Below are 72,089 nucleotides of genomic sequence, written 5' to 3'. Positions count from 1 at the left end.
GAAAGGACAGGGCGTACCCCCGGGAGACCACTTCTCGAACCCAGGCATCCGTGGTAGTATTGTGCCAGCACTGGGCAAATTGAAGAAGTCAGCCTCCCACTCTGGGGTCCCTCAGAGGGAGGCCCATCCCATCAGGCAGCAGGTTTATCCTCCTGCTTGGAAGAAGGGCGCCTAGCACTCCATGCCTGCTTCTTTTGGGCTTAGAGGCGGCCTTGGTTGCCGACTGCCGCGGGAAGGACTGACCCTTGGCCTTACCCTGAACCCGAAAGGCAGAGCTCCTGACCTTAGGATGCGATGTAGTTGAAGGGAGGAAAGCTGACTTGGATTTAGCCAATATCCACTATTCTGTCCAAGTCTGGACCAAATAATAACTCCCCATTAAAGGGTAAGGCCTCCAGACCCTTCTTAGTATCTGTGTCAGCTCTCCAGGACCTCAGCCACAAGGACCGACGAGCAGACACAGCTGCTGCCGAAACGCTAGAGGTCAGCAAGCTGGCATCTAACAATGCTTCCCCAATATAGGAAGCCGCATCTCTCATCTGTCCAATTAACGCTCTCTGGACATCCGGAGCATCGTCTGGAAAGGTATCCTCTAATGCGTTGGCCCAGCTCTCAATGGCTTTAGCCACCTAGGAGATGGCCATAGACGGATGGGCCACTGCCCCTGAGAGAGAGTAGATAGACTTTAAACAAATCTCCACTGTCCTGTCCGTGGGATCCTTGAGGGAGGAGATAGATGATAAAGGCAAAGTAGCGCTTTTGATTAAGCGGGTGACATGGGAATCCACCGCCGGTGAGGTTTCCCATTTCCTGCAATGAGCCCCAGGAAACGGATAATTGGATGCCAGCCGTTTTTGTGGCTGGACTCTCTAACTGGGCAACTGCCAGCCCCCACCATATGATCCGTCAACTGGTCAGACAGGGGAAAAACTGTCAAAGTCAGCTTAGCCTTCTTAAAATTAGGATACTTTGACCTAGGGGCCGGTGCATCATCCTCTCTGTGCAGGATGGCCCGCACCACCCTAACCAATGCCGGCACATTAATGGAGGATTTAGTCTCTACCTCCTGAGCAGTGGCGTCCAAGTCAGTGTCCTCATGTACCTCCCCATCATTTGAAGACACGTCCTTGTCCGTTAAATGCGCAGCCTGGGCAGCCAGCACTGGGCGCTTAGACGCCTTTTGAGGCATGTCGCCCTGTAACATTGACTGAAAAGCCGATGACGAGGCCGCCAAACTCTGGACAGAGCTGGAGAGTACATCCACCCAGGGTGGACGAGCCGTCTGAGGAAAACCTGAAAGGGCACCACGGACTGTTGCGACGCTGAGGTAGACTGAACATACATAGGCAACCCTGTATACTGGCCGACAGTCTGAGACCCGGGGGGAGATTGCAATAACTGCAGAATACCCGGGGAATGGGGGATGGTCGGCTGGGGCAACGCCCTAGTAGGGACCGCTAGACGGTCCGCAATTGACACCAGCACTTCTGAAAACATCGCCGAAGGAAGGTCCTGTGACGTAGGAGGTTTACGTCGGCTTAAATACAGCATTACTTATTTCACCAATCTTGGAGTGCCGCAGCTCTTTTGTTCTAATATATATATATATATATATATATATATATATATAGTCCAATAATGTATAGAACGGCACTCACCAAAATACCAAAGTCAGCTTGTTGGGGTGCATAACTAACAGAATCCATCCATAGGCGGCCATATATACATGCAGAAGAGTGAGCACTCACCAACCTTCATATAGTGGGTAGGCAACTTTAATTATTCATAATAACACCTTCTACAATGTGAACAGTCGACGTTTCGGGCCCCTTAGTGCCCTTTGTCAAGACCAAAGTATCACATCCCGCATAATCCAAGCAGCAAATCGACTTGCTGATTGGATTATGCGGGATGTGATACTTTGGTCTTGACAAAGGGCACTGAGGGGCCCGAAACGGCGACTGTCCACATTGTAGAAGGTGTTATTATGAATAATTAAAGTTGCCTACCCACTATATGAAGATTGGTGAGTGCTCTCTCTTCTGTATATATATATGTATGTATGTATGGAGTTTAACACCTGCGCATTTACAAGAATGCAACTAAACAGCCCACAATATGGTATTGTGTGGCCCCCAACTGTATGTGACTGGCCTCACAAATACGTGATATATATACGTGAGGCCCACAGAAAAACGCCCTTCCCCCACACACCTGCCGGGCCGTAGGAGAAGGAAAGGGATAGGTATAAGCTGACAGTAAGTAGAAATTAGCACAGACAGGCAGCACTAGCAATAGTCACATACCATGCAGAAAAGTCAATACTCACTGCACCTTTCACTACAATCAACCTGCCCAGATTCAGTGTCTAGGAGGGCTATAGCGCTGTGTACACTGGGCCTGATTTAGACCCGGTCGCAAGCGCTGAGCGCTCGCAACCAGGTCGATGGTGGCCCAGAGCACATGCGTATGACGGAGCCGTCCAGCGCTCCGGGTCTCTCACCAAAGGGGGCGTGCTGTCGATGTTGAGTGACAGCACGCCCCCTTTGGTGTGCGGGCCGGGGGGGTGGCGGCCCAGACGGAGGCGTTCCCATGAGAACGCCTACCGTCTGGGGGTGGCCCCACTGACATCACAAGTGATATCAGTGGGAGAGCTTTCGGCTCTGTTTGAGCCGAAAGCTCTCTGGGGCTTGCGGCAACGAGACCCTACCATAAGGGTCTCGTCGCAAGCCATATGGTTGCGATGGTCTTGACAATCGCGACCATCTTCCTGGCCGCTCGCTATAGCTGTGGGTGGTCAAAAAAAAATAAATCAGCTTAGGGGCTGCTCCTGCAGCCCCACTGCGTAAGGGTGACCCGACTCCGGCTGGTCACCAACTAAAACTGAGGTGCCTGTGGCTTGGGGGCGGGGTATAGAGAAGGATGGACCCAAGTGCATCCTGGGAGCAGCAAAAGCTTTAACTGCGTCGATGGTGATATAGTAAGTGACCATTAATGGTTACCAACTATGCAATGGATGACCATCGATGGTTTCACCAACCGATTGTCATCCCTGTTCTTTAACTGACTGGCCCGTGAGCCAATCAGAACCTAGGGGACGAGGCTTTGCGGGTGACGGGGGCAAAGCTATGTTGCGTGTCCCGTCACTTTGTAAAAAAAAAAAAATCTGTTATGCTGTACCACCGATGGAGGGAAACCATCTGGTTCTCCCCCATCAATGGTAAAAACTTTGAGCACCGACCATAAACAATCTATGATTCTGAATCATTGATGGCCACCCCTAATCCACTGTCAGAACGGCCGATTGGTAAGATATACACACTTGGTAATCGTCCGCTCGATATGTCTGGTCTGACATCACAACTGAACGGGAATTTACACTTGCCCGCCCAGTTAAGACGTCAGAGTCAGCGGCCCCTGCAGCTTGTGTATGTGCGGTCGGTGGGTCACCCATACACACAGGGAGATGTACTGATATATCTATTAGATATATTGGCATTGGCTGTGCTTGCAGGGCTGATATGTCTAAATGACATTGCTGTACAGACAAGTGTTTACCGAGCATTAGGGGGAGACTTATAACGTGGTGGGAAGTGTCCGATGTACTAGATCCAGCGTAGTGCGACACCTCACGCACCCACATGTACTAAAGCGTTTGCCATAGACCAGTGGTTCTCAAACTTGGTCCTCAGGACCCCACACAGGTCACATTTTGCAGGTCACCCAGCAGGTGCACAGGTGTAATCATTACTCAATTACACATTTTAAAAGGTTCACAGATGGAGCTAATTATTTCACCTGATTCAGTGTGGACACCTGGAAAACATGCACTGTTTGGGGTCCTGAGGAACAAGTTTGAGAACCTGTGCCATAGACAAAATCACTTTTCCCTACTGTATCTGCAAACGTAATGATTTCATCATCGCCATACTGTTATGTAGAGACAGAAATCTGTCAGCGACTACTGCTACTGTGTCGCCACATATGGGCAGGATTACCCACCGTCATGTGTACTGTCCTTTGAGATCTCGCCATGTACATTGGGGCGTGCCTGGAGGCTGATACGTACATTGGTGGTGCCTGGAGGCTGATGCGTGCATTGGGGCGTGCCTGGAGGCTAATACGTACATTGGGGCGTGCCTGGAGGCTGATACGTACATTGCGGCGTGCCTGGAGGCTGCTACGTACATTGGGGCGTGCCTGGAGGCTGATACGTACATTGGGGCGTGCCTGGAGGCTGCTACGTACATTGGGGCGTGCCTGGAGGCTGATGCGTACATTGGGGCGTGCCTGGAGGCTGATGCGTACATTGGGACGTGCCTGGAGGCTGATGCGTGCATTGGGGCGTGCCTGGAGGCTGATATGTGCATTGGGGCGTGCCTGGAGGCTGATGCGTGCATTGGGGCGTGCCTGGAGGCTGATGCGTGCATTGGGGCGTGCCTGGAGGCTGATGCGTGCATTGGGGCGTGCCTGGAGGCTGATGCGTGCATTGGGGCGTGCCTGGAGGCTGATGCGTACATTGGGGCGTGCCTGGAGGCTGATACGTACATTGGTGGTGCCTGGAGGCTGATGCGTGCATTGGGGCGTGCCTGGAGGCTAATACGTACATTGGGGCGTGCCTGGAGGCTGATACGTACATTGCGGCGTGCCTGGAGGCTGCTACGTACATTGGGGCGTGCCTGGAGGCTGCTACGTACATTGGGGCGTGCCTGGAGGCTAATACGTACATTGGGGCGTGCCTGGAGGCTAATACGTACATTGGGGCGTGCCTGGAGGCTGCTACGTACATTGTGGCGTGCCTGGAGGCTGCTACGTACATTGGGGCGTGCCTGGAGGCTGATACGTACATTGCGGCGTGCCTGGAGGCTGCTACGTACATTGGGGCGTGCCTGGAGGCTGATGCGTACATTGGGGCGTGCCTGGAGGCTGATGCATACCCAGCGTGCCTGGAGACTGATGCGTGCATTGGGGCGTGCCTGGAGGCTGATACGTGCATTGGGGCGTGCCTGGAGGCTGATGCGTGCATTGGGGCGTGCCTGGAGGCTGATGCGTGCATTGGGGCGTGCCTGGAGGCTGATGCGTGCATTGGGGCGTGCCTGGAGGCCGATACGCTACGGGACTTGCAGGGATCACCGAAGTGATTAGTGCAAATTGCAGAGAAGCCGCTGCTGCCACGTTGTATTATGTGATATTACATTCAGTAATTACCATAGATATATCCCGCCCCTGCTCCATACCGCCGTGTCACACTAGTCTCTCATATAAGTCAATGTGTGCTCTGTTCTCAGGGTGTAAGTAAGAGCAGGGGCGCAGAGGGTGTAATAACGGCTGCAGGGGTGCAATAACGGCTGCAGGGGCGCAGAGGGTGTAATAATGAGTGTGCAATAACAGCTGCAGGGTTGCAAGAATGAGGGTGTAATGGCTGCAGGGGCGCAATAACGGCTGTAGAGGTGCGGAGGATGTAATAATGAGGGTATAATAATGGCTGCAGGGGCACAATAATGAGGGTGTAATAACGGCTGCAGGTGCGCAATAATGAGGGTGTAATAACGGCTGCAAGGGTGCAGAGTGTGTAATAATGAGGGTGTAATAACGGCTGCAGGGGCGCAATAATGAGGGTGTAATAGCGGCTGCAGTGGCGCAGAGGATGTAATAACGAGGGTGTAATAACGGCTGCAGGGCGCGGAGGATGTAATAATGAGGGTGTAATAATGGCTGCAGGGGCGCAATAATGAGGGTGTAATAACGGCTGCAAGGGTGCAGAGGGTGTAATAATGAGGGTGTAATAACGGCTGCAGGGGCGCCATAATGAGGGTGTAATAACGTCTGCAGGGGCGCGAGGATGTAATAATGAGGGTGTAATAATGGCTGCAAGGGCGCAATAATGAGGGTGTAATAACGGCTGCAGGGGCGCAATAATGAGGGTGTAATAATGAGGGTGTAATAACGGCTGCAGGGGCGCAGAGGATGTAATAATGAGGGTGTAATGGCTGCAGGGGCGCAGAGGATGTAATAATGACGGTGTAATAACGGCTGCAGGGGCGCGGAGGATGTAATGATGAGGGTGTAATAACGGCTGCAGGGGCGCGGATGATGTAATAATGAGGGTGTAATAATGGCTGCAAGGGCGCAATAATGAGGGTGTAATAACGGCTGCAGGGGCGCAATAATGAGGGTGTAATAATGGCTGCAGGGGCGCAGAGGATGTAATAATGAGGGTGTAATAACGGCTGCAGGGGCGCAGAGGATGTAATAATGAGGGTGTAATAACGGCTGCAGGGGCGCAGAGGATGTAATAATGAGGGTGTAATAACGGCTGCAGAGAGGATGAAGCCTCATGTCCATCAGGTAGTAAATGTAATGTGATTACTCTACGCCACAGGTTACCAAACGCGCTCCTCAGGGCTCCCCAACAGCTCAGGTGTTAGAGAGATCCATGGCTGAGCACAGGTGACATAATTAGTACCTCAGTCAGTTTGATGGATGCACCCACCTGTGCTCAGCCATAGACATCTCTGACACCTGAGCTGTTGGGGAGCCCTGAGGAGCGCGTTTGGTAACCTGCGCTCTATGCAGTGCCCTGGTCACGGGACATGGCCCCTTCCAATAGCGACACCATGCCCTGCTCCTACTCTTCCCTCTTAGTACAGAATCGCAGCCACCAGCGTGTAGGAGTGCAGCAACCCGTCACCTGTGTGTAGGAGTGCTGTCGCCTGTCACCTGTGTGTAGGAGTGCATTCGCCTGTGTGTAGGAGTGCAGCAACCCGTCACCTGTGTGTAGGAGTGCAGCCGCCCGTCACCTGTGTGTAGGAGTGCAGCCGCCCGTCACCTGTGTGTAGGAGTGCAGCCGCCCGTCACCTGTGTGTAGGAGTGCAGCCGCCTGTCACCTGTGTGTAGGAGTGCAGTCGCCTGTGTGTAGGAGTGCAGCCGCCTGTCACCTGTGTGTAGGAGTGCAGCCACCCGTCACCTGTGTGTAGGAGTGCAGCCACCCGTCACCTGTGTGTAGGAGTGCAGCCACCCGTCACCTGTGTGTAGGAATGAAGCCGCCTGGCACCTGTGTGTAGGAGTGCAGTCGCCTGTGTGTAGGAGTGCAGCCGCCTGTCACCTGTGTGTAGGAGTGCAGCCGCCTGTCACCTGTGTGTGAGAGTACAGTCGCCTGTGTGTAGGAGTGCAGCCACCTGTGTGTAGGAATGCAGCCGCCTGTCGCCTGTGTGTAGGAGTGCAGCCGCCTGTCGCCTGTGTGTAGGAGTGCAGCCGTCTGTCGCCTGTGTGTAGGAGTGCAGTCGCCTGTGTGTAGGAGTGCAGCCGCCTGTCACCTGTGTGTAGGAGTGCAGCCGCCTGTCACCTGTGTGTAGGAGTGCAGCCGCCTGTCACCTGTGTGTAGGAGTGCAGCCGCCTGTCACCTGTGTGTAGGAGTGCAGCCGCCTGTCACCTGTGTGTAGGAGTGCAGTCGCCTGTCACCTGTGTGTAGGAGTGCAGCCGCCTGTCACCTGTGTGTAGGAGTGCAGTCGCCTGTGTGTAGGAGTGCAGCCGCCTGTCACCTGTGTGTAGGAGTGCAGCCGCCTGTCGCCTGTGTGTAGGAGTGCAGCCGTCTGTCGCCTGTGTGTAGGAGTGCAGCCGTCTGTCGCCTGTGTGTAGGAGTGCAGTCGCCTGTGTGTAGGAGTGCAGCCGCCTGTCACCTGTGTGTAGGAGTGCAGCCGCCTGTCACCTGTGTGTAGGAGTGCAGCCGCCTGTCACCTGTGTGTAGGAGTGCAGTCGCCTGTGTGTAGGAGTGCAGCCGCCTGTCACCTGTGTGTAGGAGTGCAGTCGCCTGTGTGTAGGAGTGCAGCCGCCTGTCACCTGTGTGTAGGAGTGCAGCCGCCTGTCACCTGTGTGTAGGAGTGCAGCCGCCTGTCGCCTGTGTGTAGGAGTGCAGCCGTCTGTCGCCTGTGTGTAGGAGTGCAGTCGCCTGTGTGTAGGAGTGCAGCCGCCTGTCACCTGTGTGTAGGAGTGCAGCCGCCTGTCACCTGTGTGTAGGAGTGCAGCCGCCTGTCACCTGTGTGTAGGAGTGCAGCCGCCTGTCACCTGTGTGTAGGAGTGCAGCCGCCTGTCACCTGTGTGTAGGAGTGCAGCCGCCTGTCACCTGTGTGTAGGAGTGCAGTCGCCTGTGTGTAGGAGTGCAGCCGCCTGTCACCTGTGTGTAGGAGTGCAGCCGCCTGTCACCTGTGTGTAGGAGTGCAGCCGCCTGTCACCTGTGTGTAGGAGTGCAGCCGCCTGTCACCTGTGTGTAGGAGTGCAGCCGCCTGTCACCTGTGTGTAGGAGTGCAGCCGCCTGTGTGTAGGAGTGCAGTGGCCTGTGTGTAGGAGTGCAGCCGCCTGTCACCTGTGTGTAGGAGTGCAGCCACCTATGTGTAGGAGTGCAGCCGCCTGTCACCTGAGTGTAGGAGTGCAGCCGTCTGTCACCTGTGTGTAGGAGTGCAGCCGCCTGTGTGTAGGAGTGCAGTGGCCTGTGTGTAGGAGTGCAGCCGCCTGTCACCTGTGTGTAGGAGTGCAGCCACCTATGTGTAGGAGTGCAGCCGCCTGTCACCTGAGTGTAGGAGTGCAGCCGCCTGTCACCTGTGTGTAGGAGTGCAGCCGCCTGTCACCTGTGTGTAGGAGTGCAGCCGCCTGTCACCTGTGTATAGGAGTGCAGCCGTCTGTCACCTGTGTGTAGGAGTGCAGCCGCCTGTGTGTAGGAGTGCAGTCACCTGTGTGTAGGAGTGCAGTGGCCTGTGTGTAGGAGTGCAGCCGCCTGTCACCTGTGTGTAGGAGTGCAGCCGCCTGTCACCTATGTGTAGGAGTGCAGCCGCCTGTCACCTGTGTGTAGGAGTGCAGTCGCCTGTGTGTAGGAGTGCAGCCACCTGTGTGTAGGAGTGCAGCCGCCTGTCACCTGTGTGTAGGAGTGCAGTCGCCTGTGTGTAGGAGTGCAGCCACCTGTGTGTAGGAGTGCAGCCGCCTGTCACCTGTGTGTAGGAGTGCAGTCGCCTGTGTGGAGTGCAGCCGCCTGTCACCTGTGTGTAGGAGTGCAGCCGCCTATCACCTGTGTGTAGGAGTGCAGTCGCCTGTGTGTAGGAGTGCAGCCGCCTGTCACCTGTGTGTAGGAGTGCAGCCGCCTGTCACCTGTGTGTAGGAGTGCAGCCGCCTGTCACCTGTGTGTAGGAGTGCAGCCGCCTGTCACCTGTGTGTAGGAGTGCAGCCGCCTGTCACCTGTGTGTAGGAGTGCAGTCGCCTGTGTGTAGGAGTGCAGCCACCTGTGTGTAGGAGTGCAGCCGCCTGTCACCTGTGTGTAGGAGTGCAGCTGCCTGTGTGTAGGAGTGCAGCTGCCTGTGTGTAGGAGTGCAGCCGCCTGTCACCTAGGAGTGCAGCCATCTGTCACCTGCGTGTAGGAGTGCAGCCGCCTGTGTGTAGGAGTGCAGCTGCCTGTCACCTGTGTGTAGGAGTGCAGCCGCCTGTGTGTAGGAGTGCAGTCGCCTGTGTGTAAGAGTGCAACCGCCTGTCACCTGTGTGTAGGAGTGCAGCCGCCTGTCACCTGTGTGTAGGAGTGCAGCCATCTGTCTGTAGGAGTGCAGCCACCTGTGTGTAGGAGTGCAGCCGTCTGTCACCTGTGTGTAGGATTGCAGTCACCTGTGTGTGTATATAGGATGCAGTCACTTGTGTGTGTGTACAGGATTGCAGTCACCTGTGTGTGTGTATAGGATTGCAGTCACCTGTGTGTGTGTATAGGATGCAGTCACCTGTGTGTCTAGGATTGCAGTCACCTGTGTATAGGATGCAGTCACCTGTGTGTATAGGATTGCAGTCACCTGTGTGTATAGGATTGCAGTCACCTGTGTGCTGTGTATATAGGATGCAGTCACCTGTGTGCTGTGTATATAGGATAAAGTCACCTGTGTAGGATTGAAGTCACCTGTGTGCTGTGTATATAGGATGCAGTCACCTGTGTGCTGTGTATATAGGATAAAGTCACCTGTGTAGGATTGAAGTCACCTGTGTGCTGTATATATAGGATGCAGTCACCTGTGTGTATAGGATTAGTCACCTGTGTGCTTTGTATATAGGATTGCAGTCACCTGTGTGTAGGAGTGCAGCCACCTGTGTGTAGGAGTGCAGTCGCCTGTGTGTAGGAGTGCAGCCACCTGTGTGTAGGAGTCCAGCCGCCTGTCACCTGTGTGTAGGAGTGCAGTCGCCTGTGTGTAGGAGTGCAGCCACCTGTGTGTAGGAGTGCAGCCGCCTGTCACCTGTGTGTAGGAGTGCAGCCGCCTGTGTGGAGTGCAGCCGCCTGTCACCTGTGTGTAGGAGTGCAGTCGCCTGTGTGTAGGAGTGCAGTCGCCTGTCACCTGTGTGTAGGAGTGCAGCCACCTGTGTGTAGGAGTGCAGCCGCCTGTCACCTGTGTGTAGGAATGCAGCCGCCTGTCACCTGTGTGTAGGAGTGCAGCCGCCTGTCACCTGTGTGTAGGAGTGCAGCCGCCTGTCACCTGTGTGTAGGAGTGCAGTCGCCTGTGTGTAGGAGTGCAGCCACCTGTGTGTAGGAGTGCAGCCGCCTGTCACCTGTGTGTAGGAGTGCAGCCGCCTGTCACCTAGGAGTGCAGCCATCTGTCACCTGCGTGTAGGAGTGCAGCCGCCTGTGTGTAGGAGTGCAGCCGCCTGTCACCTGTGTGTAGGAGTGCAGTCGCCTGTGTGTAGGAGTGCAACCGCCTGTCACCTGTGTGTAGGAGTGCAGCCCCCTGTCACCTGTGTGTAGGAGTGCAGCCACCTGTGTGTAGGAGTGCAGCCGTCTGTCACCTGTGTGTAGGATTGCAGTCACCTGTGTGTGTATATAGGATGCAGTCACCTGTGTGTGTGTACAGGATTGCAGTCACCTGTGTATGTGTATAGGATTGCAGTCACCTGTGTGTGTGTATAGGATGCAGTCACCTGTGTGTCTAGGATTGCAGTCACCTGTGTGTCTAGGATTGCAGTCACCTGTGTGTCTAGGATTGCAGTCACCTGTGTATAGGATGCAGTCACCTGTGTGTATAGGATTGCAGTCACCTGTGTGTATAGGATTGCAGTCACCTGTGTGCTGTGTATATAGGATGCAGTCACCTGTGTGCTGTGTATATAGGATAAAGTCACCTGTGTAGGATTGAAGTCACCTGTGTGCTGTGTATATAGGATGCAGTCACCTGTGTGCTGTGTATATAGGATAAAGTCACCTGTGTAGGATTGAAGTCACCTGTGTGCTGTATATATAGGATAAAGTCACCTGTGTGCTTTGTATATAGGATTGCAGTCACCTGTGTGCTGTATATATAGGATGCAGTCACCTGTGTGTATAGGATGCAGTCAACTGTGTGCTGTGTATATAGGATAAAGTCACCTGTGTGCTGTGTATATAGGATGCAGTCACCTGTGTGCTGTGTATATAGGATGCAGTCACCTGTGTGCTGTGTATATAGGATGCAGTCACCTGTGTGCTGTGTATATAGGATGCAGTCACCTGTGTGCTGTGTATATAGGATGCAGTCATCTGTGTGCTGTGTATATAGGATGCTGTCACCTGTGTGCTGTGTATATAGGATGCAGTCACCTGTGTGCTGTGTATATAGGATGCAGTCACCTGTGTGCTGTGTATATAGGATGCAGTCACCTGTGTGTATAGGATGCAGTCACCTGTGTGCTGTGTATATAGGATAAAGTCACCTGTGTGCTTTGTATATAGGATTGCAGTCACCTGTGTGCTGTGTATATAGGATGCAGTCACCTGTGTGTATAGGATAAGTCACCTGTGTGCTGTGTATATAGGATGCAGTCACCTGTGTGCTGTGTATATAGGATGCAGTCACCTGTGTGCTGTGTATATAGGATGCAGTCACCTGTGTGCTGTGTATATAGGATGCAGTCACCTGTGTGCTGTGTATATAGGATGCAGTCACCTGTGTGCTGTGTATATAGGATGCAGTCACCTGTGTGCTGTGTATATAGGATGCAGTCACCTGTGTGCTGTGTATATAGGATGCAGTCACCTGTGTGCTGTGTATATAGGATGCAGTCACCTGTGTGCTGTGTATATAGGATGCAGTCACCTGTGTGCTTTGTATATAGGATGCAGTCACCTGTGTGCTGTGTATATAGGATGCAGTCACCTGTGTGCTGTGTATATAGGATGCAGTCACCTGTGTGCTGTGTATATAGGATGCAGTCACCTGTGTGCTGTGTATATAGGATGCAGTCACCTGTGTGCTGTGTATATAGGATGCAGTCACCTGTGTGCTGTGTATATAGGATGCAGTCACCTGTGTGCTGTGTATATAGGATGCAGTCACCTGTGTGCTGTGTATATAGGATGCAGTCACCTGTGTATATAGGATGCTGTCACCAGTGTGCTGTGTATATAGGATGCAGTCACCTGTGTATATAGGATGCAGTCACCTGTGTATATAGGATGCAGTCACCTGTGTGCTGTGTATATAGGATGCAGTCACCTGTGTGCTGTGTATATAGGATGCAGTCACCTGTGTGCTGTGTATATAGGATGCAGTCACCTGTGTGCTGTGTATATAGGATGCAGTCACCTGTGTGCTGTGTATATAGGATGCAGTCACCTGTGTGCTGTGTATATAGGATGCAGTCACCTGTGTGCTGTGTATATAGGATGCAGCCACCTGTGTGTAGGAGTGCAGTCGCCTGTGTGTAGGAGTGCAGCCACCTGTGTGTAGGAGTCCAGCCGCCTGTCACCTGTGTGTAGGAGTGCAGTCGCCTGTGTGTAGGAGTGCAGCCACCTGTGTGTAGGAGTGCAGCCGCCTGTCACCTGTGTGTAGGAGTGCAGCTGCCTGTGTGTAGGAGTGCAGCTGCCTGTGTGTAGGAGTGCAGCCGCCTGTCACCTAGGAGTGCAGCCATCTGTCACCTGCGTGTAGGAGTGCAGCCGCCTGTGTGTAGGAGTGCAGCTGCCTGTCACCTGTGTGTAGGAGTGCAGCCGCCTGTGTGTAGGAGTGCAGTCACCTGTGTGTAAGAGTGCAACCGCCTGTCACCTGTGTGTAGGAGTGCAGCCGCCTGTCACCTGTGTGTAGGAGTGCAGCCATCTGTCTGTAGGAGTGCAGCCACCTGTGTGTAGGAGTGCAGCCGTCTGTCACCTGTGTGTAGGATTGCAGTCACCTGTGTGTGTATATAGGATGCAGTCACTTGTGTGTGTGTACAGGATTGCAGTCACCTGTGTGTGTGTATAGGATTGCAGTCACCTGTGTGTGTGTATAGGATGCAGTCACCTGTGTGTCTAGGATTGCAGTCACCTGTGTATAGGATGCAGTCACCTGTGTGTATAGGATTGCAGTCACCTGTGTGTATAGGATTGCAGTCACCTGTGTGCTGTGTATATAGGATGCAGTCACCTGTGTGCTGTGTATATAGGATAAAGTCACCTGTGTAGGATTGAAGTCACCTGTGTGCTGTGTATATAGGATGCAGTCACCTGTGTGCTGTGTATATAGGATAAAGTCACCTGTGTAGGATTGAAGTCACCTGTGTGCTGTATATATAGGATAAAGTCACCTGTGTGCTTTGTATATAGGATTGCAGTCACCTGTGTGCTGTATATATAGGATGCAGTCACCTGTGTGTATAGGATGCAGTCACCTGTGTGCTGTGTATATAGGATAAAGTCACCTGTGTGCTGTGTATATAGGATGCAGTCACCTGTGTGCTGTGTATATAGGATGCAGTCACCTGTGTGCTGTGTATATAGGATGCAGTCACCTGTGTGCTGTGTATATAGGATGCAGTCACCTGTGTGCTGTGTATATAGGATGCAGTCACCTGTGTGCTGTGTATATAGGATGCAGTCATCTGTGTGCTGTGTATATAGGATGCTGTCACCTGTGTGCTGTGTATATAGGATGCAGTCACCTGTGTGCTGTGTATATAGGATGCAGTCACCTGTGTGCTGTGTATATAGGATGCAGTCACCTGTGTGTATAGGATGCAGTCACCTGTGTGCTGTGTATATAGGATAAAGTCACCTGTGTGCTTTGTATATAGGATTGCAGTCACCTGTGTGCTGTGTATATAGGATGCAGTCACCTGTGTGTATAGGATAAGTCACCTGTGTGCTGTGTATATAGGATGCAGTCACCTGTGTGCTGTGTATATAGGATGCAGTCACCTGTGTGCTGTGTATATAGGATGCAGTCACCTGTGTGCTGTGTATATAGGATGCAGTCACCTGTGTGCTGTGTATATAGGATGCAGTCACCTGTGTGCTGTGTATATAGGATGCAGTCACCTGTGTGCTGTGTATATAGGATGCAGTCACCTGTGTGCTGTGTATATAGGATGCAGTCACCTGTGTGCTGTGTATATAGGATGCAGTCACCTGTGTGCTTTGTATATAGGATGCAGTCACCTGTGTGCTGTGTATATAGGATGCAGTCATCTGTGTGCTGTGTATATAGGATGCAGTCACCTGTGTGCTGTGTATATAGGATGCAGTCACCTGTGTGCTGTGTATATAGGATGCAGTCACCTGTGTGCTGTGTATATAGGATGCAGTCACCTGTGTGCTGTGTATATAGGATGCAGTCACCTGTGTATATAGGATGCTGTCACCAGTGTGCTGTGTATATAGGATGCAGTCATCTGTGTGCTGTGTATATAGGATGCAGTCATCTGTGTGCTGTGTATATAGGATGCAGTCATCTGTGTGCTGTGTATATAGGATGCTGTCACCAGTGTGCTGTGTATATAGGATGCAGTCACCTGTGTATATAGGATGCAGTCACCTGTGTATATAGGATGCAGTCACCTGTGTATATAGGATGCAGTCACCTGTGTGCTGTGTATATAGGATGCAGTCATCTGTGTGCTGTGTATATAGGATGCAGTCACCTGTGTGCTGTGTATATAGGATGCAGTCACCTGTGTGCTGTGTATATAGGATGCAGTCACCTGTGTGCTGTGTATATAGGATGCAGTCACCTGTGTGCTGTGTATATAGGATGCAGTCACCTGTGTGCTGTGTATATAGGATGCAGTCACCTGTGTGCTGTGTATATAGGATGCAGTCACCTGTGTGCTGTGTATATAGGATGAAGTCATCTGTGTGCTGTGTATATAGGATGCAGTCACCTGTGTGCTGTGTGTATAGGATTAGTCACCTGTGTGCTGTGTGTATAGGATGCAGTCACCTGTGTGCTGTGTATATAGGATGCAGTCACCTGTGTGCTGTGTATATAGGATGCAGTCACCTGTGTGCTGTGTATATAGGATGCAGTCATCTGGGTGCTGTGTATATAGGATGCTGTCACCAGTGTGCTGTGTATATAGGATGCAGTCACCTGTGTATATAGGATGCTGTCACCTGTGTGTATAGGATTAGTCACCTGTGTGCTGTGTATATAGGATGCAGTCACCTGTGTATATAGGATGCAGTCACCTGTGTATATAGGATGCAGTCACCTGTGTGCTGTGTATATAGGATGCAGTCACCTGTGTGCTGTGTATATAGGATGCAGTCACCTGTGTGCTGTGTATATAGGATGCAGTCACCTGTGTGCTTTGTATATAGGATGCAGTCACCTGTGTGCTGTGTATATAGGATGCAGTCACCTGTGTGCTGTGTATATAGGATGCAGTCACCTGTGTGCTGTGTATATAGGATGCAGTCACCTGTGTGCTGTGTATATAGGATGCAGTCACCTGTGTGCTGTGTATATAGGATGCAGTCACCTGTGTGCTGTGTATATAGGATGCAGTCACCTGTGTGCTGTGTATATAGGATGCAGTCACCTGTGTGCTGTGTATATAGGATGCAGTCACCTGTGTGCTTTGTATATAGGATGCAGTCACCTGTGTGCTGTGTATATAGGATGCAGTCACCTGTGTGCTGTGTATATAGGATGCAGTCACCTGTGTGCTGTGTATATAGGATGCAGTCACCTGTGTGCTGTGTATATAGGATGCAGTCACCTGTGTGCTGTGTATATAGGATGCAGTCACCTGTGTGCTGTGTATATAGGATGCAGTCACCTGTGTATATAGGATGCTGTCACCAGTGTGCTGTGTATATAGGATGCAGTCATCTGTGTGCTGTGTATATAGGATGCAGTCATCTGTGTGCTGTGTATATAGGATGCAGTCATCTGTGTGCTGTGTATATAGGATGCTGTCACCTGTGTGCTGTGTATATAGGATGCAGTCACCTGTGTATATAGGATGCAGTCACCTGTGTATATAGGATGCAGTCATCTGTGTGCTGTGTATATAGGATGCAGTCATCTGTGTGCTGTGTATATAGGATGCTGTCACCTGTGTGCTGTGTATATAGGATGCAGTCACCTGTGTATATAGGATGCAGTCACCTGTGTATATAGGATGCAGTCACCTGTGTATATAGGATGCAGTCACCTGTGTGCTGTGTATATAGGATGCAGTCACCTGTGTGCTGTGTATATAGGATGCAGTCACCTGTGTGCTGTGTATATAGGATGCAGTCACCTGTGTGCTGTGTATATAGGATGCAGTCACCTGTGTGCTGTGTATATAGGATGCTGTCACCTGTGTGCTGTGTATAGGATGCAGTCACCTGTGTGCTGTGTATATAGGATGCAGTCACCTGTGTGCTGTGTATATAGGATGCAGTCACCTGTGTGCTGTGTATATAGGATGCAGTCACCTGTGTGCTGTGTATATAGGATGCAGTCACCTGTGTGCTGTGTATATAGGATTAGTCACCTGTGTGCTGTGTATATAGGATGCTGTCACCTGTGTGCTGTGTATATAGGATGCAGTCACCTGTGTGCTGTGTATATAGGATGCAGTCACCAGTGTGTATAGGATTAGTCACCTGTGTGCTGTGTATATAGGATGCAGTCACCTGTGTATATAGGATGCAGTCACCAGTGTGTATAGGATTAGTCACCTGTGTGCTGTGTATATAGGATGCAGTCACCTGTGTGCTGTGTATATAGGATGCAGTCACCTGTGTATATAGGATGCAGTCACCTGTGTATATAGGATGCAGTCACCTGTGTGCTGTGTATATAGGATGCAGTCACCTGTGTGCTGTGTATATAGGATGCAGTCACCTGTGTATATAGGATGCAGTCACCTGTGTATATAGGATGCAGTCACCTGTGTGCTGTGTATATAGGATGCAGTCACCTGTGTATATAGGATGCAGTCACCTGTGTGCTGTGTATATAGGATGCAGTCACCTGTGTGCTGTGTATATAGGATGCAGTCACCTGTGTGCTGTGTATATAGGATGCAGTCACCTGTGTGCTGTGTATATAGGATGCAGTCACCTGTGTGCTGTGTATATAGGATGCAGTCACCTGTGTATATAGGATGCAGTCACCTGTGTATATAGGATGCAGTCACCTGTGTGCTGTGTATATAGGATGCAGTCACCTGTGTGTTGTGTATATAGGATGCAGTCACCTGTGTGCTGTGTATATAGGATGCAGTCACCTGTGTGAGGTAGGTAATTGATGGAGAGTGTTATACACAGGTGACGTCCAGGGGCAAATTTTGTACCTAGTGGAAGGGTCACATTGGAGGGTATGGGCATGCTGGAACTTCTAGTTCCATAACAGCCAGAGAGCTGGTTAGTAGTGCGATATTCATCTATATAATAATACTGCCTATATATAATAGTATAGTAATAATATATAATACAGCTTCGCGCTGCGGTGCTTTGTCCCAGCCCGGGTCCCGTAGCTGCGGCTCGTGGCGCCAAATCCTCCTCTACGTGACGGTGTGTGACAGCGGAGAGGGTGTAACGGGTCATGGCGTCGGATGGCGAGAGGCAATTCTCCCAGACACAGGTAGTGACCTCTCAGCCCGAACAGGGGTACCGGGCCCCAGCCCCCCAACTGCCGCTCTCTGAGGCGGCTACACATAGCCTCATACTGCCGTACACAGCGCCACCTACTGGCCGCTGCCTGTATAACGGTGCTGCTCATGTGTTACTGTGCGCACAGCGCCACCTACTGACCGTATAACAGCGCTGCTCCTATTTTACTGTGCGCACAGCGCCACCTACTGACCGCTGCCTCTAACAGCGCTGCTCATGTTACTGTGCGCACAGCGCCACCTACTGACCGCTGCCAGTATAACAACGCTGCTCCTGTGTTACTGTGCGCACAGCACCACCTACTGACCGCTGCCTGTATAACAGCGGTGCTCATGTGTTACTGTGCGCAAAGCGCCACCTACTGACCGCTGCCCGTATAGCAGCGCTGCTCGTGATACTGTGTGCACAGCGCCACCTACTGACCATTGCCCGTATAATAGCACTGCTCATGTGTTACTGTGCGCACAGCGCCACCTACTGACCATTGCCTGTATAACAGCGCTGCTCATGTGTTACTGTGCCATCTACTAACCATTGCCTGTATAACAGCACTGCTCATGTATTACTGTGCGCACAGCGCCACCTACTGACCGCTGCCTGTATAACAGCGCTGCTCATGTGTTACTGTGCGCACAAGCGCCACCTACTGACCGCTGCCTGCATGACAGCGCTGCTCCTGTGTTACTGTGCACACAGCGCCACCTACTGACCGCTGCCTGTATAACAGCGCTGCTCGTGTGTTACTGTGCGCAAAGCGCCACCTACTGACCGCTGCCTGCATGACAGCGCTGCTCCTGTGTTACTGTGCACACAGCGCCACCTACTGACCGCTGCCTGTATAACAGCGCTGCTCGTGTGTTACTGTGCGCAAAGCGCCACCTACTGACCGCTGCCCGTATAACAGCGCTGCTCGTGATACTGTGTGCACAGCGCCACCTACTGACCATTGCCCGTATAATAGCACTGCTCATGTGTTACTGTGCGAACAGCGCCACCTACTGACCATTGCCTGTATAACAGCGCTGCTCATGTGTTACTGTGTGCACAGCACCACCTACTGACCGCTACCTGTATAACAGCACTGCTCATATGTTACTGTGCGCACAGTGCCACCTACTGTCCGTTGCTCATGTGTTACTGTGCGCACAGCGCCACCTACTGACCGCTGCCTGTATAACAGCACTGCTCATATGTTACTGTGCGCACAGTGCCACCTACTGACCGCTGCGTGTATAACAGCGCTGCTCATATGTTACTGTGCGCGCAGCGCCACCAACTGACCACTGCCTGTATAACAGCGCTGCTCATGTGTTACTGTGCGCGCGCAGCGCCACCTACTGGGCGCTGCTCATGTGTTACTGTGCGCGTAATGCCACCTACTGACCATTGCCTGTATAACAGCGCTGCTCATGTGTTACTGTGCGCGCGCAGCACCACCTACTGGCCGTTGCTCATGTGTTACTGTGCGCACAGCGCCACCTACTGACCATTGCCTGTATAACAGCGCTGCCCATGTGTTACTGTGCGCGCGCAGCGCCACCTACTTGCCGCTGCTCATGTGTTACTGTGCGCACAGCGCCACCTACTGACCATTGCCTGTATAACAGCGCTGCTCATGTGTTACTGTGCCATCTACTGACCATTACCTGCATAACAGCGCTGCTCATGTGTTACTGTGCACACAGCGCCACCTATTGACCGCTGCCTGTATAACAGCGCTGCTCATGTGTTACTGTGCGCGCAACACCACCTACTGACCACTGCCTGTATAACAGCGCTGCTCATGTGTTACTGTGCGCGCAGCGCCACCAACTGACCACTGCCTATATAACAGCGCTGCTCATGTGTTACTGTGCGCGCGCAGCGCCACCTACTGGCCGCTGCTCATGTGTTACTGTGCACACAGCGCCACCTACTGACCGCTGCCTGTTTAACAGCGCTCCTCATGTGTTACTGTGCACGCAATGCCACCTACTGACCACTGCCTGTTTAACAGCGCTGCTCATGTGTTATTGTGCGCGCAATGCCACCTACTGACCATTGCCTGTATAACGGCGCTGCTCATGTGTTACTGTGCGCGCAATGCCACCTACTGAACACTGCCTGTTTAACAGCGCTGCTCATGTGTTACTGTGCGCGCAATGCCACCTACTGACCATTGCCTGTATAACAGCGCTGCTCATGTGTTACTGTGCGCGCAATGCCACCTACTGACCATTGCCTGTATAACAGCGCTGCTCATGTGTTACTGTGCGCGCAATGCCACCTACTGACCATTGCCTGTATAACAGTGCTGCTCATGTGTTACTGTGCGCACAGCGCCACCTACTGACCATTGCCTGTATAACAGTGCTGCTCATGTGTTACTGTGCGCGCGCAGCGCCACCTAATGGCCGTTGCTCATGTGTTACTGTGCGCACAGCATCACCTACTGACCATTGCCTGTATAACAGCGCTGCTCATGTGTTACTGTGCCATCTACTGACCATTGCCTGTATAACAGCACTGCTCATGTGTTACTGTGCGCACAGCGCCACCTACTGACCGCTGCCTGTATAACAGCGCTGCTCATGTGTTACTGTGCGCGCAACGCCACCTACTGACCACTGCCTGTATAACAGCGCTGCTCATGTGTTACTGTGCGCGCGCAGCGCCACCTACTGGCCACTGCTCTTGTGTTACTGTGCGCACAGCGCCACCTACGGGCCGCTGCCTGTATAACAGCGCTGCTCATGTGTTACTGTGCGCGCAATGCCACCTACTGACCACTACCTGTATAACAGCGCTGCTCATGTGTTACTGTGCGCACGCAGCGCCACCTACTGGCCGTTGCTCATGTGTTACTGTGCGCACAGCGCCACCTACTGACCATTGCCTGTATAACAGCGCTGCTCATGTGTTACTGTGCACGCGCAGCGCCACCTACTGGCCGCTGCTCATGTGTTACTGTGTGCACAGCGCCACCTACTGACCATTGCCTGTATAACAGCGCTGCTCATGTGTTACTGTGTGCACAGCACCACCTACTGACCGCTGCCTGTATAATAGCACTGCTTGTGTTACTGTGCGCACAGCGCCACCTACTGACCATTGCCTGTATAACAGCGCTGCTCATGTGTTACTGTGTGCACAGCGCCACCTACTGACCACTGCCTGTATAACAGCGCTGCTCATGTGTTACTGTGTGCACAGCGCCACCTACTGACCGCTGCGTGTATAACAGCGCTGCTCATGTATTACTGTGCGCACAGCGCCACCTACTTACCATTGCCTGTATAACAGCGCTGCTCATGTGTTACTGTGCCATCTACTGACCATTGCCTGTATAACAGCGCTGCTCATGTGTTACTGTGCGCACAGCGCCACCTACTGACCGCTGCCTGTATAACAGCGCTGCTCATGTGTTACTGTGCCATCTACTGACCATTGCCTGTATAACAGCGCTGCTCATGTATTACTGTGCGCACAGCGCCACCTACTTACCATTGCCTGTATAACAGCGCTGCTCATGTGTTACTGTGCGCGCAACGCCACCTACTGACCACTACCTGTATAACAGCACTGCTCATGTGTTACTGTGCGCACAATGCCACCTACTGACCATTGCCTGTATAACAGCGCTGCTCATGTGTTACTGTGTGCGCAATGCCACCTACTGACCATTGCCTGTATAACAGCGCTGCACATGTGTTACTGTGCGCGCAATGCCACCTACTGACCATTGCCTGTATAACAGCGCTGCACCTGTGTTACTGTTTGCACAGCGCCACCTACTGACCATTGCCTGTATAACAGCGCTGCTCATGTGTTACTGTGTGCACAGCGCCACCTACTGACTGCTGCCTGTATAACCGCTGCTCATGTTACTGTGCGCACAGCACCACCTACTGACCATTGCCTGTATAACAGCGCTGCTCATGTGTTACTGTGCGCACAGCGCCACCTACTGACCATTGCCTGTATAACAGCGCTGCTCATGTGTTACTGTGTGCACAGAGCCACCTACTGACCATTGCCCGTATAATAGCATTGCTCATGTGTTACTGTGCGCACAGCGCCACCTACTGACCATTGCCTGTATAGCAGCGCTGCTCGTGTGTTACTGTGCCATCTACAGACCATTGCCTGTATAACAGCGCTGCTCATGTGTTACTGTGCGCACAGCGCCACCTTCCGACCACTGCCTGTATAACAGTGCTGCTCATGTATTACTGTGCGCACAGCACCACCTACGGGCCGCTGCCTGTATAACAGCGCTGGTTCTGTGTTACTGTGTGCACAGCGCCACCTACTGACCATTGCCTGTGTAACAGCGCTGCTCATGTGTTACTGTGTGCACAGCGCCACCTACTGACTGCTGCCTGCATAACAGCGCTGCTCATGTGTTACTGTGTGCACAGCGCCACCTACTGACTGCTGCCTGCATAACAGCGCTGCTCGTATTACTGTGCGCGCAGCGTCACCTACTGGCCGCTGACTGTACAACAGCGCTGCTCCGCCAAGAGGGAAGTTTGGAGGTGCTGCCCATAGCATCTTATCAAAATCTAGCTCTCATTCACCGATTACTGTCTACAAAATGATAGCCAGGATTTGGTTGGTTGCTATAGGCAACACCTCCACTTTTCCTTTTTGGAAGTGTTAAGGTGCCCATACACCTGCACGACCAGCATACGTTCCGATTCAGCATCCGACTCCCCGGAGCTACCTGGCAGTCCCGGCAGCATTTTTGTTGTTTTTCTGTCGTATGATCGATCCTGTGCCTCACGCGCTCATTAGGGAAACAGTCATTGAAATTACTTGAATTGCCGCACAATGGATCGCATGAACAAAATAAACAGCACGATCTGCACACGATACGATGGAACATATGGGTTGCACAAGTGATCATAAGATCCGATTATCGGATCTTATCTTACTAAAAAAATGCACGATTTTCACAAGATCCATCTTATGACTCATCGAAAATCGGGCAATCGTCCCGAAATCGTGCAGGTGTATGGCCAGCATTAGCCTATGAGAGTGAGGCAGTGACAACCCCAGTCCATGGCTGGGACCTGCTCTCACAGTAGGGCGAGGGCCATCAGATCTGGGATTGTTCTTTGTTAGGCTGTTCTGGGTCCCCTAAGAGCGGAGCCTCCCCAGCCGCCAGCGTCATTATCCCCCCCATCAACCCCCATAGGACAGGGGTGGCCAACCAGTCAGAGGTAAAGAGCCAAAAAATATCTGTAGTCAAGTTAAAGAGCCGATAACAGGCGCGCGCCGAAGGCGTGCATGCAAAAAAGGGGCGTGGCCTAGCTGTCACAAGGCCACACCCCATTTTTTTGTGCACGCCTTTGGCATGACATTCGCAGGAGCATGACCTTGTGTCACACCCCCGTTTCTAGTCACACTGGGGGCGAGCCCGGCACATTGAAAATACACAATTTACATAAACTTCCCAATATAATTTTTTCACTGTTGAAGTGAAAGGAAAAAGCCAGAGCTATATAGAAATCATTGACATAGCCACGTCCACATAAACTACACAGAAACAAGCCAGATCCACATAAACTACACAGAAACAAGCCAGATCCACATAAACTACACAGAAACAAGCCAGATCCACATAAACTACACAGAAACAAGCCAGATCCACATAAACTACACAGAAACAAGCCAGATCCACATATAATACAGAGAAACAACCCACGTTCACATAAACTACACAGAAACAAGCCAGATCCACATAAAATACACAGAAACAAGCCAGATGCACATAAAATACACAGAAACAAGCCACATTCACATATAATACACAGAAACAAGCCAGATCCACATAAGATACACAGAAACAACCCACGTTCACATAAACTACACAGAAACAAGCCAAATCCACATAAACTACACAGAAACAAGCCAGATCCACATAAACTACACAGAAACAACCCACGTTCACATAAACTACACAGAAACAAGCCAGATCCACATATAATACAGAGAAACAACCCACGTTCACATAAACTACACAGAAACAAGCCAGATCCACATAAAATACACAGAAACAAGCCACATTCACATATAATACACAGAAACAAGCCACATTCACATAAAATACACAGAAACAAGCCAGATCCACATATAATACAGAGAAACAACCCACGTTCACATAAACTACACAGAAACAAGCCAGATCCACATAAAATACACAGAAACAAGCCACATTCACATATAATACACAGAAACAAGCCACGTTCACATAAAATACATAAAAACAAGGCAGATCCACATAAAATACACAAACAAGCCACATTCACATAAAATACACAGAAAAAATCCAGATCCACGCAAAATACACAGAAACAAGCCACGTTCACATAACATACACAGAAACAAGCCAGATCCACATAAGATACACAGAAACAAGCCACGTTCACATAAAATACACAGAAACAAGCCAGATCCACATAAAATACACAGACACAAGCCACGTTCACATAAAATACACAGAAACAAGGCAGATCCACATAAAATACACAGAAACAAGCCACGTTCACATAAAATACACAGAAACAAGGCAGATCCACATAAAATACACAGACACAAGCCACGTTCACATAAAATACACAGAAACAAGCCACGTTCACATAAAATACACAGAAACAAGGCAGATCCACATAAAATACACAGACACAAGCCACGTTCACATAAAATACACAGAAACAAGCCACGTTCACATAAAATACACAGAAACAAGCCACGTTCACATAAAATACATAAAAAACCCACATCCACATAAAATACAATTTGAAATCCAGAACCATATAAAATACATTGAAAAAGCAAGATTCGCATAATACACACTTCAGCTTCTCCATGTGTCACTCCAGCCCCCTCCCTTGTCATTCCAGCCCACATTCATGTAATTGCAGCCCCTCATGTGTCACTCCAGCCCTCCCCCCCACCCCCCGGCGTTATTTCAACAGCCCCACACTGCCCCCATAAGTATGAAAGCAGGCATCATCCCCCCCCACTGGCTCTCAGGCAGTAGAGCCCATTATGTTGTGCCCCATATGCAATGCCCCCAGTAGTTGTGGCCCTTATGCAATGCCCCCAGTAGTTGTGCCCCTTATGCAATGCCCCCAGTAGTTGTGCCAAATTATACAATGCCCCCAGTAGTTGTGCCCATTATGCAATGCCCCCTGTAGTTGTGCCCATTAATTAATGGCCCCAGTAGTTGTGGCCTTTATGCAATGCCCCCAGTAGCTGTGCCTATTATGCAATGCCCCCAGTAGCTGTGCCTATTATGCAATGCCCCCTGTAGTTGTGCCTATTAAGCAATGCCCCCTGTAGTTGTGCCCCTTCTGCAATGTCCCTAGTAGTTGTGCCCCCCTAAGGTAGTGTCCCCAGTACTAGCTTCCTCTCCCTGCCCACACCCCTATGAAGAAAATTACCTGTCTTCATGCTGGCATCACTCTACACCATCAGGGCTCCCGAGTCCCGCTGTCGCTGCTGCTACCGCTGCCTGCTGGATCTAACTGGATCCAGCAGGCGCTCGGGCTCCTCACTTCGTGGGTGACGCCATAACATTACCCGCGCACTGCATCACTGGGAACGCTGCCCTCTAAAGCGATCAGAGGCTTCTTTAGTCAGTACCAGTCTGCCGCGCCGCAAGGAAAACACAAGAGCCGTGGGTTGGCCACCCCTGCCTTAGGACCCTACAGCCATTTACACCAATGTTCTATCTTCCGGATCATGACTGGGGGAAGCACAATCCTGAGGCGTTGAGCATTTGCTAGAAAATACAACTTGGAGAATAGTGGAAACTTTGAAAACGATATTTGAGGTGTTATCTGTGTATTGGGGAGATTAGTATAGTACAGTATGGCTGCTCAGGGAAGGGGCCGCGTCCTCTGTGTCAGCTGTCCGTGAGCATACAGCGCTTATCCATCGCCTCTCAATAAATCCACAAACGCCTCCTGCGACGGTGGCTCAGCGTGAGCAGGTGGCACAGCGCGGGGATCTGTGTGGGGGCACAGCGCGGGGTTCTGTGTGGGGGCGCAGCGCGGGGTTCTGTGTGGGGGCGCAGCGCGGGGATCTGTGTGGGGGCGCAGCGCGGGGATCTGTGTGGGGGCGCAGCGCGGGGATCTGTGTGGGGGCGCAGCGTGGGGATCTGTGTGGTGGCGCAGCGCGGGGATCTGTGTGGTGGCGCAGCGCGGGGGATCTGTGTGGTGGCGCAGCGCGGGGGATCTGTGTGGTGGCACAGCGCGGGGTCTCTGTATGTCATTGCAGGGAAGAAAGCTGTGCCATGCAGCTGATCATGTCATTACATATATAGCGGGTTGTGCTGTACCATATGGAATATGTTGGTTATGTGCGATGTGAGGCGGTGTCGCGGCCAGTGGACATATTGCTCGTATTGTTTGCACCCTCCGTGTAATTTGGGTGGACAGCGCTAATCCCTGTTTGTACCTGGCTTTTGCAGCGCCTGAAGGCGGCTGTCCATTATACGGTGGGACACCTGTGCCAGGAGATCGCTGACGATAAGGAAATTACCTTCAGTAAACAGTCTATTGCTGCCATTTCCGAAATCACCTTCAGACAGTGCGGTGAGTACAGCGTCCGGGAGACCGAGCGGGCGTCACTAAGGGGTTATATATCACTTTTATTCAATTCCACCTTTTATTAGTAACCTGAAGGAAGCGCACGATACAGACGTTACACACCCACCCTGCCCCCTCATATATACAGATATCAGTACATAACACCCTGACCCCTGCACCCTCATATATACAGTTATCAGTACATAACACCCTGCCCCCTGCACCCTCATATATACAGTTATCAGTACATAACACCCTGACCCCTGCACCCTCCTATATACAGTTATCAATACATATAGTAAGACCCTGACCCCTGCACCCTCCTATATACAGTTATCAATACATATAGTAAGACCCTGACCCCTGCACCCTCATATATACAGTTATCAGTACATAACACCCTGACCCCTGCACCCTCATATATACAGTTATCAATACATATAGTAACACCCTGACCCCTGCACCCTCATATATACAGTTATCAGTACATAACACCCTGACCCCTGCACCCTCATATATACAGTTATCAGTACATAACACCCTGCCCCCTGCACCCTCATATATACAGTTATCAGTACATAACACCCTGACCGATGCACCCTCCTATATACAGTTATCAATACATATAGTAACATCCTGCCCCCTGCACCCTCATATATACAGTTATCATTACATATAGTAACACCCTGACCCCTGCACCCTCATATATACAGTTACCAATACATATAGTAATACCCTGCCCCCTGCACCCTCATATCTACAGTTATCAATACATATAGTAACATCCTGCCCCCTGCACCCTCATATATACAGTTATCAATACATATAGTAACACCCTGACCCCTGCACCCTCATATATACAGTTACCAATACATATAGTAATAGCCTGCCCCCTGCACTCTCATATATACAGTTATCAATACATAACACCCTAGTGTTCCCTCTAGCTCTGGTGACAGGCAGGGTGCCGGAGCTAGAGAGGGCAATCTTGTGCGCGCGACGAAGGCGCGCGAGCGTCCGAAAAGGGGGCGTGTCTATAAGACGCGTCCCCTTTTCGTCATACTTGGGGGCGTGCCCGGCGCTTACGGACATGCCGGGCAGCCCCCAAGCGCTGCAGAAAGGGAGAATAGACGCCGGGCCCCTGACCCCTGCACCCTCATATATACAGTAATCAATACATAACACCCTGCACCCTCATATATACAGTTATCAATACATATAGTAACATCCTGACCCCTGCACCCTCATATATACAGCTATCAGTACATATAGTAACATCCTGCCACCTGCACCCTCATATATACAGTTATCAGTACATATAGTAACACCCTGCCCCCTCATATATACAGTTATCAGTACATATAGAAACACCCTGACCCCTGCCCCCTCATATATACAGTTATCAATACATAACACCCTGACCCCTGCACCCTCATATATACAGTTATCAATACATAACACCCTGACCCCTGCACCCTCATATATACAGTTATCAATACATAACACCCTGACCGATGCACCCTCATATATACAGTTATCAATACATAACACCCTGACCGATGCACCCCCATATATACAGTTATCAGTACATATAGCAACATCCTGCCCCCTGCACCCTCATATATACAGATATCAGTATATATAGTAACACCCTGACCCCTGCACCCTCATATTTACAATTATCAGTACATATAGTAACATCCTGCCCCCTGCACCCTCATATATACAGCTATCAGTAATATAGTAAGACCCTGACGCCTGCACCCTCATATATACAATTATCAGTACATATAGTAACATTCTGCCCCCTGCACCCCCATATATACAGTTTTCAGTACATATAGTAACATCCTGCCCCCTGCACTCTCATATATACAGTTATCAGTACATATAGTAATATCCTGCCCCCTGCACTCTCATATATACAGTTATCAGTACATATAGTAACATCCTGCCCCCTGCACCCTCATAAATACAGTTATCAATACATATAGTAAGACCCTGACCCCTGCACCCTCATATATACAGTAATCAATACATAACACCCTGCTCCCTCATATATACAGTTATCAATACATATAGTAACATCCTGACCCCTGCACCCTCATATATACAGCTATCAGTACATATAGTAACATCCTGCCACCTGCACCCTCATATATACAGTTATCAGTACATATAGTAACACCCTGCCCCCTCATATATACACTTATCAGTACATAACACCCTGACCCCTGCACCCTCATATATACAGTTATCAATACATAACACCCTGACCGATGCACCCCCATATATACAGTTATCAGTACATATAGCAACATCCTGCCCCCTGCACCCTCATATATACAGATATCAGTACATATAGTAACACTATATATACACTATTATTACCACATATAGAAACACCCTGAGCTCCTGTATACCCATATACACTATTATTACCACATATAGTAACACCCTGAGCTCCTGTACCCCCCATATACACTGTTATTACCACATATAGTAACACCCTGAGCTCCTGTATCCCCCATATACACTGTTACTATCACATAGTAACACCCTGAGCTCCTGTATCCCCATATACACTGTTATTACTGCATATAGTAACACCCTGAGCTCCTGTATACCCCATATACTGTTATTACCACATATAGTACCCTGAGCTCCTGTGTTCCCATATACACTATTATTACCACATATAGTAACACCCTGAGCTCCTGTATACCCATATACACTGTTATTACCACATATAGTACCCTGAGCTCCTCCATCCCCATATACATTGTTATTACTGCATATAGTAACACCCTGAGCTCCTGTATCACCATATACACTGTTATTACTGCATATAGTAACACCCTGAGCTCCTGTACCCCCATATACACTGTTATTACCACATATAGTAACACCCTGAAATCCAGTATCCCCCATATACACTGCTATTACCACATATAGTAACACCCTGAGCTCCTCCATCCCCATATACACTGTTATTACAGCATATAGTAACACCCTGAGCTCCTGTATCCCCATATACACTGTTATTACCACATATAGTAACACCCTGAGCTCCGGTATCCCCATATACACTGTTATTACCACATATAGTAACACCCTGAGCTCCTATATCCCCCATATACACTGTTATTACCACATATAGTAACACACTGAGCTCCTGTATCCCCCATATACACTGTTATTACAGCATATAGTAACACCCTGAGCTCCTGTATCCCCATATACACTGTTACCACATATAGTAACACCCTGAGCTCCTCCATCTCCATATACACTATTATTACCACATATAGTAACACCCTGAGCTCCTGTATCCCCATATACACTGTTATTACCACATATAGTAACACCCTGAAATCCAGTATCCCCCATATACACTGTTATTACCACATATAGTAACACCCTGAGCTCCTGTATCACCACATACACAGTTATTACCACATATAGTAACACCCTGACCTCCTTTATCCCCATATACACTATTACCGCATATAGTAACACCCTGAGCTCCTCCATCCCCATATACACTATTATTACCGCATATAGTAACACCCTGAGCTCCTGTATCCCCATATACACTATTATTACCACATATAGTAACACCCTGAGCTCCTGTATCCCCATATACACTGTTATTACCTCATATAGTAACACCCTGAGCTCCTCCATCCCCATATACACTATTATTACCACATATAGTAACACCCTGAGCTCCTGTATCCCCATATACACTGTTATTACCGCATATAGTAACACCCTGAGCTCCTGTACCCCCCATATACACTGTTATTACCGCATATAGTAACACCCTGAGCTCCTGTATCCCCATATACACTGTTATTACCACATATAGAAACACCCTGAGCTCCTGTATACCCCATATACTGTTATTACCACATATAGTACCCTGAGCTCCTGTACCCCATATACACTATTATTACCACATATAGTAACACCCTGAGCTCCTGTATCCCCCATATACACTGTTATTACCACATATAGTAACACCCTGAGCTCCTCCATCCCCATACACACTGTTATCACTGCATATAGTAACACCCTGAGCTCCTGTATACCCATATACACTGTTATTACCACATATAGTACCCTGAGCTCCTCCATCCCCATATACACTGTTATTACTGCATATAGTAACACCCTGAGCTACTGTGTCCCCATATACACTGTTATTACCGCATATAGTAACACCCTGAGCTCCTGTATCCCCCATATACACTATTATTACCACATATAGTAACACCCTGAGCTCCTGTATCCCCCATATACACTACTATTACCACATATAGTAACACCCTGAGCTCCTGTACCCCCATATACACTGTTATTACCGCATATAGTAACACCCTGAGCTCCTGTACCCCCATATACACTGTTATTACCGCATATAGTAACACCCTGAGCTCCTGTATCCCCCATACACACTGTAATTACAGCATATAGTAACACCCTGAGCTCCTGTATCCCCAATATACACTGTTATTACCACATATAGTAACACCCTGAGCTCCTGTACCCCCATATACACTATTATTACCACATATAGTAACACACTGAGCTCCTGTAACCCCCATATACACTACTATTACCACATATAGTAACACCCTGAGCTCCTGTACCCACATATACACTGTTATTACCGCATATAGTAACACCCTGAGCTCCTGTACCCCCATATACACTGTTATTACCACATATACTAACACCCTGAGCTCCTGTATCCCCCATATACACTATTATTACCACATATAGTAACACCCTGAGCTCCTGTTCCCCATATATACTATTATTACCACATATAGTAACACCCTGAGCTCCTGTAACCCCCATATACACTATTATTACCACATATATTAACACCCTGAGCTCCTGTATACCCCATATATACTATTATAACCACATATAGTAACACCCTGAGCTCCTGTATCCCCATATACACTATTATTACCACATATAGTAACACCCTGAGCTCCTCCATCCCCATACACACTGTTATCACTGCATATAGTAATACCCTGAGCTCCTGTATCCCCAATATACACTGTTATTACCACATATAGTAACACCCTGAGCTCCTGTATCACCATATACACTATTATTACCGTATATAGTAACACCCTGAGCTCCTCCATATACACTGTTATTACCACATATAGTAACACCCTGAGCTCCTGTATCCCCATATACACTGTTATTACCGCATATAGTAACACCCTGAGCTCCTGTATCACCATATACACTGTTACTACCACATATAGTAACACCGTGAGCTCCTCCATATACACTATTATTACCACATATAGTAACACCCTGAGCTCCTGTATACCCCATATATACTATTATTACCACATATAGTAACACCCTGAGCTCCTGTATCCCCATATACACTGTTATTACCACATATAGTAACACCCTGAGCTCCTGTATCCCCATATACACTGTTATTACCACATATAGTAACACCCTGAGCTCCTGTATACCCCATATACACTGTTATTACCGCATATAGTAATACCCTGAGCTCCTGTACCCCCCATATACACTGTTATTACTGCATATACTAACACCCTGAGCTCCTGTATCCCCATATACACTATTATTACCACATATAGTAACAGCCTGAGCTCCTGTATCCCCCATATACACTGTTACTACCACATATACTAACACCCTGAGCTCCTGTATCCCCCATATACACTGTTATTACACCATATAGTAACACCCTGAGCTCCTGTACCCCCATATACACTGTTATTACCACATATAGTAACACCCTGAGCTCCTGTACCCCCATATACACTGCTATTACCACATATAGTAACACCCTGAGCTCCTCCATCCCCATATACACTGTTATTACCACATATAGTAACACCCTGAGCTCCTCCATCCCCATATACACTATTACCGTATATAGTAACACCCTGAGCTCCTGTATCCCCCATATACACTATTATTACCGCATATAGTAACACCCTGAGCTCCTGTATCACCATATACACTATTATTACTACATATAGTAACACCCTGAGCTCCTGTACCCCCATATACACTGTTATTACCACATATAGTAACACCCTGAGCTCCTCCATCCCCATATACACTATTATTACCACATATAGTAACACCCTGAGCTCCTGTACCCCCATATACACTGTTATTACCACATATAGTAACACCCTGAGCTCCTCCATCCCCATATACACTGTTATTACCACATATAGTAACACCCTGAGCTCCTCCATCCCCATATACACTGTTATTACCACATATAGTAACACCCTGAGCTCCTGTATCCCCCATATACACTGTTATTACCGCATATAGTAACACCCTGAGCTCCTGTATCACCATATACACTATTATTACCACATATAGTAACACCCTGAGCTCCTGTACCCCCATATACACTGTTATTACCACATATAGTAACACCCTGAGCTCCTCCATCCCCATATACACTATTATTACCACATATAGTAACACCCTGAGCTCCTGTACCCCCATATACACTGTTATTACCACATATAGTAACACCCTGAGCTCCTCCATCCCCATATACACTGTTATTACCACATATAGTAACACCCTGAGCTCCTCCATCCCCATATACACTATTACCGTATATAGTAACACCCTGAGCTCCTGTATCCCCCATATACACTGTTATTACCGCATATAGTAACACCCTGAGCTCCTGTATCACCATATACACTATTATTACCACATATAGTAACACCCTGAGCTCCTGTACCCCCATATACACTGTTATTACCACATATAGTAACACCCTGAGCTCCTCCATCCCCATGTACACTATTATTACCACATATAGTAACACCCTGAGCTCCTGTACCCCCATATACACTGTTATTACCACATATAGTAACACCCTGAGCTCCTCCATCCCCATGTACACTATTATTACCACATATAGTAACACCCTGAGCTCCTGTACCCCCATATATACTGTTATTACCACATATAGTAACACCCTGAGCTCCTGTGTCCCCATATACACTGTTATTACCACATATAGTAACACCCTGAGCCCCTGTACCCCCATATACACTGTTATTACCACATATAGTAACACCCTGAGCTCCTGTATCCCCATATACACTATTATTACCACATATAGTAACACCCTGAGCTCCTCCATACCATATACACTGTTATTACCTCATATAGTAACACCCTGAGCTCCTGTACCCCCCATATACACTGTTATTACCACATATAGTAACACCCTGAGCTCCTGTACCCCCATATACACTGTTATTACCTCATATAGTAACACCCTGAGCTCCTGTACCCCCATATACACTGTTATTACCTCATATAGTAACACCCTGAACTCCTGTATACCCCATATACACTATTATTACCACATATAGTAACACCCTGAGCTCCTGTATCACCATATACACTGTTATTACTGCATATAGTAACACCCTGAGCTCCTGTATACCCCATATATACTATTATTACCACATATAGTAACACCCTGAGCTCCTGTATCCCCATATACACTGTTATTACCACATATAGTAACACCCTGAGCTCCTGTATCCCCATATACACTGTTATTACCACATATAGTAACACCCTGAGCTCCTCCATCCCCATATACACTGTTATTACCACATACAGTAACACCCTGAGCTCCTGTATCCCCATATACACTGTTATTACCACATATAGTAACACCCTGAGCTCCTCCATCCCCATATACACTGTTATTACCGTATATAGTAACACCTTGAGCTCCTGTATCCCCCATATACACTATTATTACCACATATAGTAACACCCTGAGCTCCTGTACCCCCATATACACTGTTATTACCACATATAGTAACACCCTGAGCTCCTCCATCCCCATATACACTGTTATTACCACATATAGTAACACCCTGAGCTCCTCCATCCCCATATACACTATTACCGTATATAGTAACACCCTGAGCTCCTGTATCCCCCATATACACTGTTATTACCGCATATAGTAACACCCTGAGCTCCTGTATCACCATATACACTATTATTACCACATATAGTAACACCCTGAGCTCCTGTACCCCCATATACACTGTTATTACCACATATAGTAACACCCTGAGCTCCTCCATCCCCATGTACACTATTATTACCACATATAGTAACACCCTGAGCTCCTGTACCCCCATATATACTGTTATTACCACATATAGTAACACCCTGAGCTCCTGTGTCCCCATATACACTGTTATTACCACATATAGTAACACCCTGAGCCCCTGTACCCCCATATACACTGTTATTACCACATATAGTAACACCCTGAGCTCCTGTATCCCCATATACACTATTATTACCACATATAGTAACACCCTGAGCTCCTCCATCCCATATACACTGTTATTACCTCATATAGTAACACCCTGAGCTCCTGTACCCCCCATATACACTGTTATTACCACATATAGTAACACCCTGAGCTCCTGTACCCCCATATACACTGTTATTACCTCATATAGTAACACCCTGAGCTCCTGTACCCCCATATACACTGTTATTACCTCATATAGTAACACCCTGAACTCCTGTATACCCCATATACACTATTATTACCACATATAGTAACACCCTGAGCTCCTGTATCACCATATACACTGTTATTACTGCATATAGTAACACCCTGAGCTCCTGTATACCCCATATATACTATTATTACCACATATAGTAACACCCTGAGCTCCTGTATCCCCATATACACTGTTATTACCACATATAGTAACACCCTGAGCTCCTGTATCCCCATATACACTGTTATTACCACATATAGTAACACCCTGAGCTCCTCCATCCCCATATACACTGTTATTACCACATATAGTAACACCCTGAGCTCCTGTATCCCCATATACACTGTTATTACCACATATAGTAACACCCTGAGCTCCTCCATCCCCATATACACTGTTATTACCGTATATAGTAACACCCTGAGCTCCTGTATCCCCCATATACACTGTTATTACCACATATAGTAACACCCTGAGCTCCGGTATCCCCATATACACTGTTATTACCACATATAGTAACACCCTGAGCTCCTGTATCCCCCATATACACTGTTATTACCACATATAGTAACACCCTGAGCTCCTCCATCCCCATATACACTATTATTACCACATATAGTAACACCCTGAGCTCCTGTATCCCCATATACACTGTTATTACCACATATAGTAACACCCTGAGCTCCTCCATCCCCATATACACTGTTATTACCGTATATAGTAACACCCTGAGCTCCTGTATCCCCATATACACTGTTATTACCGTATATAGTAACACCCTGAACTCCTGTATCCCCCATATACACTATTATTACCACATATAGTAACACCCTGAGCTCCTGTATCCCCCATATACACTGTTATTACCACATATAGTAACACCCTGAGCTCCTGTATCCCCCATATACACTGTTATTACCGTATATAGTAACACCCTGAGCTCCTGTATCCCCATATACACTGTTACCACATATAGTAACACCCTGAGCTCCTCCATCCCCATATACACTGTTATTACCGTATATAGTAACACCCTGAGCTCCTGTATCCCCATATACACTGTTATTACCGTATATAGTAACACCCTGAGCTCCTGTATCCCCCATATACACTATTATTACCACATATAGTAACATCCTGAGCTCCTGTATCCCCCATATACACTGTTATTACCACATATAGTAACACCCTGAGCTCCTCCATCCCCATATACACTGTTATTACCGTATATAGTAACACCCTGAGCTCCTGTATCCCCCATATACACTATTATTACCACATATAGTAACACCCTGAGCTCCTGTATCCCCATATACATTGTTATTACCACATATAGTAACACCCTGAGCTCCTCCATCCCCATGTACACTATTATTACCACATATAGTAACACCCTGAGCTCCTGTACCCCCATATACACTGTTATTACCACATATAGTAACACCCTGAGCTCCTCCATCCCCATGTACACTATTATTACCACATATAGTAACACCCTGAGCTCCTGTACCCCCATATATACTGTTATTACCACATATAGTAACACCCTGAGCTCCTGTGTCCCCATATACACTGTTATTACCACATATAGTAACACCCTGAGCCCCTGTACCCCCATATACACTGTTATTACCACATATAGTAACACCCTGAGCTCCTGTATCCCCATATACACTATTATTACCACATATAGTAACACCCTGAGCTCCTCCATACCATATACACTGTTATTACCTCATATAGTAACACCCTGAGCTCCTGTACCCCCCATATACACTGTTATTACCACATATAGTAACACCCTGAGCTCCTGTACCCCCATATACACTGTTATTACCTCATATAGTAACACCCTGAGCTCCTGTACCCCCATATACACTGTTATTACCTCATATAGTAACACCCTGAACTCCTGTATACCCCATATACACTATTATTACCACATATAGTAACACCCTGAGCTCCTGTATCACCATATACACTGTTATTACTGCATATAGTAACACCCTGAGCTCCTGTATACCCCATATATACTATTATTACCACATATAGTAACACCCTGAGCTCCTGTATCCCCATATACACTGTTATTACCACATATAGTAACACCCTGAGCTCCTGTATCCCCATATACACTGTTATTACCACATATAGTAACACCCTGAGCTCCTCCATCCCCATATACACTGTTATTACCACATATAGTAACACCCTGAGCTCCTGTATCCCCATATACACTGTTATTACCACATATAGTAACACCCTGAGCTCCTCCATCCCCATATACACTGTTATTACCGTATATAGTAACACCTTGAGCTCCTGTATCCCCCATATACACTATTATTACCACATATAGTAACACCCTGAGCTCCTGTACCCCCATATACACTGTTATTACCACATATAGTAACACCCTGAGCTCCTCCATCCCCATATACACTGTTATTACCACATATAGTAACACCCTGAGCTCCTCCATCCCCATATACACTATTACCGTATATAGTAACACCCTGAGCTCCTGTATCCCCCATATACACTGTTATTACCGCATATAGTAACACCCTGAGCTCCTGTATCACCATATACACTATTATTACCACATATAGTAACACCCTGAGCTCCTGTACCCCCATATACACTGTTATTACCACATATAGTAACACCCTGAGCTCCTCCATCCCCATGTACACTATTATTACCACATATAGTAACACCCTGAGCTCCTGTACCCCCATATATACTGTTATTACCACATATAGTAACACCCTGAGCTCCTGTGTCCCCATATACACTGTTATTACCACATATAGTAACACCCTGAGCCCCTGTACCCCCATATACACTGTTATTACCACATATAGTAACACCCTGAGCTCCTGTATCCCCATATACACTATTATTACCACATATAGTAACACCCTGAGCTCCTCCATCCCATATACACTGTTATTACCTCATATAGTAACACCCTGAGCTCCTGTACCCCCCATATACACTGTTATTACCACATATAGTAACACCCTGAGCTCCTGTACCCCCATATACACTGTTATTACCTCATATAGTAACACCCTGAGCTCCTGTACCCCCATATACACTGTTATTACCTCATATAGTAACACCCTGAACTCCTGTATACCCCATATACACTATTATTACCACATATAGTAACACCCTGAGCTCCTGTATCACCATATACACTGTTATTACTGCATATAGTAACACCCTGAGCTCCTGTATACCCCATATATACTATTATTACCACATATAGTAACACCCTGAGCTCCTGTATCCCCATATACACTGTTATTACCACATATAGTAACACCCTGAGCTCCTGTATCCCCATATACACTGTTATTACCACATATAGTAACACCCTGAGCTCCTCCATCCCCATATACACTGTTATTACCACATATAGTAACACCCTGAGCTCCTGTATCCCCATATACACTGTTATTACCACATATAGTAACACCCTGAGCTCCTCCATCCCCATACACTGTTTTTACCGTATATAGTAACACCCTGAGCTCCTGTATCCCCCATATACACTGTTATTACCACATATAGTAACACCCTGAGCTCCGGTATCCCCATATACACTGTTATTACCACATATAGTAACACCCTGAGCTCCTGTATCCCCCATATACACTGTTATTACCACATATAGTAACACCCTGAGCTCCTCCATCCCCATATACACTGTTATTACCGTATATAGTAACACCCTGAGCTCCTGTATCCCCATATACACTGTTATTACCGTATATAGTAACACCCTGAACTCCTGTATCCCCCATATACACTATTATTACCACATATAGTAACACCCTGAGCTCCTGTATCCCCCATATACACTGTTATTACCACATATAGTAACACCCTGAGCTCCTGTATCCCCCATATACACTGTTATTACCGTATATAGTAACACCCTGAGCTCCTGTATCCCCATATACACTGTTATTACCGTATATAGTAACACCCTGAGCTCCTGTATCCCCCATATACACTGTTATTACCACATATAGTAACACCCTGAGCTCCTCCATCCCCATATACACTGTTATTACCGTATATAGTAACACCCTGAGCTCCTGTATCCCCCATATACACTATTATTACCACATATAGTAACACCCTGAGCTCCTGTATCCCCCATATACACTATTATTACCACATATAGTAACACCCTGAGCTCCTGTATCCCCCATATACACTATTATTACCACATATAGTAACACCCTGAGCTCCTGTATCCCCATATACACTGTTATTACCACATATAGTAACACCCTGAGCTCCTGTATACCCCATATACACTGTTATTACCGCATATAGTAATACCCTGAGCTCCTGTACCCCCCATATACACTGTTATTACCACATATAGTAACACCCTGAGCTCCTGTGTCCCCATATACACTGTTATTACCACATATAGTAACACCCTGAGCCCCTGTACCCCCATATACACTGTTATTACCACATATAGTAACACCCTGAGCTCCTGTATCCCCATATACACTATTATTACCACATATAGTAACACCCTGAGCTCCTCCATCCCATATACACTGTTATTACCTCATATAGTAACACCCTGAGCTCCTGTACCCCCCATATACACTGTTATTACCACATATAGTAACACCCTGAGCTCCTGTACCCCCATATACACTGTTATTACCTCATATAGTAACACCCTGAGCTCCTGTACCCCCATATACACTGTTATTACCTCATATAGTAACACCCTGAACTCCTGTATACCCCATATACACTATTATTACCACATATAGTAACACCCTGAGCTCCTGTATCACCATATACACTGTTATTACTGCATATAGTAACACCCTGAGCTCCTGTATACCCCATATATACTATTATTACCACATATAGTAACACCCTGAGCTCCTGTATCCCCATATACACTGTTATTACCACATATAGTAACACCCTGAGCTCCTGTATCCCCATATACACTGTTATTACCACATATAGTAACACCCTGAGCTCCTCCATCCCCATATACACTGTTATTACCACATATAGTAACACCCTGAGCTCCTGTATCCCCATATACACTGTTATTACCACATATAGTAACACCCTGAGCTCCTCCATCCCCATACACTGTTTTTACCGTATATAGTAACACCCTGAGCTCCTGTATCCCCCATATACACTGTTATTACCACATATAGTAACACCCTGAGCTCCGGTATCCCCATATACACTGTTATTACCACATATAGTAACACCCTGAGCTCCTGTATCCCCCATATACACTGTTATTACCACATATAGTAACACCCTGAGCTCCTCCATCCCCATATACACTGTTATTACCGTATATAGTAACACCCTGAGCTCCTGTATCCCCATATACACTGTTATTACCGTATATAGTAACACCCTGAACTCCTGTATCCCCCATATACACTATTATTACCACATATAGTAACACCCTGAGCTCCTGTATCCCCCATATACACTGTTATTACCACATATAGTAACACCCTGAGCTCCTGTATCCCCCATATACACTGTTATTACCGTATATAGTAACACCCTGAGCTCCTGTATCCCCATATACACTGTTATTACCGTATATAGTAACACCCTGAGCTCCTGTATCCCCCATATACACTGTTATTACCACATATAGTAACACCCTGAGCTCCTCCATCCCCATATACACTGTTATTACCGTATATAGTAACACCCTGAGCTCCTGTATCCCCCATATACACTATTATTACCACATATAGTAACACCCTGAGCTCCTGTATCCCCCATATACACTATTATTACCACATATAGTAACACCCTGAGCTCCTGTATCCCCCATATACACTATTATTACCACATATAGTAACACCCTGAGCTCCTGTATCCCCATATACAGTGGAGGACTGGTCATTGCTTCCTGACTTACATGACTCCAGACTGAGCTGTATTCTCTCTGATGAACATATGATCTCTATAGATAATGAGCCCATGCGGTGTATCTGACAGCACGCAGTAAGGGATGGCGAGGGGTCACAGTAGATCTGTTACCATTGTGGTAATTTTCCATCATATACACCGCCCTTGTTGAGTTCTTTCATCCCCAAAATCCCTTCTTCTTATTTAATACAAGAGTCAGTTAAAAAGGGGATGAAAGTAAAGTTAATTTTATATCTTGGGCAAATCATCCGATAATTGGATGAATCAGGAATAGTTAAATATAATGTGGGGGCAGGTGCAACCCCAAAATGCGTTTACTGAATCGCACAAGCTGCATTGGACGCAGAATTATTTGGTGAAAAGATCCGTTTTATACACAGCGGGGACATGGGCCTAAGTGTACTATTGTCACTAAAGCAACCATGGTTCCTGTGATATCATTGTCCCCAGAAACCAGCAGCTGTTAGAGGCTGTACCTGCTCCTCCCTAAAGGGGGTTAGAGGCTGTCCCTGCCCCTCCCTAAAGGGGGTTAGAGGCTGTCCCTGCCCCTCCCTAAAGGGGGTTAGAGGCTGTCCCTGCCCCTCCCTAAAGGGGGTTAGAGGCTGTCCCTGCCCCTCCCTAAAGGGGGTTAGAAGCTGTCCCTGCCCCTCCCTAAAGGGGGTTAGAGGCTCTCCCTGCCCCTCCCTAAAGTGGGTTAGAGGCTGTCCCTGCCCCTCCCTAAAGGGGGTTAGAAGCTGTCCCTGCCCCTCCCTAAAGGGGGTTAGAGGCTGTCCCTGCCCCTCTCTAAAGGGGGTTAGAGGCTGTCCCTGCCCCTCTCTAAAGGGGGTTAGAGGCTGTCCCTGTCCCTCCCTAAATGGGGTTAGAGGCTGTCCACGCCGCCCCTCTGTAAGGGGGTTAGAGGTTGTCCACGCCGCCCCTCTGTACGGGGGATTAGAGGCTGTCCACGCCGCCCCTTTGTAAGGGGGTTAGAGGCTGTCCCTGCCCCTCTCTAAAGGGGGTTAGAGGCTGTCCCTGCTCCTCTCTAAAGGAGGTTAGAGGCTGTCCCTGCCCCTCCCTAAATGGGGTTAGAGGCTGTCCACGCCGCCCCTCTGTAAGGGGATTAGAGGCTGTCCACGCCGCCCCTCGGTAAGGGGGTTAGAGGCTGTCCACGCCGCCCCTCCCTCACTGGAACATTTAATTTTTAGTGGAATTGTGACATTTTTCTTTATTTTAAATAACGGTGTTTCCTCCTTTACTGTCTCTCCGTTCTCGCATTGCGCAGAATGGTCGCTCTGTCCGTGATACGTTTATATGAGTAAATCAGTTTCTTCATTTCTGCTGCGTTGCCCATTTCTCTCCTATGACTCCCATCAAATTGTCCTCGTTATATTGCTGAACAATCCACGTGAAGCACTTTGTCTTGATGTCCTTCCAAGATTTAATGACGAGTTTTCCCAGTCTCTCTAATTAGAGATCTCATTTCCATTTTTTTTTCTCACTCTACAGAAACGTTTGCAAAAGACCTTGAGCTGTTTGCACGGTAGGTGAGAGCGCGATGACAGCCGCCGCGTTCTCCGCTGCATAATCTCTTATATTCCTATAGAAAATATCTTCTATCGTTACATTACATTACAAATCAATTTTGGGCATAATTTTTCCATCATCCTTTAATGTTCTGGGGTATATAAAATTCTTTGCACCGGTACATGGGACGGACGGGAGACTATGGCGCAGGTACATGGGACGGACGGGAGACTATGGCGCAGGTACATGGGACGGACGGGAGACTATGGCGCAGGTACATGGGACGGACGGGAGACTATGGCGCAGGTCCGTGGGACGGACGGGAGACTATGGCGCAGGTACATGGGACGGACGGGAGACTATGGCGCAGGTACATGGGACGGGAGACTATGGCACAGGTACATGGGACGGGAGACTATGGCGCAGGTACATGGGACGGACGGGAGACTATGGCGCAGGTACATGGGAAGGACGGGAGACTATGGCGCAGGTACATGGGACGGACGGGAGACTATGGCGCAGGTACATGGGACGGGAGACTATGGCGCAGGTACATGGGACGGACGGGAGACTATGGCGCAGGTACATGGGAAGGACGGGAGACTATGGCGCAGGTACATGGGACGGACGGGAGACTATGGCGCAGGTACATGGGAAGGACGGGAGACTATGGCGCAGGTACGTGGGACGGGAGGCTATGGCGCAGGTACATGGGACGGACGGGAGACTATGGCGCAGGTACGTGGAACGGACGGGAGACTATGGCGCAGGTACATGGGACGGACGGGAGACTATGGCGCAGGTACATGGGACGGGAGGCTATGGCGCAGGTACGTGGGACGGACGGGAGACTATGGCGCAGGTACATGGGAAGGACGGGAGACTATGGCGCAGGTACATGGGACGGGGGACTATGGCGCAGGTACATGGGAAGGACGGGAGACTATGGCGCAGGTACATGGGACGGGAGGCTATGGCGCAGGTACGTGGGACGGACGGGAGACTATGGCGCAGGTACATGGGAAGGACGGGAGACTATGGCGCAGGTACATGGGACGGGGGACTATGGCGCAGGTACATGGGAAGGACGGGAGACTATGGCGCAGGTACATGGAACGGACGGGAGACTATGGCGCAGGTACATGGGAAGGACGGGAGACTATGGCGCAGGTACATGGGACGGACGGGAGACTATGGCGCAGGTACATGGGAAGGACGGGAGACTATGGCGCAGGTACATGGGACGGGAGACTATGGCGCAGGTACATGGGAAGGACGGGTGACTATGGCGAAGGTACATGGGACGGGAGACTATGGCGCAGGTACATGGGACGGGAGACTATGGCGCAGGTACATGGGACGGACGGGAGACTATGGCGCAGGTACATGGGACGGGAGACTATGGCGCAGGTACATGGGACGGACGGGAGACTATGGCGCAGGTACATGGGACGGGAGACTATGGCGCAGGTACATGGGACGGGAGACTATGGCGCAGGTACATGGGACGGACGGGAGACTATGGCGCAGGTACATGGGAAGGACGGGAGACTATGGCGCAGGTACATGGGACGGACGGGAGACTATGGCGCAGGTACATGGGACGGGAGACTATGGCGCAGGTACATGGGACGGACGGGAGACTATGGCGCAGGTACATGGGAAGGACGGGAGACTATGGCGCAGGTACATGGGACGGACGGGAGACTATGGCGCAGGTACATGGGACGGACGGGAGACTATGGCGCAGGTACATGGGAAGGACGGGAGACTATGGCGCAGGTACAAGGGAAGGACGGGAGACTATGGCGCTGGTACATGGGACGGGAGGCTATGGCGCAGGTACGTGGGTCGGGAGACTATGGCGCAGGTACATGGGACGGACGGGAGACTGTGGCGCAGGTACATGGGACGGACGGGAGACTATGGCGCAGGTACATGGGAAGGACGGGAGACTATGGCGCAGGTACATGGGACGGACGGGAGACTGTGGCGCAGGTACATGGGACGGACGGGAGACTATGGCGCAGGTATGTGGGACGGGAGACTATGGCGCAGGTACATGGGAAGGACGGGAGACTATGGCGCAGGTACATGGGACGGGAGGCTATGGCGCAGGTACGTGGGACGGGAGACTATGGCGCAGGTACATGGGAAGGACGGGAGGCTATGGCGCAGGTACGTGGGACGGGAGACTATGGCGCAGGTACATGGGAAGGACGGGAGACTATGGCGCTGGTACATGGGACGGGAGGCTATGGCGCAGGTACGTGGGACGGGAGACTATGGCGCAGGTACATGGGACGGACGGGAGACTATGGCGCAGGTACATGGGAAGGACGGGAGACTATGGCGCAGGTACATGGGACGGGAGGCTATGGCGCAGGTACGTGGGACGGGAGACTATGGCGCAGGTACATGGGACGGACGGGAGACTATGGCGCAGGTACATGGGAAGGACGGGAGACTATGGCGCAGGTACATGGGACGGACGGGAGACTATGGCGCAGGTACGTCGGACGGACGGGAGGCTATGGCGCAGATACATGGGACGGGAGACTATGGTGCAGGTACATGGGACGGAAGGGAGGCTATGGCACTGGTACATGGGACGGACGGGAGGCTATGGCGCAGGTACATGGGACGGGAGACTATGGCGCAGGTACATGAGACGGACGGGAGACTATGGCGCAGGTACATGGGACGGGAGGCTATGGTGCAGGTACATGGGACGGACGGGAGGCTATGGCGCTGGTACATGGGACGGACGGGAGACTATGGCGCAGGTACATGGGACGGACGGGAGACTATGGCGCAGGTACATGGGACGGATGGGAGACTATGGCGCAGGTACGTGGGACGGACGGGAGACTATGGCGCAGGTACATGGGACGGACGGGAGACTATGGCGCAGGTACGTGGGAAGGACGGGAGACCATGGCGCAGGTACATGGGACGGACGGGAGACTATGGCGCAGGTACATGGGACGGACGGGAGACTATGGCGCAGGTACGTGGGACGGACGGGAGACTATGGCGCAGGTACGTGGGACGGACGGGAGACTATGGCGCAGGTACATGTGACGGGGGCGAGGCTATCACTATGGCACAGGTACATGTGACGGGGGCGAGGCTATCACTATGGCACAGGTACATGTGACGGGGGCGAGGCTATCACTATGGCACAGGGGACGGGGCGAGGCTATCACTATGGCACAGGTACATGTGATGGGGCGAGGCTATCACTATGGCACAGGTACATGTGATGGGGCGAGGCTATCACTATGGCACAGGTACATGTGACGGGGGCAGGCTATCACTATGGCACAGGTACATGTGACGGGGGCGAGGCTATCACTATGGCACAGGTACAGGTGACGGGGGCGAGGCTATCACTATGGCACAGGTACATGTGATGGGGCGAGGCTATCACTATGGCACAGGTACATGTGACGGGGCGAGGCTATCACTATGGCACAGGTACATGTGATGGGGCGAGGCTATCACTATGGCACAGGTACATGTGACGGGGGCGAGGCTATCACTATGGCACAGGTACATGTGACGGGGGCGAGGCTATCACTATGGCACAGGTACATGTGACGGGGGCAAGGCTATCACTATGGCACAGGTACATGTGACGGGGGCGAGGCTATCACTATGGCACAGGGACATGTGACGGGGGCGAGGCTATCACTATGGCACAGGGGACGGGGGCGAGGCTATCACTATGGCACAGGTACATGTGACGGGGGCCAGGCTATCACTATGGCACAGGTACATGTGATGGGGCGAGGCTATCACTATGGCACAGGTACATGTGACGGGGGCGAGGCTATCACTATGGCACAGGTACATGTGACGGGGGCGAGGCTATCACTATGGCACAGGTACATGTGATGGGGGCGAGGCTATCACTATGGCACAGGGACATGTGACGGGGGCGAGGCTATCACTATGGCACAGGGGATGGGGGCGAGGCTATCACTATGGCACAGGTACATGTGACGGGGGCCAGGCTATCACTATGGCACAGGTACATGTGACGGGGGCGAGGCTATCACTATGGCACAGGGACAAGTGACGGGGGCGAGGCTATCACTATGGCACAGGGGACGGGGGCGAGGCTATCACTATGGCGCAGGTACATGGGACGGACGGGAGACTATGGCGCAGGTACATGGGACGGACGGGAGACTATGGCGCAGGTACATGGGACGGACGGGAGACTATGGCGCAGGTACATGGGACGGACGGGAGACTATGGCGCAGGTACATGGGAAGGACGGGAGACTATGGCGCAGGTACATGGGACGGACGGGAGACTATGGCGCAGGTACATGGGACGGACGGGAGACTATGGCGCAGGTACATGGGAAGGACGGGAGACTATGGCGCAGGTACATGGGAAGGACGGGAGACTATGGCGCTGGTACATGGGACGGGAGGCTATGGCGCAGTTACGTGGGACGGGAGACTATGGCGCAGGTACATGGGACAGACGGGAGACTATGGCGCAGGTACATGGGACGGACGAGAGACTATGGCGCAGGTACATGGGACGGACGGGAGACTATGGCGCAGGTACATGGGACGGACGGGAGACTATGGCGCAGGTACATGGGACGGACGGGAGACTATGGCGCAGGTACGTGGGACGGGAGACTATGGCGCAGGTACATGGGAAGGACGGGAGACTATGGCGCTGGTACATGGGACGGGAGGCTATGGCGCAGGTACGTGGGACGGGAGACTATGGCGCAGGTACATGGGAAGGACGGGAGGCTATGGCGCAGGTACGTGTGACGGGAGACTATGGCGCAGGTACATGGGAAGGACGGGAGACTATGGCGCTGGTACATGGGACGGGAGGCTATGGCGCAGGTACGTGGGACGGGAGACTATGGCGCAGGTACGTGGGACGGGAGACTATGGCGCAGGTACATGGGACGGACGGGAGACTATGGCGCAGGTACATGGGAAGGACGGGAGACTATGGCGCAGGTACATGGGACGGGAGGCTATGGCGCAGGTACGTGGGACGGGAGACTATGGCGCAGGTACATGGGACGGACGGGAGACTATGGCGCAGGTACATGGGACGGACGGGAGGCTATGGCGCAGGTACATGGGAAGGAAGGGAGACTATGGCGCAGGTACATGGGACGGACGGGAGACTATGGCGCAGGTACATGGGACGGACGGGAGACTATGGCGCAGGTACGTGGGACGGACGGGAGGCTATGGCGCAGGTACGTGGGACGGACGGGAGACTATGGCGCAGGTACATGGGACGGAAGGGAGACTATGGCGCAGGTACATGGGACGGACGGGAGACTATGGCGCAGGTACATGGGACGGACGGGAGACTATGGCGCAGGTACATGGGACGGACGGGAGACTATGGTGCAGGTACATGGGACGGGAGGCTATGGCGCAGGTACATGGGAAGGACGGGAGACTATGGCGCAGGTACATGGGACGGACAGGAGACTATGGCGCAGGTACGTGGGACGGACGGGAGACTATGGCGCAGGTACGTGGGACGGACGGGAGACTATGGCGCAGGTACATGTGACGGGGGCGATGCTATCACTATGGCACAGGTACATGTGACGGGGGCGAGGCTATCACTATGGCACAGGTACATGTGACGGGGGCGAGGCTATCACTATGGCACAGGTACATGTGACGGGGGCGAGGCTATCACTATGGCACAGGTACATGTGACGGGGGCGAGGCTATCACTATGGCACAGGTACAGGTGACGGGGGCGAGGCTATCACTATGGCACAGGGGACGGGGCGAGGCTACCACTATGGCACAGGTACATGTGATGGGGCGAGGCTATCACTATGGCACAGGTACATGTGACGGGGGCCAGGCTATCACTATGGCACAGGTACATGTGATGGGGCGAGGCTATCACTATGGCACAGGTACATGTGATGGGGCGAGGCTATCACTATGGCACAGGTACATGTGATGGGGCGAGGCTATCACTATGGCACAGGTACATGTGACGGGGGCAGGCTATCACTATGGCACAGGTACATGTGACGGGGGCGAGGCTATCACTATGGCACAGGTACAGGTGACGGGGGCGAGGCTATCACTATGGCACAGGTACATGTGACGGGGCGAGGCTATCACTATGGCACAGGTACATGTCACGGGGCGAGGCTATCACTATGGCACAGGTACATGTGACGGGGGCGAGGCTATCACTATGGCACAGGTACATGTGACGGGGGCGAGGCTATCACTATGGCACAGGTACAGGTGACGGGGGCGAGGCTATCACTATGGCACAGGTACATGTGATGGGGCGAGGCTATCACTATGGCACAGGTACATGTGACGGGGGCGAGGCTATCACTATGGCACAGGTACATGTGACGGGGCGAGGCTATCACTATGGCACAGGTACATGTGACGGGGGCGAGGCTATCACTATGGCACAGGTACATGTGACGGGGGCGAGGCTATCACTATGGCACAGGGACATGTGACGGGGGCGAGGCTATCACTATGGCACAGGGGACGGGGGCGAGGCTATCACTATGGCACAGGTACATGTGACGGGGGCCAGGCTATCACTATGGCACAGGTACATGTGATGGGGCGAGGCTTTCACTATGGCACAGGTACATGTGATGGGGCGAGGCTATCACTATGGCACAGGTACATGTGACGGGGGCGAGGCTATCACTATGGCACAGGTACATGTGATGGGGGCGAGGCTATCACTATGGCACAGGTACATGTGACGGGGGCGAAGCTATCACTATGGCACAGGTACAGGTGACGGGGGCGAGGCTATCACTATGGCACAGGTACATGTGACGGGGGCGAGGCTATCACTATGGCACAGGTACATGTGACGGGGGCGAGGCTATCACTATGGCACAGGTACATGTGATGGGGGCGAGGCTATCACTATGGCACAGGGGACGGGGGCGAGGCTATCACTATGGCACAGGTACATGTGACGGGGGCCAGGCTATCACTATGGCACAGGGACATGTGACTGGGGCGAGGCTATCACTATGGCACAGGTGACGGGGGCGAGGCTATCACTATGGCACAGGTACATGTGATGGGGCGAGGCTATCACTATGGCACAGATACATGTGACGGGGCGAGGCTATCACTATGGCACAGGTACATGTGATGGGGGCGAGGCTATCACTATGGCACAGGGACATGTGACGGGGCGAGGCTATCACTATGGCACAGGTACATGTGATGGGGGCGAGGCTATCACTATGGCACAGGGACATGTGATGGGGGCGAGGCTATCACTATGGCACAGGGACATGTGATGGGGGCCAGGCTATCACTATGGCACAGGTACATGTGATGGGGGCGAGGCTATCACTATGGTACAGGTGACGGGGGCGAGGCTATCACTATGGCACAGGTACATGTGACGGGGGCCAGGCTATCACTATGGCACAGGGGACGGGGGCGAGGCTATCACTATGGCACAGGTACATGTGACGGGGGCCAGGCTATCACTATGGCACAGGGACATGTGACTGGGGCGAGGCTATCACTATGGCACAGGTGACGGGGGCGAGGCTATCACTATGGCACAGGTACATGTGATGGGGCGAGGCTATCACTATGGCACAGATACATGTGACGGGGCGAGGCTATCACTATGGCACAGGTACATGTGATGGGGGCGAGGCTATCACTATGGCACAGGGACATGTGACGGGGCGAGGCTATCACTATGGCACAGGTACATGTGATGGGGGCGAGGCTATCACTATGGCACAGGGACATGTGATGGGGGCGAGGCTATCACTATGGCACAGGGACATGTGATGGGGGCCAGGCTATCACTGTGGCACAGGTACATGTGATGGGGGCGAGGCTATCACTATGGCACAGGGGACGGGGGAGAGGCTATCACTATGGCACAGGTACATGTGACGGGGGCGAGGCTATCACTATGGCACAGGTACATGTGACGGGGCGAGGCTATCACTATGGCACAGGTACATGTGACGGGGCGAGGCTATCACTATGGCACAGGTACATGTGACGGGGCGAGGCTATCACTATGGCACAGGTACATGTGATGGGGGCGAGGCTATCACTATGGCACGGGACGGGGCGAGGCTATCACTATGGCACAGGTACATGTGACGGGGCGAGGCTATCACTATGGCACAGGTACATGTGATGGGGGCGAGGCTATCACTATGGCACAGGGGACGGGGCGAGGCTATCACTATGGCACAGGTACATAAATGTAACAAATAATCGTTGTCGGATCCCTGTTACTCTCTATCCCGTCCGCATTGGTACACACCCAGCGCTATAGGGGCTGTATGCACTAGTCTGGACAGGGATTACCTATGGCCGCTGCTGTACAGATGTGATTTGGGGATGGTGCTGCCTCTTAGTGCACATGTATCCAGTAGCGTAATACAGCGTTTATTTCATGTTGGAAGCTGATGTTGGATTTGTGCACAGGATAGATGGTAATTTATATGTTGCGGTGACAAAAAGCCCACTACTCCCGGCCCCTTCCCTCACAGCGAGCGTCTCCTCTCCCTATACTCTGATCTATGAATAGAGGGAACCCAGCATTGCAGGATGAAAGTGATGCCCCCCCCTGTGCCCCCTGTAATGCGCGGTGCATGGATTGTGCTCCATTAGGTTAGCTGCAGGTGGAGGAAGGGTCTCCTGTAATTGCAGCATTGGGGTCTCCTGTCTCAGTGCTTCTCTTCGTAGTAAGTCCTGAGTCCTCCCAGGTGCTTCCCACTTGTGTGTGTGGAATTAAAGCTCTCAGTAACAGGATGTGGCACACGTCTGCCCTGCTGGCACGCTGCCACCTCCTCGCCAGTTACAGACTTTCCTTCCATAGCATTACATTCATTGTCTGGGCAATATCTATATGTCTACATGTAAGCAGAGAACATGTATGAGTCTCCCCCAGCCCGATATATGATACCCTGCGTCCACATTCCCTCCTGCGCTTGGTATGGTCAGTGAGGAGCCTGCATCACCCCGGCCAGCTTGGAAAGGGGTCACTTCTGGACGGAAGAAACTAAGGACCTGTGTGGATGTAGATGATTAGTAAAGTGGCTAACGAGGGATTTGGGTGCTTTATTGCAAAATTAATGATGGTCATTGTGAAGGAACCCCGTTCTCTGCCCGAAGCCCCCCCCCCCTCCCCTGTAATAGCTGTAGGAGGCGTGGATGTCTGTGTAAGAACTCCTAGCAGTACATGTTTTCCAGACCACCTGTGGAATGTGTCAGTTAGGAATAAATCCACCACGTTATAAAATGTGATCGTTAGAAATGACTTCACCAGTCCACCAACTGGTGGTCTACAAAACGTGCAATGTTAGGGGGCTCCAGGACCAGGTTGGCCATCCTTGCTGTATGTGCTAGCTTTATCACAGTGTCTGGATTAAAGATCGACAGTGTCTAGAAAGACACTTAATAGGTCATCAGATGGTCGTCAGGGACAAAAGGTTGACTGACAAATGGTCGACAGGTAAAAATGGTCGACACATGTTTTTTCAACTTTTTTTTTTAAGTTAGGGTTAGGCACCAGGGGGACGGTTAGGGTTATGGACTAGGGGTATGGTTAGGCACTAGGGGGAGAGGAAGTGTTAGGCACTAGGGGTAGGGTTAGGGATATGCACCAGGGGGACGGTTAGGGTTATGGACTAGGGGTATGGTTAGGCACTAGGGGGAGAGGGAGTGTTAGGCACTAGGGGTAGGGTTAGGCACCAGGGGGAGGGTTGGGTTTATGCACTAGGGGGAGGGTTAGGCACTAGGGGGTAGGGTTAGGGGTTATGCACTAGGGGGAGGGTTAGGGTTAGGCACCAGGGGGAGGGTTAGGCACCAGGGGGAGGGTTGGGTTTATGCACTAGGGGGAGGGTTAGGCACTAGGGGGAGGGTTGGGTTTATGCACTAGGGGGAGGGTTAGGCACCAGGGGGACGGTTAGGGTTATGCACTAAGGGTAGGATTAGGCACTAGGGGGAGGGTTAGGCACCAGGGGGAGGGTTAGGGATATGCACTAGGGGTAGGTTTAGGCACCAGGGGGAGGGTTAGGGATATGCACTAGGGGTAGGTTTAGGCACCAGGGGTAGGGTTAGGCACTAGGGGGGAGGGTTAGGGGTTATGCACCAGGGGTAGGGTTAGGCACCAGGGGGACGGTTAGGGTTATGCACTAGGGAGAGGGGGAGGGTTAGGCATCAGGAAGAGGGTTAGGGTTAGGCACTAGGGGGAGGGTTAGGCACTAGGGGTAGGGTTAGGCACCAGGGGGAGGGTTGGGTTAGGCACTAGGGGGAGGGTTGGGTTTATGCACTAGGGGGAGGGTTAGGCACTAGGGGTAGGGTTAGGCACCAGGGGGAGGGTTGGGTTTATGCACTAGGGGGAGGGTTAGGCACTAGGGGGAGGGTTAGGCACCAGGGGGAGGGTTAGGCACCAGGGGGAGGGTTAGGCACCAGGGGGACGGTTAGGGTTATGCACTAAGGGTAGGATTAGGCACTAGGGGGAGGGTTAGGGATATGCACTAGGGGTAGGTTTAGGCACCAGGGGGAGGGTTAGGGATATGCACTAGGGGTAGGTTTAGGCACCAGGGGTAGGGTTAGGCACTAGGGGGGAGGGTTAGGTGTTATGCACCAGGGGTAGGGTTAGGCACCAGGGGGACGGTTAGGGTTATGCACTAGGGAGAGGGGGAGGGTTAGGCATCAGGAGGAGGGTTAGGCACTAGGGGTAGGGTTAGGCACCAGGGGGAGGGTTGGGTTTATGCACTAGGGGTAGGGTTATGCACTAGTGGGAGGGTTGGGTTTATGCACTAGGGGTAGGGTTAGGCACCAGGGGGACGGTTAGGGTTAGGCACTAAGGGTAGGATTAGGCACTAGGGGGAGGGTTAGGGATATGCACTAGGGGTAGGTTTAGGCACTAGGGGGAGGGTTAGGGATATGCACTAGGGGTAGGTTTAGGCACCAGGGGGAGGGTTGGGTTTATGCACTAGGGGTAGGGTTAGGCACTAGGGGGAGGGTTAGGGGTTATGCATCAGGGGTAGGACTGGGCACCAGGAGGACGGTTAGGGTTAGTAATCAGGGGGAGGGTTAGGGGTTATGCATTAGGGTTAGGCACTAGGGGGAGGGGGAGGCACCAGGGGGAGGGTTAGGCACTAGGGGGTGGTGACCTTTTGTATCTGTCAAACCTTTACAATGTTTAAATTGTGCGTTGACCTTTAGTCCTTCTAGCTATTGTCTGTCTACCATCTTATTGAGAGTCTATCTAGGTACTATCAGTCTTCTATACCACACCCCTGTATCACTTGCCTGTAGTCCTATGATCATATGGGCCGGAGAGTTCTCATTAGAGTGAACTCGGGGCTACACTGCACCATATTCCGTGGCCTTTGTACCAGTCTCACACAAGTATTTTCATTATTTGTACAGACACGCGAAAAGAGCCACGATTTCCATGGAAGACGTGAAACTCCTGTCCAGGCGCAGCCGATCTTTGGTAATAATAATTCTCTCTTTCCAGGAATTATATTTGGTAGGTGGTTCGGGCTACTTCCATGATCATGGCTCCGCGGCACTGGGTCTGGCGCTTGGTGGTCGCGTTCTCTGTGAGCGCGAGTAATACCATACAGCAGAGAAGGTTTGTAGACGTCACCTGGTAATAACACTGTCGTGTTTGTCACCAGCCGGACGAGCGCACAGCGTGGGAGCCTAAATAATGACCTTACCCACTGAGACCACTTAGGAATGATGTCCTCTGTGATCATTTCCTAATTAAAGGGCCCAAAACCATTAACAATTTCTTCTTATGGGAGTGAAATTATTCTATGATTTTATTATATCTATAGATTTACATTACATTAAAGGGATATTATTTTTTTAATTACAATATGATGGAAATATTAATATAAAGGGCCAGTGCATGCAGGCGCTTGCAGTGCACAAGTGTAAATGGTGCCTTCATCATGGGAAAATTAGTTTTGCTCTTGTCATTAATAAATGCACATTGCCCCCAATGCCAGGGAGGAATATATAAATCCCAGTACTGAGCCGTGCGCGGGCGGCAGGGATGGTGTATAAGTCATCTATAATTGTCTTGCAGCACGCGCATATCACCTCCTACAGCGACGAGATTGCGTCCAGCAACCAGGAGCAGAAAGAGAAGAGGAAGAAGAAGTCGGTCAGCGCAGGGAAGGGCCAGCGTCGCTCAGAGGGTGATTCCGCAATGGCGGATAGCGAGGATCACAGCATGGCGTGAATATGTCCCACCTCTCGCCTATGTCACCAGCTGAGCTCTCCGCAGTAAACACGCACAATGTAAATATAAAGGGAATTATCAGCCCTTAGTGCAACATGTAATTAGTATTGTATGTTTTTCCTATAATAAAAACCATGTGTTGTTTATGTAATAGCTTTTTTATTTTATCTCATTTTATTTTCCCGGCTGTCGGTGTTACTAATAGTGGTTTTATATAAAGCAGTTTGCAGGTTTCTGGCCTGATTTCCCCACTGGTGCCTCTGGCGTCGCGGTGGCTCCGCTCCCAGAGATTTGCAGAACGTACTGCGCAACTGTAACACCACCTCTTCCATTAAATAGCATTTTCCTGTTTCTCCCCTAAAGTGGCGCTTGTATTACTGTGATGACGTAATGGCTTGTACTAAATGTGTGCAAAGAATGAATCCCCGGCCTCGGCAGACTAGTGGGGGGGTTACTGTTTTGTCCGGGCGACCCCATGAAGCGTGTCCCTTTGCTGTGGCATTAATTACCCCCAGCTAGTAAGAGCCCGGTGCTGGTTGATGTAAATATGGGGGAACCCTACACATCCCCCCCCCCCTGTATTTCCTCAGGAGCCCGGTGCTGGCTCATGTCTTGGGTGGGTGGGGTAGGGGGAACCCTCGCTGTTTGCTTTTCTATTTGTAGCATTTTTTTTTTTTTTTATACTATACACATACACAAGTCTGCACGGATGTCACTGAACCATGCAGGCTTCATGTTTGGGAGTGTCTGATTGCGGTCAGACACCGGGAACACGGAAAACACGATTCAGCAAAACGCGGTTCTTGGTAAATTTGAGTGTTTCAGCTGACAAAACTCTCCTGTTTCCCTGCGATTCTGAGCGCGTGTAATCTCTGGCCAGACAGGATGATTAGTAAATTTACCCCCTTATGTACTAAGATTAAATCTGCCCACAGACTGTCCAAGCTGTGGCATCGCGGGGGGCCAGGTAGTGTGGTCAGTAGATGACCGGGCACAGAGTCTGGTAGCGTTCATTAGATTATTGCCGTGGCCAGACACTGCCGGCATCACAGCGTCTGACACGATTGTAATCACTTTTGTTTACATTGGTTTATGGGTACATATTAATGGCACTTCTCCACTGTGACATTTATATGATGTATTTATTCACAGTTCATTATATAGCGCACACACAACATGATTCTAGATGGATAATTTCACTGAAAGTGGCATCAAAAACCACATTATAATTCTGTCTGTCTCACACAATTACACCTCTGTAGGATCACAAAGTCTGTAAGTATGTCCAGTGTCCATGAGATATACCTTTATAGCACGTGTGCCCACAATCTGACCCATTACTGCGATTACTCTGTAGTCTGCATCTGGCACTTCCCCTCTATCCAGCGCTCAGATCTGCATCTCTCGCAATCATTGGGGATTCTGTGCAGACAGGTGCAGCTATAACAGGATGTCACAAAGCCCCAGGAAAGCGGCCGAGCCGTGCGCCCCGTACAGAACCCTCCTGCGTCTGCCTGCGTGCCATGACAGGCTCTTCACTAGTCTCTGAATACGTCCTTAGAACACAGGTAACTACAAGAGCCCTTATAGGTCTTATTCCCCTGAGAGTGGGGAACGATTTCCTATTCAGATGCCTAATAGAAACGTCACCTTCATCTCTGCTCTGTATTTACAGAAAAGTGCTTCACAGTCTCGGGATGGCGCTAACGCTCCGAGCAGCTGGCTAATTGCTCCCAATGTCTGTCACGGCTGAGATCTATATAAGAGCCACGACTACAGGCGCAGGCTACACCAGCTGCCGCTCATCAGACATGTGCCAGCCCACCTTCGCCACACAGCTCTTGTTGGTCCTCCTGGCGTGCTGCTCAGTCAGGTCCAGTGTGCCCAAGCGACACGACAGACTGCCAAGTGGCAGTATGGTACGTACCAGGGAAGGGAGGTTTTGGGGTAGGCTTATATTGCGCCCGTGGTCCATCCATGCCACAGTCACCAGAGTGAGATGTCCGATTGCTATAGCTTATGGCATCGTCCATACAGACACTGACTGTTTCATGTGCGCCACTTGTCTGGTTCCTGGCGTATTTAGCATCTGGAAAATTGTCCATGAGTAAAATCCCTTTTGCTATAGAGATCAGTTATCTGTAATTTTACTGCCAACTGTTTCTACCCTTAGAACAGAGTTTCCCAAACTCTGCTATTACAGTACAGGTTTTAAGGATATCCTTGCTTGAGCACAGGTGACTTAATAAGTACCTCTATGTAGCTGACATCCCAGCACAGGGCTAGGCTGCGGGAGGGGAGGGTTAGGCACAAGGTGGAGGGCTAGGCTGCGGGAGGGGAGGGTTAGGCACAAGGTGGAGGGCTAGGCTGCGGGAGGAGAGGGTTAGGCACTAGATGGAGGGCTAGGCTGCTGGAGGGGAGGGTAGGCACTAGGTGGAGGGCTAGGCTGCGGGAGGGTTAGGCACAAGGTGGAGGGCTAGGCTGCTGGAGGGGAGGGTAAGGCACTAGGGGTAGGTTAGGCTGTGGGAGAGGTTAGGCTGTGGGAGGGGAAGGTTATGCACTAGGTGGAGGACTAGGCTGCGGGAGGGAAGGGTAGGCACTAGGTGGAGGGCTAGGCTGCCGGAGGGGAGGGTTAGGCACTAGGTAGAGGGCTAGGCTGCTGGAGGGGAGGGTTAGGCACTAGGGGGAGGTTAGGCTGTGGGAGAGGTTAGGCACTAGGTGGAGGGCTAGGCTGTGGGAGGGGAAGGTTAGGTGTGCAGGAGGTTTAGGGTTAGGCACTAGGTGGAGGGCTAGGCTGTGGGAGGGGAGGGTTATGCACTAGGTGGAGGGCTAGGCTGCGGGAGAGGAGGGTTAGGCACTAGGTGGAGGGCTAGGCTGCGGGAGGGGGTAGGCACTAGGTGGAGGGCTAGGCTGCGGCAGGGGAGGGTTAGGCACAAGGTGGAGGGCTAGGCTGCGGGAGGAGAGGGTTAGGCACTAGATGGAGGGCTAGGCTGCTGGAGGGGAGGGTAGGCACTAGGTGGAGGGCTAGGCTGCGGGAGGGTTAGGCACAAGGTGGAGGGCTAGGCTGCTGGAGGGGAGGGTAAGGCACTAGGGGTAGGTTAGGCTGTGGGAGAGGTTAGGCTGTGGGAGGGGAAGGTTATGCACTAGGTGGAGGACTAGGCTGCGGGAGGGAAGGGTAGGCACTAGGTGGAGGGCTAGGCTGCTGGAGGGGAGGGTTAGGCACTAGGGGGAGGTTAGGCACTAGGTGGAGGGCTAGGCTGTGGGAGGGGAAGGTTAGGTGTGCAGGAGGTTTAGGGTTAGGCACTAGGTGGAGGGCTAGGCTGTGGGAGGGGAGGGTTATGCACTAGGTGGAGGGCTAGGCTGCGGGAGAGGAGGGTTAGGCACTAGGTGGAGGGCTTGGCTGCGGGAGGGGAGGGTAGGCACTAGGTGGAGGGCTAGGCTGCAGGAGGGGAGGGTTAGGCACAAGGTGGAGGGCTAGGCTGCGGGAGGAGAGGGTTAGGCACTAGATGGAGGGCTAGGCTGCTGGAGGGGAGGGTAGGCACTAGGTGGAGGGCTAGGCTGCGGGAGGGTTAGGCACAAGGTGGAGGGCTAGGCTGCTGGAGGGGAGGGTAAGGCACTAGGGGTAGGTTAGGCTGTGGGAGAGGTTAGGCTGTGGGAGGGGAAGGTTATGCACTAGGTGGAGGACTAGGCTGCGGGAGGGAAGGGTAGGCACTAGGTGGAGGGCTAGGCTGCTGGAGGGGAGGGTTAGGCACTAGGGGGAGGTTAGGCACTAGGTGGAGGGCTAGGCTGTGGGAGGGGAAGGTTAGGTGTGCAGGAGGTTTAGGGTTAGGCACTAGGTGGAGGGCTAGGCTGTGGGAGGGGAGGGTTATGCACTAGGTGGAGGGCTAGGCTGCGGGAGAGGAGGGTTAGGCACTAGGTGGAGGGCTTGGCTGCGGGAGGGGAGGGTAGGCACTAGGTGGAGAGCTAGGCTGCAGGAGGGGGTAGGCACTAGGTGGAGGGCTAGGCTGCGGCAGGGGAGGGTTAGGCACTAGGTGGAGGGCTAGGCTGAGGGAGGGGAGGGTTAGGCATTAGGTTGAGGGCTAGGCTGCGGGAGAGTTAGGCATTAAAACACAGGCTCTCAAACTCGGTCCTCAGGACCCCAAACAGTGCATGTTTTCCAGTGCTCCTGACAGAATCACAAGTGAAATAATTACCTCTACCTGTGGATCTTTTAAAATGTGTCAGTGAGTAATGAATACACCTGTGCACCTGCTGGGTGACCTGCAAAACGTGACCTGTGTGGGGTCCTGAGGACCGAGTTTGAGAACCACTGCACTAGAAGGAGAGTTAGGCACTAGGTGGAGCGTTTAGCTGCTGGAGGGGAGGGCTATGGTGAGAGGGGGGCGGTTAGGGCGAGACTGCGGAAGGGGTGAGTTAGGGGGATGGTTAGGGTTAAAAAGCGGAAGGGGTGAGATCGGGGGAGGGTTAGAATACTTACCTGCATGCATTGGGATTTCCACCTTTGGGATACCGCAGCTGGGATACTGGCCGTCTGCATGATCATTGCCGGGATCGTGTACCCAATTCCCTCAGTCAATTTGATTTAACCATCTGCATCCAAGCATGGATATCCTTAGAACCTGGCCTGTAATGGCTGAGTTTGGGAGACTCTGCCTTACAGTAATACCCCTTTTACACCGGAGCTAAAACCCTTGTTTTTGAAGGGTTAACCCGGGCAGCTCCCTGGTGTAAAAGGGGTGAGGGTTGGATCGCCGGGTCGAGTGACCCGGCAATCTAACCCAGGTAACTAGCAGGGTTTAACACGGGCGTAGCCCGTGAAACCCTGCTGTGAGAACAGCGCACTCCGGGTCACGACGACTTGGAGTGCGCTGCTAGCCGGCCGATTGGTCCGGCTTCAGTGGCGCTTGGAGATGACGTCATCTCCAAGCGACCACTTTCACTCCGCAAAAGCCGGGTCTATGCAGACCCGACTGCGGTGTGAGTGGCGCTGACTCAGGAATATCCCGAGTCGGCGCCGGCAAAATTCCGGGTCTGATCCGGATAGGAACTTTGTTCCAACTCCGGGTCAGACCCGGAATTTAGGTGGAAAAGGGGTATAAGTTGGTGCTGCAGAGTTTGTGTTACATAAGGAGCCTCACATGTAAGCAGATATTATTTGTCACTGCGGCCAGTGGAATTGCCAGGATGTGACCTAACAACCGATCAATAGCAGCAACTTTATGTAATTATTGCTTCCAATTGATCTGCGTATTAGGACAGAAATAAGCACCGCGTCCCCATTATGGTAACTTGCTTCCTAGCATCGGGCAATTGTGCATGTGGATTACTGTGGGGATGTAACAATATAGAATGTATATAGCCTTCCTATACAGTCAGGTCCATAAATATTGGGACATTGACAGAATTTTCATATTTTGGCCTCTAGTCACCACCACAATGGCTGTGAAATGAAACAAACAAGATGTACTTTACCTGCAGACTTTCAGATTTAATTTGAGGGTAATTACATCCAAATCAGGTGATCGGTGTAGGAATTACAATGGTTTCTATATGTGCCTCCCACTTTTTAAGGGGCCAAAAGTAATGGGACTATCAACTCAAAAGCTATGTCATGGACAGGTGTGAGCTATTCCCTCGTTATTTCATTATCAATTAAGCAGGTAAAAGGTCTGGAGTTGATTCTAGGTGTGACATTTGCATTTGGAATCAGTTGCTGTCGACTCTCAATATGAGATCCAAAGAGCTGTCACTATCAGTGAAGCCATCATTAGGCTGAGAAATCAAAGCAAACCCATCAGAGAGATAGCAATAACATTAGGTGTGGCCAAATCAACTGTTTGGAACATTCTTAAAAAGAAAGAACGCACAAGAGAGCTCAGCAACACCAAAAGACCCGGAAGACCACGGAAAACAACTGTGGTGGATGACAGAAGAATTATTTCCCTGGTGAAAAAAAATCCCTTCACAACAGTTGGCCAAATCAAGAACACTCTCCAGGAGGTAGGTGTATATGTGTCAAAGTCAGCAATCAAGAGAAGACTTCACAAGAGTGAATATAGAGGGTTCACCACAAGATGCAAACCAATGGTGAGCCACAAAAACAGGAAGACCAGATTAGAGTTTGCCAAAAAACATCTAAAAAAGCCATTACAGTTCTGGAACAACATCCTATGGACAGATGAGACAAAAATCAACTTGTACCAGAGTGATGGGAAGAGAAGAGTATGGAGAAGGAAAGGAATTGCTCATGATCCAAAACATACCACCTCATCAGTGAAGCATGGTGGTGGTAGTATCATGGCGTGGGCATGTCTGGCTGCCAATGGAACTGGTTCCCTTGTATTTACTGATGATGTGACTGCTGACAAAAGCAGCAGAATGAATTCTGAAGTGTTTTGGGCAATATTATATGCTCATGTTCAGTGAAATGCTTCTGAACTCATTGGACGGTGCTTCACAGTGCAGATGGACAATGACCCGAAGCATACTTCAAAAGCAACCAAAGAGTTTTTTAAGGCTAAAAAGTGGAATGTTATGCAATGGCCAAGTCAATCCCCTGACCTGAATCTGATTGAGCATGCATTTCACTTGATGAAGACAAAACTGAAGGGAAAATGCCCCAAGAGCAAGCAGGAACTGAAGACATTTGCAGTAGAGGCCTGGCAGAGCATCACCAGGGATGAAACCAGCGTCTGGTGATGTCTATGCGTTCCAGACTTCAGGCTGTAATTGCCTGCAAAGGATTTGCAACAAAGTATTAAAAAGTGAAAGTTAGATTTAGGATTGTTTAGTTTGTCCCATTACTTTTGGCCCCTTTAAAAAGTGGGAGGTACATATAGAAACCATTGTAATTCCTACACCGTTCACCTGATTTGGATGTAATTACCCTCAAATTGAACCTGAAAGTCTGCAGGTAAAGCACATCTTGTTTGTTTCATTTCAAAGCCATTGTGGTGGTGACTAGAGGCCAAAATATGAAAATTCTGTCAATGTCCCAATATTTATGGACCTGACTGTATGTCCCGTATTATAATCGTAGTGATGTGTATAAATGTCCTGTGATATACCCTTCCTATATGCCCCTTATTATAATCGTAGTTATGTGTATAAATGTCCTGTGATATACCCTTCCTATATGCCCCTTATTATAATCGTAGTTATGTGTATAAATGTCCTGTGATATACCCTTCCTATATGCCCCTTATTATAATCGTAGTGATGTGTATAAATGTCCTGTGATATACCCTTCCTATATGTCCCTTACTGTAATCGTAGTTATGTGTATAAATGTCCTGTGATATACCCTTCCTATATGTCCCTTATTGTAATCGTAGTTTTGTGTATAAATGTCCTGTGATATACCCTTCCTATATGCCCCTTATTATAATCGTAGTGTTGTGTATAAATGTCCTGTGATATACCCTTCCTATATGCCCCTTATTATAATCGTAGTGATGTGTATAAATGTCCTGTGATATACCCTTCCTATATGTCCCTTACTGTAATCGTAGTGTTGTGTATAAATGTCCTGTGATATACCCTTCCTATATGTCCCTTACTGTAATCGTAGTGATGTGTATAAATGTCCTGTGATATACCCTTCCTATATGCCCCTTATTGTAATCGTAGTGATGTGTATAAATGTCCTGTGATATACCCTTCCTATATGCCCCTTATTATAATCGTAGTGATGTGTATAAATGTCCTGTGATATACCCTTCCTATATGTCCCTTATTATAATCGTAGTGTTGTGTATAAATGTCCTGTGATATACCCTTCCTATATGCCCCTTATTATAATCGTAGTGATGTGTATAAATGTCCTGTGATATACCCTTCCTATATGCCCCTTATTGTAATCGTAGTGATGTGTATAAATGTCCTGTGATATACCCTTCCTATATGCCCCTTATTATAATCGTAGTGTTGTGTATAAATGTCCTGTGATATACCCTTCCTATATGCCCCTTATTATAATAGTAGTGATGTGTATAAATGTCCTGTGATATACCCTTCCTATATGCCCCTTATTATAATCGTAGTGATGTGTATAAATGTCCTGTGATATACCCTTCCTATATGTCCCTTACTGTAATCGTAGTGATGTGTATAAATGTCCTGTGATATACCCTTCCTATATGCACCTTACTATAATCGTAGTGTTGTGTATAAATGTCCTGTGATATACCCTTCCTATATGCCCCTTATTATAATAGTAGTGATGTGTATAAATGTCCTGTGATATACCCTTCCTATATGTCCCTTACTGTAATCGTAGTGATGTGTATAAATGTCCTGTGATATACCCTTCCTATATGCCCCTTATTATAATCGTAGTGTTGTGTATAAATGTCCTGTGATATACCCTTCCTATATGCCCCTTATTATAATAGTAGTGATGTGTATAAATGTCCTGTGATATACCCTTCCTATATGCCCCTTATTATAATCGTAGTGATGTGTATAAATGTCCTGTGATATACCCTTCCTATATGTCCCTTACTGTAATCGTAGTGATGTGTATAAATGTCCTGTGATATACCCTTCCTATATGCACCTTACTATAATCGTAGTGTTGTGTATAAATGTCCTGTGATATACCCTTCCTATATGCCCCTTATTATAATAGTAGTGATGTGTATAAATGTCCTGTGATATACCCTTCCTATAACAAGCAGAAATGATTATGATAGTTTAATCTTATTATCGGGGTCAGCTAATCCTTGGAGCTATCCCCGTCCTTTCACAAATGACAGGCAGTATTATATATATGTAGAAATAATGGCGAGAAGACTTTCGCCTCATAGTGCCATTTATTGAGATGGTATACAATCGGGAAACTGGCTGCCTTAATACCGACAGCCGGCTTCCCGACTGCCATATCCCGGCGAGAGTGTTAAAGCTGGGTGTCTAGATGTAGACGCCATACAATTCTCGACGCCAGGAGACCGGCGCCCGGCATCCCGATCGAATGTTGGGCGCCGCGAGCGGACAGCTGCGCGGGGGGGGGGGGTAGGTTCAGGGCACCCGGGAGGGACTAAGGGTTAGGCACCCCCCCCCCCCGGGAGGGTTAGGTTTAGGCTAGGGGGAGAGAAGGTTACGGTTAGGCCCCCCCCGGGGACTTAGGTTTAGGCAGCGGGGAAGGGGGACTCAGGTTTAAGCACTTAGAGTGGGGATTAGGGCTAGGCACTTCGGGGGAGGTTAGGGTTAGGCACCCCTAAAGAGGGTTAGGTGGTTAGATTAGTTCATACTTACCTTACCACGATCGAGCTTCCGCTGCCGGGCTCTGCTCATCTGTCGGCCAGGCACTGCCGGGAATCATACCGATTCCATTGAGATAGTATGTAAAATAAACTCACAGTGGTAATATTAGGCTGGTATGATATATATACAGTATAAACAAATGTCCTGACTCATTGACTCATCAACGATCAGCCCAAACCCCTGGACCTAGAAACATGAAAATCGGGGAGTATATCCCTTCCATGACGTAGGTTCCCACGAAGAAGGGATTTTTTTGAAATTCAACTCCTAAGGGGGTGAAAGGGCTAAAATGTTTCCTCCCCCTGTACAATGTCCTATCTGACTGTCTCATCAACGCCCAGCCCAAACCCCTGGACCTAGAAACATGAATTTTGGGGAGTATATCCCTTCCATGATGTAAGCAGCCACTAAGCAGGGATTTTATGAAATTCGACCCCTTAAGGGGGTGAAAGGGGTAACATGTTTCTCTTGAACGAGGTGATTGGGTGACAAAGCCACATGTCCCAAGTGCTGAGGGACTGTATTACAAGCTCATTGTCTGGGTGGAGTGGCGGCTTCAGAGGTGAGGCTGCAGCGCTGTCCAATATTCAAATAGAGGAGTCACACCAACTGCCAGTGATGTCTGGCAGCATTTGGGTGGCAGTTGGTGTGGTTCCCCTATTTGCATATTGTACTGCGCTACAGCCCCGCCTCTGGAGTCGCCACTAAGGACTTAACACTGTCACTCGGATTTATCCATTTGGATACTTCACTTGCTTTGTATTTGTGATGGTACCTCACACCATTATCCCCGTCACAGGAGACCCACACCAGCAAACGCAGTGCGTCCATCTCTGAATCTGGCCCTTTGTGAGTTGTTAGCTGGCTCTGTGATGCTTCTTCTTGTAATAGGGATTAGTAGTCCCTACACTTCCCACATCCCTGGCAACAGACTGCAGCATATCCCCTGTCATTTATCTTATCTGGGCAATGAGGGACAGACAGGGAGCAGACGCACTTTGTTGTTTTTCTCCAGTATGGAGCATCATCATTTAAAACTATTAAAGCAGCTATTGTATAAATAAAAGTGTTATGCAACTACCATGGCAGCCACAGTCACATCATGCAGTGAGCAGAGAGGCACTGGAATGCCCCTCTGAGCTCTGTCTGCACTGTAAAAATCCCCCCCATCACATGGCAAGCTGTGAGCCTGTGACTGGCAGTCAGACTCCTTTTCCTCCCATTAAATATTGTAAATAAAATAATGATAGAGAAGACAAATGCTGCAATGCTTAAACCAAGTGCGTCACAGAATACAAACACCTATGTGGGGTCTCTGCTTTCCACCATACATTTCCCATGTAAGATATGTTTTCTGCCCCTATAACGGACCAAGATGTTCTCTTATTATCGGTCTGATTCAGAGATTACATCAATCCCATATTCACGTAAATCTCCAACATTTAATGATCTACGCAGGAGGCGCCCAGCGCATGTACGGATCTGGTCCTGCTACGTCGCAGTGTCCCACAACCCGCAGCCTGATTGACAATTTGCTGGTGTCGGCGACGGGCAGCGTTCCAGAAAATAGGGACTTGTCTGCCCCGTTTTCTGGGTGTGCGTCCTTGGATGCAGCTTATCTGGCCCCGACAGTGTGATCTGTCCTGAGTAACTTGGGGATCACCCAGATGTCCGACGTTCACTCAGATGTCTGGGTAATCTAGCTGCGTCTTTGGACGAGGCAGCGGGGCAGGGAAGCCGGCAGTCGTCATCTTTTCCCCTAAGACGCCTCCTGCAGCTTTTGCATAATTTTGCACGGCCGCTGGATACGCAGACGCGGTGAAATTAGCGTACATCTATGTATCAGGCACTATGTCACGTTGCAATGCAGGCAGCAGCCATTTTGGAGTCAGCATCTGCCATATTACCCACAAGCAATATCCTATTACACTGCAGTAAGTCGCTATATCGCCCCTCGCCGTACGACATCCTTTGTCTCAGATTGGGATAGTCGCAGGGTGTTTTGTCCCACTGTCACCTGGCCTGAACCTGGCCTCAAACATGGCTGCTCTATTACTTCTCTCCTTTCTGCGTCGTGACTACAGATAAAATCTGACCCTGCCGTGTTTCTGGGAGCAGATGCGGTAATCCGGTAAACATGCTTTATGGGACTACTTGTCAGATTAGGCAAAACTATAATATAGCTCCTGTGCTGACTTGCGTCTACCCTGAGACCGCGCACAACATGGCTGCTCCCAGATAAGTGCCTTTATATGTTTAACCTAATAGGAGGCTGCATCTGGGAAAAAAAAGGTGAATTGAAAGAAAATCAATGGCAAAATGAAGTTATATGTGAAAGATGGAATTCTGCGATTGGACGTGCGCCGCGGCCTGGACAGTTAATTAAATCCCCTTCGTTTTACAGGCTCCTGTTTCAGAGATTCATTTACTTCTTTTTTTCCATTTTTTTGAAAAAGTTCCAGGAAACAGTCCATAAATGTGACCATTAAAGCAGGTTATTACATTAAAATGGTAGAGAGAAGTGCAGCGCGAGCCTGGCAGTACATTTATCTGTCAGAATCTGTCATTTTGCTCTGAATCGCCTCCAGAGTGATGTGGAAAAGGTTAGAGCCCCCGTATTTAAAGAACCACCGATGTCACACAAAAATAATGGGGCCGTGTAATAATTAGGAGCTTTGATTTGTTCTCTCTGTCCCGTTTTACTAACATCTGTGGAAAAGGGGAAAAAAAAAAGAGAAAAGTAAAATTATTTTATTTTACCATTATCAAATGCCACAGACTTAAATCACGGCGACGTGCCCGTCTGGGGAGGAAAAATTGTCCATTTGTAGAAGATTTAGCTGTGCAAGTAGCAAATGTAACGTATTAACTCGCCTGGCTGCGATCAAGCCGCCATCATTTATGTTATCCGTGAGGCTGGGGAACCGCTTGTGAGCGGCGCTATTTAAGGGTCTGGACTGATTTAATAGGATGCGTTGACAGAGCAAAAACAAACACAGACTTTGAGCTATAGATGTTCAAACATGTCCTATTACAGCGCCCCCATCACCTGCACACATGGAAACCCGCGGTCCTATTACAGCGCCCCCGTCACCTGCACACATGGAAACCCGGGGTCCCATTACAGCGCCCCCGTCACCTGCACACATGGAAACCCGGGGTCCTATTACAGCGCCCCCGTCACCTGCACACATGGAAACCCGGGGTCCTATTACAGCGCCCCCGTCACCTGCACACATGGAAACCCGGGGTCCTATTACAGCGCCCCCGTCACCTGCACACATGGAAACCCGGGGTCCTATTACAGCGCCCCCGTCACCTGCACACATGGAAACCCGGGGTCCTATTACAGCGCCCCCGTCACCTGCACACATGGAAACCCGGGGTCCCCAGGGATAGTTCTCATTTGCACCATATTTACCATCATAGGATTGTAAGGACATAATGAGGTTGATGTACAGTTGAACGCAAGGTGGAAGCCATTACAGATGTGCCCATGATCATTGTGGACGATCGCGCCACAAATGTGCGTTGTTTTGGGCGCCCATTAATTACCGCGCTCTTCGCGGACAATTTAGACCGGGTTCAGTCGTGTAAAATGACTAAACCTGTCTAAAGCCCAGGATAGGCCGCACACACTCCAGTCTGGGTGCCCAGCGCCTGCACTTATCGCACATTTCCGCTCGTCTCCTCAGAAAGAGGGGAGCAGAAATGCCGGCGCCTGTTCACACCCTACCGGAAAAACAATTGAATTGTTCCTTTGGGTGCCCGACCCTACCAGCCACCGGCGAAGACAATTTAATCGCCACCATTGTCTCTGAAGCTAATTGTCGCCCAATGAGTCTGATTTGCTATATTTCTGTGCTCCTGCTCTTTATATAAGACACCTCTTCCTCATACAGCACCACCAGTCTCCAAAATAGGAATACTCAGATATGTAATACACAATTCAGCATCACCCTCCACTCCATTATAGACAGCTGAAGACCCCCCCTCCCCCGTCTTTAGGTCAGTGTGCTGATGGAATCTCACACATGAGACAGAGCCAAGTCTACAGTCATTTGAGCTGCTGTGATGTCACTGGCCCAGGGACTCTGGACCTCATACAGAGTCAGTCGTTGCGGCCGCACGGTCGTAAGGTAAAAGGGGCCGGATATGCAAATGAAGCGCTCGCAAGTTGCGTCGTTAAGATGGGATCGTTAGCTGGACGAGCGAGGGGAGGATGCGGCCGTAAGACTAAAAATACGCCCCCTTCTCGTTCCCATTACACGTCATCTCCGGGCATATAAGGATTAATCGAAACCATCGGAGCTGGTCGTAGACCTTAAGGTTGACCATACCCTCTCTTAAGCACTACGATCAGGTCAGTGTACAAACCACCCATGTCACGTGTGCCATGACACTACTTAGTTAATTATGCACTCCCATAAAACGCCGTTTGCATAGTCAGGCACGCCTGCGTTTGGATCTCCACTCCCCCGTTCACAAGCACCTTCCCGTTACCACCCACAAACGCCTCATCCTGTCACTCAAACTAACGACCTGGCCAAGTTGAAGGAGAGAGCAATTTCTGATCGTAATAGCTAGTTTGCGCACACGCATTGCGAATTTTACGCATGCGCAGTTTAGCGAACATCGGTGGCGTACGACCGTGCGGCCGCAACGACCGACTCTGAATGAGGTCCTCTGTGTGCGAATCCACACAGCGAATTTCTGTTAACAAGTCAGCCAGACTCTCAGTTGCTTTGCTATAACTCCTGACGTAGCAGCGACCTCCTGTGTGGAAGAGAGCACAATGGAAGTTACCGTCTCTGTGTAATACTCCACCACTGATATACAGTACATTTATGTAACATGGCGCCTTTACTTGCCCATTGTAACCCGGCCTGAAATTCTCTCTGCATTTTTATTGCTGCAGGAAACAGATGAAGTGAAGATAAACAACATTGTCAACCTCCTTTCTGGGATGTTTGACTGGACGTCTCGTGAGAGCGATGAGGGGATGATAAACAGCGCGGATTCGGAGCCGCCCCCCAGGCCACAGAGATCCATGTACAACACGCAGACGGGCAGGGAGAAGGCCACGTGCAAAAACTTTTTCTGGAAGACGTTCTCTACCTGCTGAGTGTCGCTCTGTCGCAGGCTCGTGTAGGTGCGCAGTTCGCTGCGGTATAAGACACGTGCGCCATTCTTTGCTGATGTAACTGGGTGTCCCAAGTGAATTCACAAACTGCATGCTCATACAACATTGGCTCATGTCACAAAATGGCTGCACCCGCTGCCTGCAGGGTACAGACCCGCGTCACACATACTCGCTGAATTAATGAGGACACTGTAATGGTAACTTACAGGAGAACGTGCTGCATTATTAAAGCTTCAGATTCCCTCGTAAATGTGTCTACTCGCAGCTGTCTTGTGATTGTCAGCGATAATCGCCTGAGGAAGACGCCACCATTGTACCTGCCTGCAGGGCTCATTTGTTGTAAAGGCCTCATCCCCATGAAATGCCTATAATATACAGAAATAAAAGTAATGTATACTTCATGTCAATGTTTTGTGTCTCAGAGGGGTCGGATTCTCCCGTTTGTTCATTTAGTAATATTGGGTACACAGAATGTGACTAAGTTACCGCATTGCTAGTATTAGTCATATAATTAGGTATATGCATACTGTCATACTTCTGAGGACCCCTATAATTAATTGTATGGGACAGAATGTGCTTCTACGCATACTAACGCTTTATATAGACTGTAATTAGAGAGACAATGTCTAGACAGACACCAGATGTTAGACAGTCAATAGTTAGACAGGTACAAAAGTTCAACAAGAAAATGGTCGACCTTTTTTTTTTTTTTTTTTTTGTTAGAGTTAGGGTTAGGCACCAAGGGGAGGGTTAGGGTGAAGATTAGGGCTAAAAATTAAATAAAAAATTGTCGACCATTTTTGTGTCGACCGTTTTCATGTCGAACTTTTGACCCTGTCGACCTTTTGTACCTGTCGAACCTTAGTGTATATGACTTTTGTCCCTGTCTAACTATTGACTGTCTAACATCTGGTGTCTATCTAGACATTGTCTATCTCTTATACCACACCCCTCGCTTTGGCAGGAATACTGCTCACAGCAATGGTTCCCAAACTCATCCTGAAAACCTGGACTGTTAGGGTGCCTTGAGGGCTATTAATGGTTGAGCAGAGATAGTTAAATAAAAAATGAATGGCTTACTAATGAAGCCACCTGTGCATAAGGCATCGGCCTTACAGTGAGCATTTCACCATAAATAAAAAAAAGGAAGAACGACGAGGCAGATTAGGCTTCATGTTCAATATCACAGGGAATTGTGGGTCATGTTTTCTAGCCTAATGCTATTTCTTATCCCCTATGTTACAGATGACATCAGAAGCACGAATACTCGTATCACCTTCCTGGAGGCTGGAGCACAATACTGACTTCCAGAGAACACAGATGACATTCCTGAGTGCTAATGTACTCTACAGACCCTCTAGCGGATAGTGCACAATACCAGACGCCATTGCTTCTGGTTAGTGTACAATCCTGGTTCCCTTCCTTGTGGCTAATATTAATACTGACCCTTATTCTACTGGCAAGTTTACAATACTAACCCCCTTCCTGGTGACCAGTGAACAATACGGTGACTTTTACAGACGGCTAATGCATAGACCTTGTCCACTTCCTGGTGGCTAATGTGCAGCTGGAAAAGGTATAAATCCCCTTCGCCAGCCGTACCTGGAAGTGACGCAAGTGAGGGCGGAAGTGCAGGTTTCTGCCCACACTCTCCACGAAAGTGGTGCATATTGTGGTCACCCGTTCTGGTAACTAGTGTTCATTTGCCAGCCCTGTTCATGGCTGCTTGTGCTCGCTGAAGCTCTTCCTTGTGTACAATACCATACTCCTTTCTGGTTGCTAGTGGACAATATGAACCCATTTTTGATGTTTAATTTACAGTACAGATCACCCTTTCTATGGTTTCTGCGCATACTCAAGTTTTGGTGTCTATTGTGCAATACTGGCCTCCTTTCTGGTGGCTATTGTACAATATAGGCCCATTTCTGGTGGCTATTGTACAATATAGGCCCATTTCTGGTGGCTAGTGTACAATATAGGCCCATTTCTGGTGGCTATTGTACAATATAGGCCCATTTCTGGTGGCTAGTGTACAATATAGGCCCATTTCTGGTGGCTAGTGTACAATATAGGCCCATTTCTGGTGGCTAGTGTACAATATAGGCCCATTTCTGGTGGCTAGTGTACAATATAGGCCCATTTCTTGTTGCTAGTGTACAATATAGGCCCATTTCTGGTGGCTATTGTACAATATAGGCCCATTTCTTGTGGCTAGTGTACAATATAGGCCCATTTCTGGTGGCTAGTGTACAATATAGGCCCATTTCTGGTGGCTATTGTACAATATAGGCCCATTTCTGGTGGCTATTGTACAATATAGGCCCATTTCTGGTGGCTAGTGTACAGTATAGGCCCATTTCTGGTGGCTATTGTACAATATAGGCCCGTTTCTGGTGGCTAGTGTACAATATAGGCCCGTTTCTGGTGGCTAGTGTACAATATAGGCCCATTTCTGGTGGCTATTGTACAATATAGGCCCATTTCTTGTGGCTAGTGTACAATATAGGCCCATTTCTGGTGGCTATTGTACAATATAGGCCCATTTCTTGTGGCTATTGTACAATATAGGCCCATTTCTGGTGGCTAGTGTACAATATAGGCCCATTTCTGGTGGCTAGTGTACACTATAGGCCCATTTCTGGTGGCTATTGTACAATATAGGCCCATTTCTTGTGGCTAGTAGTCACAAACTCTCGCCATGGCAAGACTGCTCCTCTGCCAGGTGGGTGGGAAATGTCAGTTCGATCATCTCCATAGGACTGTTCTAATTGGCTGTCTGCACTTTATATGTAGGTTATACGTCTGGTGCCAGATTTTAGGGGTTCATTTGGAAAATTCGGCTTCCGACGTCACGTCTGTGAGGATGTTTTTCCTATGGTGGAAATGCTGATTTTCATATATTTAATGT

General features: G+C 49.6%; 2 protein-coding genes across 3 annotated transcripts; both read left to right on the top strand.

Moving 5' to 3' along the window:
• Positions 1-17,703: 17,703 nt before the first annotated feature.
• Positions 17,704-56,530, top strand: CENPS (centromere protein S). 2 transcript variants are annotated; one of them, XR_015876485.1, is made up of 6 exons: positions 17,704-17,816; positions 26,307-26,430; positions 42,483-42,516; positions 53,949-54,015; positions 54,619-54,833; positions 56,450-56,530. XR_015876485.1 is itself a non-coding variant. In XM_088465131.1 (5 exons), exons 1-5 carry the CDS (start codon positions 17,778-17,780, stop codon positions 54,772-54,774), a joined length of 420 nt encoding a protein of 139 aa, XP_088321257.1. In that variant the 5' UTR covers positions 17,704-17,777; the 3' UTR covers positions 54,775-54,920. The 2 variants fall into 2 exon arrangements, 1 of the variants encoding a protein (XP_088321257.1); XM_088465131.1 differs by lacking the exon at positions 56,450-56,530 and having other exon boundaries at positions 54,619-54,920.
• CORT (cortistatin) lies at positions 56,456-69,495 on the top strand. The gene is made up of 2 exons (XM_088465132.1): positions 56,456-56,693; positions 68,957-69,495. The coding sequence occupies exons 1-2, from the start codon at positions 56,511-56,513 to the stop codon at positions 69,161-69,163; spliced, it is 390 nt and encodes a 129-aa protein (XP_088321258.1). The 5' UTR covers positions 56,456-56,510; the 3' UTR covers positions 69,164-69,495.
• The last annotated feature ends 2,594 nt before the right edge of the window (positions 69,496-72,089 follow it).

Source organism: Taudactylus pleione, unplaced genomic scaffold (assembly GCF_031769625.1).
Source record: "Taudactylus pleione unplaced genomic scaffold, aTauple2 ptg001867l, whole genome shotgun sequence".
NCBI classification, from domain to species: Eukaryota; Metazoa; Chordata; class Amphibia; order Anura; family Myobatrachidae; genus Taudactylus; species Taudactylus pleione.
The sequence above is the reverse complement of the archived record's forward strand: the minus strand, read 5'-3'. Positions and strand labels throughout refer to the sequence as shown.

What these genes read in the sequence shown, in the direction of transcription:
- CENPS (XM_088465131.1), top strand. Translation starts at nt 17,778, where the DNA reads ATGGCGTCGGATGGCGAGAGGCAATTCTCCCAGACACAG. An exon ending in GGCAATTCTCCCAGACACAG is followed by an intron (nt 17,817 to 26,306) that starts GTAGTGACCTCT and finishes TGGCTTTTGCAG; the next exon opens with CGCCTGAAGGCGGCTGTCCA. An exon ending in AATCACCTTCAGACAGTGCG is followed by an intron (nt 26,431 to 42,482) that starts GTGAGTACAGCG and finishes CTCACTCTACAG; the next exon opens with AAACGTTTGCAAAAGACCTT.
- CORT (XM_088465132.1), top strand. Translation starts at nt 56,511, where the DNA reads ATGTCTGTCACGGCTGAGATCTATATAAGAGCCACGACTACAGGCGCA. An exon ending in GACTGCCAAGTGGCAGTATG is followed by an intron (nt 56,694 to 68,956) that starts GTACGTACCAGG and finishes TTATTGCTGCAG; the next exon opens with GAAACAGATGAAGTGAAGAT.